The 61,399-nt window shown below is 58.4% G+C and overlaps 6 protein-coding genes across 10 annotated transcripts in view; 4 read left to right on the forward strand and 2 right to left on the reverse strand.

The window, feature by feature from the left end:
- The first annotated feature begins 9,524 nt into the window (after positions 1-9,524).
- On the forward strand, positions 9,525-12,604 carry METRN (meteorin, glial cell differentiation regulator). 2 transcript variants are annotated; one of them, XM_075436555.1, is made up of 4 exons: positions 9,525-9,619; positions 10,514-10,935; positions 11,112-11,171; positions 11,404-12,604. In XM_075436555.1, exons 1-4 carry the CDS (start codon positions 9,534-9,536, stop codon positions 11,718-11,720), a joined length of 885 nt encoding a protein of 294 aa, XP_075292670.1. In that variant the 5' UTR covers positions 9,525-9,533; the 3' UTR covers positions 11,721-12,604. The 2 variants fall into 2 exon arrangements, with proteins under 2 accessions (XP_075292670.1, XP_075292669.1); XM_075436554.1 differs by lacking the exon at positions 9,525-9,619 and adding an exon at positions 9,632-10,425.
- A 5,614-nt stretch (positions 12,605-18,218) lies between these two features.
- On the forward strand, positions 18,219-21,172 carry ANTKMT (adenine nucleotide translocase lysine methyltransferase). Its single transcript, XM_075436760.1, has 5 exons — positions 18,219-18,410; positions 18,481-18,585; positions 19,363-19,503; positions 20,002-20,052; positions 20,673-21,172. The coding sequence occupies exons 1-5, from the start codon at positions 18,234-18,236 to the stop codon at positions 21,021-21,023; spliced, it is 825 nt and encodes a 274-aa protein (XP_075292875.1). The 5' UTR covers positions 18,219-18,233; the 3' UTR covers positions 21,024-21,172.
- Positions 21,173-21,610: 438 nt separating this feature from the next.
- Positions 21,611-35,601, reverse strand: CCDC78 (coiled-coil domain containing 78). Its single transcript, XM_075436759.1, has 15 exons — positions 35,476-35,601; positions 35,064-35,192; positions 34,753-34,839; positions 34,302-34,481; positions 30,978-31,145; positions 30,838-30,888; positions 30,062-30,150; positions 29,387-29,465; positions 28,757-28,882; positions 27,477-27,682; positions 26,671-26,842; positions 25,945-25,988; positions 24,193-24,259; positions 22,711-22,811; positions 21,611-21,995 (listed from the first exon to the last, which is right to left on the reverse strand). The coding sequence occupies exons 1-15, from the start codon at positions 35,506-35,508 to the stop codon at positions 21,869-21,871; spliced, it is 1,659 nt and encodes a 552-aa protein (XP_075292874.1). The 5' UTR covers positions 35,509-35,601; the 3' UTR covers positions 21,611-21,868.
- Positions 35,602-44,042: 8,441 nt separating this feature from the next.
- On the forward strand, positions 44,043-47,125 carry IGFALS (insulin like growth factor binding protein acid labile subunit). 2 transcript variants are annotated; one of them, XM_075436918.1, is made up of 2 exons: positions 44,043-44,098; positions 44,689-47,125. In XM_075436918.1, exons 1-2 carry the CDS (start codon positions 44,083-44,085, stop codon positions 46,500-46,502), a joined length of 1,830 nt encoding a protein of 609 aa, XP_075293033.1. In that variant the 5' UTR covers positions 44,043-44,082; the 3' UTR covers positions 46,503-47,125. The 2 variants fall into 2 exon arrangements, with proteins under 2 accessions (XP_075293033.1, XP_075293034.1); XM_075436919.1 differs by having other exon boundaries at positions 44,045-44,098; positions 44,692-47,125.
- A 1,181-nt stretch (positions 47,126-48,306) lies between these two features.
- Positions 48,307-53,156, reverse strand: NUBP2 (NUBP iron-sulfur cluster assembly factor 2, cytosolic). Its single transcript, XM_075437033.1, has 7 exons — positions 53,084-53,156; positions 51,738-51,856; positions 50,823-51,021; positions 50,334-50,488; positions 49,981-50,091; positions 49,598-49,667; positions 48,307-48,990 (listed from the first exon to the last, which is right to left on the reverse strand). The coding sequence occupies exons 1-7, from the start codon at positions 53,103-53,105 to the stop codon at positions 48,845-48,847; spliced, it is 822 nt and encodes a 273-aa protein (XP_075293148.1). The 5' UTR covers positions 53,106-53,156; the 3' UTR covers positions 48,307-48,844.
- A 346-nt stretch (positions 53,157-53,502) lies between these two features.
- Positions 53,503-61,399, forward strand: part of SPSB3 (splA/ryanodine receptor domain and SOCS box containing 3) — a 9,286-nt gene continuing 1,389 nt past the window's right edge. Inside the window, exons 1-6 of one of the 3 annotated variants that reach the window (XM_075437029.1) lie at positions 53,503-53,556; positions 54,989-55,137; positions 57,786-57,963; positions 58,734-58,921; positions 60,787-60,889; positions 61,339-61,399. The exon at positions 61,339-61,399 is cut by the window's right edge and continues 65 nt beyond it. In XM_075437029.1, coding sequence (XP_075293144.1) covers positions 55,009-55,137; positions 57,786-57,963; positions 58,734-58,921; positions 60,787-60,889; positions 61,339-61,399 — 659 coding nt within the window. In that variant the 5' untranslated portion in view covers positions 53,503-53,556; positions 54,989-55,008. Of the gene's footprint in view, positions 53,557-53,704; positions 53,766-54,988; positions 55,138-57,785; positions 57,964-58,733; positions 58,922-60,786; positions 60,890-61,338 lie in introns of those variants that run through there. The other 2 variants (XM_075437031.1, XM_075437030.1) reach the window with 2 other exon arrangements.

Raw genomic sequence — 61,399 nt, forward strand, 5'->3', positions numbered from 1 at the left:
CCTGGGGACATTTTTGTGCCAAGAAGGTTCACAACCACTGAAGGAGTCCCTGGGAGGGGGAGTCTCCACGCACATGTCACTAGTGGTGGGGACACAGCTGGGATGGACCAGGGCGATATCCATGCCTTGGGGTGCCCAATGTGGGGTGCCCAGCCACCCCCAGCTCACCCCGCAGCGGGGGGGGGAACCCCAGCTTTTCAGCCCATGCTGTGGTAGGTCAGGAGCCCCGAGTCTCCTTGGAGCACGAGGACTGTCCCTCCGGGGTCCACCAGCAGGGTGGTGGCTGATGTCCCCACGATGGGGCCAGGACAGCAGCCAAGAACCAGGCAACACCGCTCGTGCACGACTCCTCTTTATGCAAACCGCCAGCACCCCGTTGGCCTCCACTGCCCTCCCAGCTCTGCCGCCCTGGGGATGCCAAAGGCTCTCGCCCCACGCACCCAGCGTGTCCCCATGGCAATGGCACCCTGGGCCATCACCCGTCCAGCCGGACCACCGGTGCCCAAGCTGGACCGCAGTGTGCTGGGTGCCGTCACCGTGGCAACCGCCGTCGCCTAGCACCGGCTGTCTCCCGGTAACCCGTCGCCTAGCAATGGGGGATTTTTCACAGCTCAGGATGAAGAGTTGAAAGTTATTTTTAGCCCGGGCTGCGAATCAATAGGCAGCTCCATTCGCCGCCCCGCAGGATGCACGGGCAGGGGCCTTGCTGGGGCGGGGGGGCTGCTGAGGGGAGCGGGGTGGCCTGGCCAGCCTGGGGTCACCACCAGAGCACAGAGCCCAGGGACCCCCCCCGAGCTCACCCCCTGCCAGGGCTCAGCCGCCTTTGTGCTGACCCTTGCGGCTTAGCCCCTCTGGGCCCCCTCAGTGCGCTCCGTAGGGCTGGGACCCCCTGGGCCCCCACCGAGGCTCAGACACCCGGCCAGGGCTCCCCTTGCTCCAGGCCATGGGAGGGTGAGGACGGGTGAGGGCAGGGCCCAGCCAAGGAGACACTCAGGCTTCTGCAGGGACCCTCGCCTGGCCACGGGGATGATCACACCTCTGTGGGGACCACTAGCTTGCTGAGGGAACCCTCTTTTCACTGTGGGGATCCTCATCCAGCTCTGTGGACCCTCATCCAGCTGCTAGGAGCCTCATCCTACCATAGGGACCTTCTCCCACTAGTGTGGAAACCCACCTTGCCATGGAGACCCTGCCTTGCTGGTGGCAAGCCCACCTTGCCATGAGGATCCCCCCTTTGCCACGGGGACGCCCTCTTTGCCATGGGGACCCTTGCCTTGCCATGGGGACCTCTGCCTTGCCATGGGGACTCTTGTGCTGCCTTGGGGACCTCTTCTTTGCAGTGGGTAGCCCCCACCTTCGCATGGAGACCCTTGCCCTGCCGTGGGGACCCCTGCCTTGCCATGGGGATCCCCTCCTTGCCATGAGGACCCTCTCCCTGCCAGGGGGACCTCCAACTTGCCATGAGGATTCTTTTCTTGACATGTGGGCCTCCTCCTTGCCTTGGGGTCCCCTGTCTTGCCATGGGAACCCCCACCTTGCCATGTCAACCCTTGCCTTGTCAGGGTGACCCTTGCCCTGTGGTTCTCCTCCTGAGCTCCTCCAGCCTCCCTAAGGTCCTCCACCCTCCCCAGGGCTTGTGCCTGCCCTCGGGGCACCAGCCTGGAGGTCCAGATGCCTGTGGGCACCAGGAGGGGATGGAGCCTGTTTGGCCCCTGGGTTCCATGAGGAGGGGCTGGGGGTATCCCCACATGGCCCTGGGGCTGGGCCAGGAGTTGCAGTGAGGCTCCTCAGCTATTTTTAAAGACAAGGTGGGTGCCTGCCACAGCTGCATCTCCTGCGGGTGCTCGGCTGGCAAGGAGAGCTCCCCATGCAGCCACAGCGGGGGTCGGGCATTGGGATGGAGAGAGGCTGGGGACCCCGGGATGGAGAGAGGGCAAGGGCTCAGCTGGGGGCCCTGCCCAGGAAAGGAGAAACCTTGGGGTGACCGGGCAGAGAGAGAGGGGGTCATCAAAAAACACAAATGAAGCAGGCAGGATCCCTCTTGCCTTGAAGCTCCGAGGTGCCCTGTGGGTGGCAGATGGGTCTGGGACACCCAGGGCTCCTTGGCCCCACCTGTGACAGCATGGTGTGTGACCCCCCGCCCCAGAGCGCTGCCTCCGGCTCTGGGGTCCCAGCACAAGGCAGACCTGGACCTGTCAGAGCGGGTCCAGAGGGGACCGCGGAAACGTTCAGGGGGCTGGAAGAGCCTCTCCTGAGGAGGAAGGCTGGGAGGGTCGGGGTCCTTGGGCCTGGAAAAGACCTTCCCGCAGCCTTTCAGGAGAGCAAGGCAATTGTAGGAGCGATGGAGAGAAGCAGGACCTGAAGAGAGAGGAGAAGCAGTGATGGCTTGGAACGGGGAGGAGGAGGTTTAGGCTGGATGTGAGGGAGAAGCGCGTTGCGGGAGGGGGTGGTGCAGTGAGCCGCCGTCGGGGGCTGCCCGGAGGAGCCGCGGGGTCCCGGCCCCGGAGCGCCCAGGGCACGGCGGGACCGGAGGGAGATGTCCCCCGTGCAGGGCTTGGACCGGCTGCTGGTTGAAGGTCCCATTCGACCGGTCGGTGCTGCGGAACACTGCCTCCCCGCCGCCGAGACCCCCGGGACCCCCATTCCGGGGAGGGGGGGGGGGGCGGGCGGAGCGGCCGCCGTGCCCGTGGTCACAAGAGGGCACTGCGAGCCCGAGCATCCCGGGGACCGGGGGACCGGGGCCGAGCCGGGAGCCCGCAGCCGCCCGGGACACGCTGCAAGGGCCGGCGGCTTCCCCTGCCAAATCACGATAAAAAAGCAATCAATAAAATAACTGACTGGTTGCTCATACTTATCCCCGCCACCCATGATAATGTATCTTCACGTTTTCAGCATCTGGGGAGGTTCTTTGCATTAGTGTACTCATAATTCATGAAGGCGTGTATTTTTTAAACATTAAAATCGCCTCCCATTAGTTCAGGACCCAAATTTCAATTAGGGTCCAGTGGAGGCTTGTATAACGAACCGTAGGTCACTATATATTGTATACGGTCGGCAGGTCCGTGAATACACCACTGTCCTTCACCGGGAGGTGTATCCTGGTTGGCAGGGGGAGTTTCCATCTCCATCTCCAAGGGTACCTGATCATTGTCACCGTTATTTGCTCCTATCTGCAAGTGTTCCCCCTTTTGATACTTATGATTTACTTTATTCTATAAGTATCAACTCCCTTAGATACCCATCCCTGTTTGTTCAATTCTTTCAACAAAGGGATTGTTCTCTTTTTGTACTGTGAAGATCTTATTGGAAGGGAGTTTTATTTTGAGAACACTTTTCAACCAATCAGCGCACAAAGGCAAACATTGTATCGTGCAACAGCTAATCACGATCATGAATATTGAAAAGAGACTGGCTATAAATACTTGTTTAAGCCATCCAAAATTAGTCAACCATGAAGTCAGCCAAGATAAATCTAAGCCTGTATCAGCCAACTCCTTCCACTGTTGAATCTTCTCTTCTACAACCTGCGAGTTGCCAGTTAAATTAAAACAACACACCCTTTTCAATTCCTCGCACCCATGGGTGCTCTCAAAAGCAGACGACTGATGGACGCCCAATTTTCTAACATGACCTCCCTAATTTGAGTCACTTCTTCCCCTAAGGCAGCAAGTGCCTGGAAAGTAAAATTAATGTTCTTGAGTAATTCATAGGTCAAGCTTTTTATAGTATGATGGTTCATAGCCACCCCAGCTCCGGGTGCAAGGATTGCCGCAGCAGCCAGCTCACTAGGGCTCCATAAGGTCAACCGCGAGTCACAGTCGGGAGGTGTAGGATAGATTTTCCCCTTTGTCTATCGCTTCCTTTGTAATGTAAATCTTTTTTTGGTAACATTGCTGTCGATCTTCCAGTTGCACACGGCCCTCCAGTGACATTTGCAGGGATGTACACAAATGCCCTTCTTCCACAGAGCAGAAACCATGCGAGCAGCAACTGAGTATGGGCCCAGGCATAACACAAGCAGGGGCCTACAAGGGCCTACAAGAAAGCGGGAGAGGGACTTTTGACAAGGGCATGTAATGATAGGACACGGGGAAATGGCTTTAGACTGAAAGAGTTTAAAGATTCAGATTAGAAGTAAGAAAAAAATTCTCTCCTGCGAGGGTGGCCCTGGCCCAGGCTGCCCAGAGAAGCTGTGGCATCCCCCTCCGTGGCAGTCTTCAAGGCCAGGTTGGATGGGGCTTTGAGCACCCTGGGCTGGTGGAAGGTGCCCCTGCTCATGGCAGGGGGACTGGAGCTAGGTGATCTTTAAGGTCCCTTCCAGCCCAAACCATTCCACGATTCTATGAACTCATTATTGCAGTTCTATTACATTTGAACAGATGTTCAAATTTTGAAAGATTTTCACATTTTAACCGAGAAGTGCAATTCACAAATTGAATGCAACTTTCAGCTGGAGACATGCTGCAAGACTTTAACTCTTAGCATGCCCTTTTCCCTAACTTTAGTTGATTTTCCCCAGCTGTACATACCACTGTATATTGTACTGACGTCAAAGAATCTCAAAATGGTCTGTTTTTTCAAAAGCAACAGAGGAGTAGGTATTTCCAACAGGCAGGAATTGAAAACTTCCCCTACTGAGGTTCCACCAGCTAGACAAAAGGTGGTAGCATTTGTAATGTTTCTAGCTAGGGTTTCCCACACGTTCCCAGACTGATCCCATTTTTGAAAGAACATGATTGTTGCTCCAACATAGAAAAGAAATAGAAACAGACAACCTTTCCTTTTGCAACCCGACCACGCAAAAGTACAGGCTGTAAGGGTCCTGCCGGAACAGCTTGCCACTTGTCTCCAGGTTCTGGCGGATGGGCAGGTTGGACTCACGCGTAGTGGATCCAAGAGATAACTCCTGCTACCTTCACAGCGGTATAGGTACAAACTGCACACTGGGTGAATCCCGATGGAGGACGCCTCTTGGGTTCTATTTCTTTTCCTCCCTTCCCTTGAATTCCTCCCCTGCCCCCTCTGCCTCCTCCTCCCAGTGCTCTTCTGTCTGCGACTGCTGCAACCAAAGGAGAAGCCTGCGATATCATTTTACCATGGTCCTCCCTTTCCTTTCTCTCCTCTCTGTTGTCATACACTTTATAGCCTATTTCAATCAACTGAGAGGTAGACAGGCCTCCGGCCCCATCTACCCTTTCGTAACATTTTTCTAACATCTTGTGAAGGCTGACCTATAAATAGCATGTTAAACTTTTTCTGGTTTGCCTCCTCTTCAGGGTTCAGGTCAGTCCATCTCCTCGCTCCTTCACACAACCTCTCACAGAATGCTGTGGGCTTTAATCAGGTTCCTGCCCAACCTCATACAATTCAGCTAAATTCTTCGGTTTAAGTACCCCATGTCGTATTCTGTACAATATTAGCTGTTGATATCATTTTAATTTCACTTTCCCTATTCCCATGTTTGGATCCCGCTCAGGATCCTCTCTTAAAAGCAAATATTGTTCAGGATCTTCCCGTCTGTCTTATCTACCTCCCTCCTCCCTAGCTTTACCGAACACCACCCTCTTTTCTTCTGCGGTGGGAAAGGTGTTCAGCAGGGCCTGCGTATCTCCCCGGTTGGGATTGTGAGTTAACATGATGGTCTCTAAAAATTGACACATCCCCTCGGGGTTTTCTCTGTCGGACCCAACTGACTCTTTCCTGTTTAATAAATCTGAGGTGGTAAATGGGACATGCACAAGACAGGGCATTCCATCAACCCCCATGGCTTGCCTTAAAGCGGCCTGAATTGCAGGTCGGGTGTTCCCTTATGTCCTGCTTGAGATAGGACTAAAGTTCTCGTGCCTCACTTGTCCCGTGTCTTTGCCCGCTTTCTGGCTTTCTTGATCTATTCCCTTGTAGAGAGGAGAAGAAGGAGCTAACGATTGTACACCCTCCTGTTCATCCCCCCCACAGCAGACAACTCTTCGTTTCGTTCCTTTCTCCTCCAAACACGGCACTGTGGTCGTTCCTCCCCACAGCTTACACCGTCTGTGTGTACCAGGCCTTCTGTACAACCTCACGAAGGCATACACGTACGGTACTTCATCCCACTTTCCAAGCTGGCAACAAAACAATGTCTGTTGTAATATGGTAGTAAACTGTAATGACCCATTCTCCGGCCACCATTCCCCATCCTCCAGTTTATAATTTGGCCACCATTGATTACAGTATCTTTTCATTTGTTCTTTGGTCATCGAGTCTCCCCCAAACTTATTCCAGTTCTTTAAAATACAACCTGCAGGGCTACAGGGTGGAATTGGCCTGACCCCATTGCTCCTCTTACCTCTGCCCTTGGCTCTGATCCCAGGCATTTAAGGACATCTTTTCACCCGTTACCAAGCATCTACGTGCAAATTCATAATCTTCCGTGGAAACAATTAAATATAGTACTCACCAACGCAGGAGTTTGCCCCCCTTTCACCCTCACATAAATGTCTCTTTTGGGTGTTGCAGCATTGAGTTTTTCACCACCCCGACACTGGAGGGGAATTGGAGGGGTCCCCGACCAGCTGGAGTCCTGCCCAGTCCTGTTCTCGGCCGTCGGACATGCAAGCCGATCCGGGCAAGGCCTTACGGCTGTCCTGTCTCGGGTGCCAAAACTGCTGTCCCACAACAGGGATTCTTTTACCCAGTGTGCAAGAACCAACCAACATGCTGAGCCAAGGTATTTGTATTTATTCCGCAGAAGTGAGTGCTGGGCATCTCACCCAGCCCTTGCACCTCCCAGAAGCGCAAAGGGTCTTTTATACAAAAGAGGAACAAGGAAGAATCACAATAGAACAACTGACTGGTTGCTCATACTTATCCCCGCCACCCACGACTACATATCTTCTCATTTTCAATATTTGGGGAGGTTCTTTGCATTAGTGTACTCATAATTCATGAAGGAGTGTATTTTTTAAACATTAAAATCGCCTCGCATTAGTTCAGGACCCAAATTTTGATTATGGTGCAGTAGAGGTTTGTATAACGAACCATAGCTCACTATATATCGTATGCGGTCGGCAGGTCCGTGAATACACCACTGTCCTTCACTGGGAGGTGTATCCTGGTTGGCCGGGGCAGTTTCCATCTTCATCTCCAAGGGTACCTGATCATTGTCACCTTTATTTGCTCCTATCTGCAACACGGTGGCTGCTCCCCAGGGGGTCCTGCCCCCCCCATGGCTGTGCCCCGAAGACGAGGATGCCCTGGCCCAAGGTCCATGGGGGGGAAGCCAGGGCTGGCCATAGTGGCTTTGTCCAGCTGGTGCCAAGGTTTCTCCCGTAACACCCTGTTAAGGTGGATCAGGGCGCTGCACGCCTGGGCCAGGGGTGCCAGTTTGCCCCAGGGTGCTGGGGTGGGGATGGGGCAGGGTCACCCCCACTTGCCCGCGGGGACAAGGACACCAGGCTCCAGCCTGCAAACAGCCACGTCCCACCTCCCTGCACCCCGGGGGTGTCCCAAAGTAAAGCCCCCAAGCATGCTGAGCACCCCACCGGGCGGGGGATTGGCCTCGAGGGGCAGAAGGGGTGTCCCTGTGTCCCTGCTTGGGGACACCAGTGGCTGGTGGCACTGGTGCCACCCCACCTGTGATGCCACCACCTCACCCCTGCTGCCACCACCTTGCCCCTGATGCCATCATGTCACCCCTGGTGCCACCATCTCGCCCCTGGGAACCTGACAGGGGCTGTTTGTGGGCTCCCCAGCTGGATCCCACACCAAGCTCTGGGCCCACCCATCCCTGCTTCCCCTCGGCGGTGCCGGATCGGGCCCCGGACCGCGTCCCCCATGCACCACCTGGTCACCGGCGAGCCAGGCCCTTGAGCCCAGCTGCTCTCCGGCAAACCCCGCACAGCAGCCGGCAGCCACGGCATGAGATCCAGCATGCACAGAGACCCCTCGTCCTGACACCCCCCACCCTGAGACCCCCACCCCAACCCGCTCCACCTTAACCCACCGCCCCTCTGGCCCCTCATTTTCCACGGATTCCAGCAGCTTGGCTTCTTCCAGCATCGTCTCATGACCGGAGCACTGCGCAGCCCCCTCTCCCCCGCCTGCCACCCCCCCTGGGCCCCCTCCTTTTCCCCCCATCCCCTCTTTCTTTCCGCCATCCAAATTTACAATCCCTCATTTCCATTCCGCTCCACCCTCTCTCCGGGGACTTTGTTCCCCGCCTGTATCATCCCATCCCAATTGTTTGGGGTTGATTTCAAACATTTTGGCGGGCTGTCACTGGATGGAAACTTAATTAATTGCGGGGTTTGCGGTGCTGGCACAATAGCGGCTGGGGGGATGGGGGGTGGGGATAAAATCCCGAGGGGCAGGTTTGGAGGGAGACAATTGGGGGTTCGGGTGTGCGGGACCCCCGTGCTGAGCCTACCGCGAAGCGCCTCTGCGTCCCCTGGCGAAGAGAGCGGCCCCGCGGGGAGCAGGGTGCTGCGGGGGGTGGTGGTTTATGTGGAGGCTGGGGTGCAAGGAACTCTTGGGGTACACAGTTGGGGGGGGTGTAAACCGCGGGTGGCTGTAGCCTGAGGTGTGCATAGACCGGGTCATGCACAACTTGGGGTGTGCAGGGGTCGGGATGTGCAGAGTTGGGGTGCCCCCAGCCTGGGGTGCCTGTAGCCTGGGGTGTGCAGGGGTCGGGATGTGCAGAGTTGGGGTGCCCCCAGCCTGGGGTGCTTGTAACTCGGGGTGTGCATAGGTTGGGGTGTGCAGAGTTGAGGTGCACTGAGTCTGGGATGCCTGTAGCCCCTGGTGTGCAGAGTTGGGGTGCTTGTAGCCTGGGGTGCCTGTAGCCTGGGGTGTACATAGGTTGGGGTGTGCAGAGTAGGGGTTCTTGTAACTCGGGGTGTGCAGGGGTTGGGGTGTGCAGAGTTGGGGTGCACCCAGCCTGGGGTGTGCGTAACTCGGGGTGTGCATCGCTTGGGGTGTGCCGAGTTGGGGTGCACCCAGTCTGGGGTGCCTGTAGCCCCTGGTGTGCGTAGGTTGGGGTGTGCAGAGTTGGGGTGCTTGTAACTCGGGGTGTGCACAGCCTGGGGTGTGCAGAGTTGGGGTGCACCCAGCCTGGGGTGACTGTAGCCCCCGGTGTGCACAGCCCGGGGTGTCCGTAACCCGGGGTGCACACAACCGGGGGTGCCCATAGGGTGGGCTGCCGCAGCCCTGCCCCCTGCGCTCAGCCCCTCCCCCCCCCGCACCCGGCCCACCGGCTGCCCCCCGCCCCGGGGACCCCCTGCGCTACAGACCCCGGCCTGGGGGGGCAGAACGGCCACCGGGAGCCCCGCGGAGCGGGGGGAGCTCCGGGGATGCCCGGGGCGGGCGCTGCCGGTGCCCGCAGCAGGGGAAGGGGGGGGTGGGCGGCCCCGCCCCGCCGCCGCCATTGGCGGAAAGTTTGGGGCGCGGCGCGGGGTGGTGGCCCCGCTCCACCCACCCCCCCCCCCCCCCGGTGCGGGCAGCGGTGCGGGCAGGGCCGGGCAGGGCCGGGCCGCCCCGGGGCCGCCGCGGGCGCGGCCATGTGGGCGCTGTGGGCTCTCTGCTTGGCGGGGCTGGGCGCGGCGCTCGGCGGGGGCTCGGCCGATCAGTGCAGCTGGAGGGGCAGGTAGGCACCGGCACCGGCACCGGGGGGGCACAGGCGGCTCCCCGGCTCAGCATCCCCCCCCCGACCCCGGGGGAGGCACCACCTCCATGGGGCAGGGTCACGGATGGGACGCCGCGACCCGCGCCTGCCTCAGTTTCCCCAGCCCGCGGTGCGGCTTGGCCCCCCCACGAGGGATGCGGGCCCCGGGGGGCTCCCCGCCTCGCCGAGCTCCCCCCGTCCGTCCGTGGACCGCGGCTCCGAGGCCGGCGGGGCCCCTCGCCGGGGCCGGACACGCCGTGGGGAAGGCGCCGAGCTCCGGAACAAAGAGCCCGCCGGGAGGGGGCTGCCGCCAGCCCCACTCGGGGGGCGTGGGGGTGCCACGCAGCCGCGGACAGCGTGGCCGCAACAAAGCGGCCCCACGGCCGCCTGCGCTCCTTCCAGCCTGGCTTTCGCGCCTGTCCGTGCGTGTCCCCCCCCCCGCTAAAATGCGGCGGGCGAGACGCGGCGCTGGGCACCGGCTACACGTGAGCCCGAATCCCTCGGGAGCGGGGGGGGGGGCGTGGACCCCCCCCAGCACCCACCGGGGATCCCCCCAAGAGAGAGATGCGGGGGAACAGGCGACCTTGGGGGCCGTGGGCACCCTGGATGGGGTGGCTTGGGAGCCGGATTCAAGCGGGGCCGTGCCACCGCAGCCCCCTCCTGAGCATCCCCGGGAGGGTGCTGGGAAGCACAAGCACACCCCAGCGATGCGCTCGCACCCCGACTCCGAGACGTCGAGGGTTTGGTGCTGTTCCTCCCCTCGTTTCACCCTGGATGCCTCCGCAGAGGTGCTGCTCGGGAGCACGTGGGCCGGGGCTGGGGGGAGTTCCCATCACCCCGGGGGTCCCGGCTGACGGGGGCTGCTGTGCCTCGCAGCGGGCTGTCGCAGGAGGCCGGCAGCGTAGAGCAGCTCTCCCTGCACTGCGCCGAGGGCTCGCTGGAATGGCTGTACCCCATGGGGGCCCTTCGCCTCCGCCTGGCCCCCCGCCTGCCCCCCGCCGCCCCTGCTGCCGAGGACAGGAGCCCCTGGCACGTCACCGCCTGCGTCAAACCCGCCGGCACCTTCCGGGGGGCTCAGCTCTACCTGGAGAGGGAGGGGGTGCTGGAGCTGCTGCTGCCGGAGGCCCCCCGGCCCCGCGTCCGCTGCTTCAGCTGGCTGCCCCGGGAGAAGGTGGCTCTCTTCCTGCAGGCCACCCCGCACCGCGACATCAGCCGCCGCATCGCCGCCTTCCGCTACGAGCTGCGGGGCGACTGGGTGGCCCGCCCGCCGCTGCCCGCCGCCAGCCTCGCCGGAGAAGGTGAGCGCCGAGCAGCCCGGCTCAGTCTGCCTCAGTTTCCCGGGGGGGGCTGCTGGGGTGTCCCCCGTCTGTGCAGAGGCGGGGGGATGGAGGGTCCAGGGTTGTTCCCCCACAAGGCCGGTCACCGGGAGCCACCGCGGTGATGGGTGGTGATGGGCTGTGCTTGGCCGTTGCAGGGGCGTGCCGGCCGTGCAATGACACCGAGATCCTGATGGCCATTTGCACTAGTGACTTTGGTGAGTGCAAAGGGTGCTGGGGGGGTCCTGGGGGCTCTGGGGGAGGGAAGGAAACTCCAGCTGGGTGGGCAATGGCTCCCAGGCAGCCCTGGCCTCCCCTTCCCAGGCTGGCCTGGCTTGGGCAGCAGCCATCAGTGTCACCGAGGCTGCTGTGGATGGGGATGGGGACAGGGACAGAGATGGGGACGGGGACAGGGTCACGCTGACACCCCTCCCTGCCTTTTCCCCGCAGTGATCCGTGGCAGCATCCGGAGCGTCTCCAACGATGCAGAGCTGCAGGAATCCATCATCAGGGTGAGCGCCGCCCGCATCCACCGCCAAAAGTTTCCCCTCTTCCAGGCCGGGGAGCGGCCGGGGCAGCCAGCGGGCAGCATCCGCACCCCGCTGCGCTGCGGGGTCAAGCCGGGCCCCGGCACCTTCCTCTTCACGGGGTGGCTGCATTTCGGTGAAGCCTGGCTGAGCTGCGCACCCCGCTATAGGGACTTCCAGCGCATCTACGAGGGGGCCCGGCGCACGCGCCAGAACCCCTGCGAGTTCCCTGTGGACTGAGTGGCTCGGGGAGGGCAGCCCGGCCCCGCGGGTGCTGGGGGGCTGGGGTCTCGCGGGCAGCAAGTGCATCCCCGGGGGGACGCAGTGCCAGCGGGGTTGGTGCCCGGAAGGAGCGCGGCGCTTCGGTCCTCACCGCGTAGCCAGGCTCCGGCAGCGCGTGCTGCTGGGCTGGGGGGGGTCCCGGGAAAATCCAGCCGGGAAGGAAGGGATTTTCCCAGGGCGCGCTCGCCTGTGGTCCCCGGGGACCTGCCCAGGTGAGGGGTGCAGCGGTGTGGGGCAATGGGTTGGGGGGTCCCTGGGGACCAGGGTGCTGCACGCTCAGGGGATGCTGTGGGCTCAGGGACACTGTGGGGCACGGTGGGTCCAGCAGATGGGGGAGCTGACCCCTCCTCAGGAGGGCTCGGTGGCAAGTGGCCATGGTGGCAGGGCCGGGGACACAGTGGGGTGTGGAAGGGCCAGAAGGTGGATTTGCAACGTCGGAGGTGGAAGGGGGAGCGGGGCGGTGGTGAGCCTTGCCCTGGCCCTGCCTGCGACGCAGGGTATGGGCAGGAGCTGCAGGGTGGATGCCGAGGAAGAGGAGTGAGGCTGAAGGGAGCAAGGGGGATGGCGAGGTGGGAGGAAGGCTGGCGCGGGGAGTAGAGGTGTCCCTGGAACGGCCGGGGCAGGACCAAAGCGCCGACGCAGGACGGTGCCGTGGGAGCGGGGTCGGGCTGTGCCACCCATCACCGCCAGCCGGGGCCTCGTGGCGGGCGCCGGGTCACCAGTGGTGGGCACGCCGTGCCAGCCAGGGGAGCTTTTGACCAGGGGTAGGGGGCATCGTATGTGCACTAAAGTTATAATGATACCAAATTTGTGACATTTTTATAAACTAAACTGTATTTGTAGTGTGTGTTTGTCTCCTTTTTTTAAAAAGCGGAGCGGGATGTTCGCCCACACGAGCGAGTGCCGGTGCCAGTGCCAGCTACGGCGCAAAGCCCTGCCTCCCCCTGCACCAGCACCAGCGGGGGGCTGGAAACAGCCCTACTGTTTCTATATCGATATATCTAGAAAGATATATCAGTATTAATAAATGCTGCATCCCTGGTGATCCCCCGGGTGGGTGGCTGTGGGGTTCCTCTCCCCAGGCAGCACTGAGTGAGCGGGGCTGGGGCCGGCGCTCGGTGGCCCTGTGCCGGGTGGGTGACCCCGCTGGCAGAGCCGCTGTCAGGGCTGATTCTCGTCAAGAGCCGCCGGCCACAAGGCCTCATTGTGCCGGGCTGCCCTGTGCTGGCTTCCCAGCCCTGCTGGCTCCCGCCCCGCCGCTGCCCCCTCCACAGGGGCTCCAGCCCCCGGCCGCTGGCTCCCGCTCCTCCGATCTGCCCAGGCGACCCCGGCTGGGGATGGGACATGGGACCCCCAGCCAGAGGCCTTGCCTCCCCATCAGTAATGCCCCCAGAGTCTCAGTGATGGCAAAGCTCAGCCCCCTCAGCCCCCTGAACCCCCAAGCCCCCCGAGCCAGGGTCATGGCACACGTCAGCTTGTGCTTGAATACCTTTTCCATATTATTTCAACAACACCTTTTCAAACCCCACTAGTCAGGCTGAACCGCCTGGTATTTGGTGCCTCCGCTGACCATAACGAGCTTTTCCTTGCCAAGAAACTGTTTCCAAAGAGCGCTGCGGGCTTCAGAGTTTAATTAAATATATGTGTGTGTGTGTGTGTGTGTGTGTGTAAAATGATCTGGTTGTGATAAGATCCTGCCTGCGAGCCTGCCTGGTAGGTTTGATACGCAACACATGTTTTCCCTTGAGAAGGGTCCGATGCTGATTTTATGCTTCACTGCCAAAGGGCTTGTGCTCGTTTGGGGGCCAGGCTGGGCCCCAGGGCAGGATCCAGCCCTCAGGGAGACCGGTGCTCCACGCCGGGCTCTCAAGGATGCCGGCATCCCCCCGGGTTTTGGCGGCAGGCAGGAGCTGAGCAAGGCAGAGGGAAGGGGACAGGAGTGGGAAACCCAGCGGAGGAGGAAGAATGAGGCTGGAAAAGCAACAAATGAGGTGCAAAGGGAATTGCACTACCCACGGCATCCTCCATACGGCCCAAGGACAGAGCACGGCTACTCCGACCCCACCGCAATCCAGCGCATTCCTCTCGGCTAAATTATGACATTTAATGCGCTGGACATCCGGCAGCTTTCTGCCCAGCAGCAGAACCTCTTGTTTTTCTTAAAATCTGTTTATTTGGCCAAACCAGCTCATTCTGCTGTGGCGGAAAGGGCTGTTATCCTGCTCGTTCTCTGCTGCGTAGGTTTTTGAGGTGTTTTCGGTGCCCTCTGCCCTGTGTCAGGTTGGGTCGGCCACCCTCACTTCCCGCAGCTGCCGGCTCCCGCAGTGGCTGGGCCCCGGCCAGGGCACAAATGCTTCCTACGGGAGTGCCCCAGGCAGCCGGTGCCTCAGTTTCCCCACTCTGGAACGGGGGTAACGGCCCTTTTCCGCTGCGCGGGGCTGCCGTGGCACCAGGCAGCATCCTGCAGCCCCGGCATCCCCATCTCCCCAGGCCGCTCATCCGAGCATCTCCCCGAAAGCAGAGCCTGGCCCTGGCCAAGCCAAATTCCCGCCTGGCCCCTCCTGCCTCTTGGCACAGAGGGTAAAAACTCAATGAGACAAAATCCATAGTTCCTCCGCAGGGTGGAAACGGCAGCGGGAGGCAGCACGGCAGGGGGATGAGCGGGCTGGGGACCGGCGGCAGGCCAGGGTGGCTTTGGGCAGAGCAGGTGGGAGCTGGGGGGGGTCTCTGGAAGGGCAGCCGGACCGCAGCCAGGCTTGGAGAGAGTGGTGGCGATGGGGCAGGGCTGTGGCAGCACCCTGTGAGCCCTGGGAAGGATCCCTCGCTGTGAGCACGGTGATGCTCACCCAGCACGGCAGCCTGCAGCGTCCCTGGGGATGGTCCAGACAGACTCGCTCCAAAAGCCCCCCACTCATCTACCCTGCTCCCTGCTAGGGTGGGTTTGGGGACATCGTGGAGAGCAGAACCCCAAAACTGGAGAGCCAGGGAGGTGCCTGGGGCTCCTCATCCCGTGGGATCAGCCCCACCGTGGACCCAGCCCAGGGAACCCTCCGGGGACCATGGAGCCCTTCGGTCACGCTGTCGACGGTGTCCACACTGGGACTGCAAAACACAGAGTGGTGACACTGGTGGGGTGTCCCCTGGTCCCTGTCCTCATCACGGTCGCACAAAGGGAGCCGCTGTTTCCCGCCATTCTCCCCCAGCCCTTCCCCCCCGCCCCGCCCTCCTCCTTCCTGGCTGCTGGATGAAAGCCTGAACGCGTGAAGCACAGGGCACAAAGGGAAGGCACAAAGGCAGCCGCCCCCCCTCCCAGCCCTCCCCGTGCCCCTGGCCCGAAGAGGGACCTGCGGACCTCTTGTCCACCCCAGGGATGTCCAGGCAGCCTGCCTGCCCTGCCTGCAGCGCCTCGGGGCCCAGGAGCTGGTGTGGGGCAGAGGGATGCCCCCGGGACCAAGGGGTCCCCAGTAGGGTCAGGATGATGTCCCTGAACCCAGAGGATGCTCCACAGGGTCATGATGACACCCCCGGGGTTAGGAGATACCCGGGGGGGGTGAGGCTGATGCTCCTGGGATCAGGGAATGCCCCATATGGTGGGGATGAGGCCTCCAGGGTTCAGCGATGGCCCATGGGGTTGGGTGATGCTCCTGGGGTTAGGGGATGCCCCACGAGGCCAGGATTTGAGGTGCCCCATGGGGTGGGATGATGTGCAGCAGGTGGGATGGGGCAGTCTGGGCGTCCCCGTGGGCAGCAGAGCAGAGGCTGGGGGCACAGCCCAGGCCCCGGGTAGGACAGAGTGAGCTCTGCCCCACGGCCCTGGACGAGAGGCAACGCAAGAGCCTGGTGACCCCGAGGACACCAACGCCTCCCCAGCCCTGCCACCCCTTGGGGAGCTGCGCCCCAAAGCCTTGGGGCTACTTCGAGCCCCCCTCTTTGGCCGGGCCAAGGCTGATCCAGCTGATCCAGCACCATCGCTGTGCCGGGCAGGGATGCTCGGGGCTGGGGCAGGACCCTGGCCCGCAGCAGGGCCCCCACAGCCCCTCGCCCCAGCTCTCCCCGGTCCAAGACGCCTGCGCCTGGCGGGTCAGGCTGCCGACAGCTGGCGGGAAGGAGCTTTCCCAGCGCATAGCGACAAATTCCTGGCGGTCCGGGCTGCTTTGCAGCCGCCACGGCCCCGCCGGGGGGAAGCTGCCCTGGAAAGAGGCAGATTAAAAGCTCTTTGGCTCCGGCGGCACGTCCCAACCGGTCCCCTCGCACGGCCACCTGCTCAGTCTGGCACCCCAGGATGCTGCCGCACACCCCGGGCTGGGGCAGAAGGAGATGCTGCCACCCCCCCCGCCAGCCCCGGCCAAAGAGAGCTCAGCCCTGCCTGGGAATCGCTTCATTAATTAATTTGGTCGGGCCTTGGGCTGCCCTCAGGGACCAGCCCATCCCCATGGACCATCCTCCTCCGCAGCAGCAGCAGCAGCCCCCCGGCCCGGTCTTTCCCCGGCTCCTATTTCCCCTGATTTTCTGCTCGCTCTCAGCTTTAAGCAGCTCCACCTGCCGAGGACCAGAAAATCGGAGAAATCCCCGTGGCCCCCGATTTGGTGGCAGCGGCGCTGGGCTGGGGAGGGGAAACGGCCCTGGGTGATATTGCTGGGCTAGGGACAGGGTGTCAGGAGGGTTTTCCTCCCCGGTGGAGCCCCATTGCTGCTCTGGGGGATGTGTTTAACGGGTCTGGTTGTCATTTCTGCCTGCACACCTTGGTCTGAGGGTAGAGCGCTTGTGCACGTGTGTGTGGGTGCAGGTGCATCCTCATTCCAAGGGCAGGCTATTTGGTTCCCACAAACATGGGTGAGATCGGAGCAGAAACGCGTGCTCGCCTTCGGCGGCTCCTCCCTTGGCTCCTGCCTGGGTTGCCCTGTTGGGAAAGGGGGTCTCCAGGCAGGCTGGTGCCGGGGGCTGCCACCTGTGCCGTCCCTGGGGCCAGGGAGGTGGGAATCCTGCTCCCCAATCCTGCTGCTCTGCACCCCGAAGCCATTCCCCAGGCTGGGGCTGCCCACAGGGTCTTCTCCAGAAGAGGAGAGCCGTGCATGGGTGATGTCTCCTGGGAGCCCCAGGCATGTGAGGAGGCCAGCTGCCCCGCAGCGTCAGGAGCCACCGGCCATTGCACGGGCCCCCAGGGCTGTCACCGAGCTCTCGGGGGACACCCCGATAGGGCGCAGGAGAGGGACCCTCGGGGAGCCCTGCAAATATTGACCCAAAGGCCAAAGGGGGAGCAGGGGAGGAAGGCGACGGCCGTGAAATCCCAAGCGAGATGACTACATGGCAGCAAGCGCCAGCGCGGGCAGGGAAGCTGCCCGCCCTTTGTGCGCCCGCTGCCCTAATTGAGCCGTTATTGTTCCCAGGTTTGGTTCATTTGGTGGGGTTTTTTATTAATTGCGGGTGGGCAGGGGCTGCGGGGGCCTGGCTTCCCCCCCCCCTTGCTTCCCACAGGCTGGAATTTTCCCACAGTCGCTGCTCCCTCACAGCAGGAAACCCAGCGCCCGCGCCTCCGCGGCATGCACAGCCGCGTGCAACCGCGAACGACCGTGCACGGCCCCGCACAACCGCACGCAGCCACGCACGGCAACACACAGCCACACGCAGCCGCGCGCGATCGCACGCAACCATGCACGAGCGTGCACAGCCGCACGCACAATCACCCACAGCCGCTCACAACCACGACGACCGCACGAAGCCGTGTGCAGCCGCATGCAGCCGTGCACGACCACGCACCACCCTGCACACTGCACGGCAACGTGGACAACTGTGCACGGCCCCGCGCAGCCCTGCACAGCCGTGCGTAACTGCACACGGCCACGCACAACCGTGCACCACCCACGCACGGCCCCGCACAGCCCTGCACAGGCGCGCACAGCCATGTGCAACAACGTACGACCGTGCACAGGACCACGTGGAGCCCCACACAGCCCCACACAGTGCACAGGGCCACGCACAGCCCCTCACAGCCCTGCACAGCCGCACACAGCCCCGCGCAACCACGTACGACCGTGCACAACCGTGTACAGCCCCGTGGACTGCACAGGACCACGCACAGCCCCGCACAGCTCCACACACTGCACAGGACCACGCACAGCCCCGCACAGCCGTGCACAGCTCCGCACACTGCAGAGGACCATGCACTACCCCTCACAGCCCCGCAGAGCCGCACACAGCTCCGCACAACCATCTACGACCGTGCACAACCGCGCACAGCCCCACAGACTGCACAGGACCACGCACAGCCCCGCGGACTGCACAGGACCACGCACAATCCCGCACAGCCGCACACAGCCCCGCACAACCATGCACGAGCCCGCACAGCCCCGCACGGCCGTACCACTGCCCCCCCCCCCCCCGCCCCGCTCCGCACACGCCTGCGGGACAGCCCCCCCCTCCCCGGTGCCGGCAGCCCCTCCCCCGGGCGGCGGGCCGCCCCTTCCGGCAGCCATGGAGCCGGGGGAGCCGGGGGAGCCCGGGGAGGAGGCAGTGGGCGGCCGGCGGGAGCGGGGCCGGCTGGGCGGGCGGGGGCTGCTGGGGCTGCTGGCGGCCGGCGGCGGGGTCGCCTGGGCCGTCTGGGCCGCGCTGCTGATGCCCGGCTTCCGGCGGGTCCCGCTGCGGCTCCAGGTACCGCCGCCGCCCCCCGCCCGCGGGGACCCCCCCGGCCCCCGGCCCTGACCGCCCCGCTCTCCCGCAGGTGCCCTACCAGCCCGCCGGGCCCCGGCAAGCGGCGAACGCGCTGGCCCTGCTGCGGGGACGCGCCGGGAAGACGGTGGACCTGGGATCGGGAGACGGACGGCTCGTAAGGGCGGCTGGGGGCTGCCCCGGGGGGGGGGCGGAGGGCAGGGAGGGGGCTGCGCTCACCTGGAGGGCGGCTGGGAGCCTCCCCCCTGCCCCGCTGCTGGCCGTGGTTCCAGATGGCCCTCCTGGCTGTGGGCCTGGGTAGTCCTGGATGGCCCTAGGTGGTCTTGAGTAGTCCTGGATGGCCCTAGATGGTGCTGAACGGTCCTAGGTGGTCCTGGATGGCCCTAGATGATGCTGGATGGTCCTAGGAGGTCCTGGGTGTCCCTAGATGTCCCTAGATGATCCTGGATGGTCCTAGGTGGTCCTGGGTGGCCCTGCATAGTCCTGGATGGTCCTAGGTGGTCCTGGACGGTCCTAGGTGTCCCTAGACAGTCCTGGATGGTCCTAGGTAGTCCTGGACAGCCCTAGGTGTCCCTGGGTAGTCCTGGATGGCCCTAGATGGTGCTGGATGGTCCTAGGTGGTCCTGGATGGCCCTAGATGATGCTGGATGGTCCTATGAGGTCCTGGGTGGCCCTAGATGTTCCTGGGTAGTCCTGGATGGTCCTAGGTGGTCCTAAATGGCCCTAGAACACATCACATGCAGTGAGCACGGTGTGGACCTCCACCCTTGGAGTAAAGGGCCTTTGCACCTGGAAGATGCCGAGGACTGAGGCCACCCTGCCTGTGAGCCGGCAGGAGGGAGCAAGTGGAGCTGGGCAACAGACCTTGCCCACCAGATTGTCCTCCAGACTCAACACAGAGGTTCATTTTAGTTGCAACTCTCTTTCTCTCCAGGTGGTAGAGGCTTATAAGCAAGGTCTCAGACCAGCCGTTGGTTTTGAGCTCAACCCCTGGCTGCTGTGTCTCTCCAGCTACCGGACCTGGAAGGCTGGGTACCACGGGAAGGTTTGCTTCCTGAAGAAAGACTTCTGGAAGGTAACAGTGTCCCCAGGGTCTGGCTGTGCTCAGCGCTGGCCCTAACTAGGGCTGGTCTGCATCTCCAGACAGGTTTTCCTGATGGTTCCATCCCAGGAGGTGGGAGAACCATCCTCCTTCCCCGGGGAAATGCCCGCCTGGGCTGCTGGTTTTGCAGGCAGCAGCGCTCCTGCTCAGGGCAGCTTTGAGGGGAGGTCTTGGGTGCTGCTGACATGCTGTGGCCTTCAGAGATGCTCTGCTAAAGCTGGCAGCAGGTACCTGCACCCTGACCAGAGAAAACCCAGTGGGGAAGGTGGTTCTGGAACAGTGCCCGAGGCAGGTGTTTTGCGAGAGGCACTGCTTCTACGCCCAGCTCCCATCCCGCACGCTGCAGGGCATCTGTGCTTCCTCCGAGGCTCAGAAGATCACCCGCAAAGCGTTTGGCCACTCAAACGGTTCCCGCCGCTGCCCCCCCTCGGCCTGTTGCTTCTTTCATTCCCCTTTTCCTTCCTTTTTAAGGTGAATCTTTCCGATTGCTACAATGTGATTGTGTTCCTGGCCCCCAGCGTGGTAAGTCCCTCCCTTGCACCCGGGCTTGTTCTGACCGAGCTCAAGGGTGGGCTTTCTTAGAAAAGAGATAATCTGTGACAGTGGCAAAGATAACAACAGACCAGAGGTAAAGAAAATTCCAGAGTTGCTTGTGCTGGAATAAAAAGCCAAACGGGAGCATGTTTTCCAGCTGTGGAGCCTGCGCCCGTTGCAGCTGTTGGATGTGACCCTGTCTGGGACCCCCTTCCACACGTCTTCCCGAGGGAGTGCTGCTCTGGGAGCACTGTCAACAAGTCCCCCACGGAGCTCGTTACCCGGCCACCACGAGTGCCCGTTACAGCCCACACTCCACCGTCGGTCTCAGTGAGGCAGAGCAGAGCCGTGTGGAGTGCTGAGACCTGCAGCAGCAGTGGGCATGGCTGCGAGCGAGCGGCTTGGTGCTCAGCACCACTCAAATTTGGCCCCAGTCCCAACCATACAGAGGGCCAGAGCTGGCCCTGCATTGTGGAAGGGTCTTTGGTTGGTGCTGCTTGCTTGGGACCCACCGGCCAGGCCGAGAAGCTGCGCTGTGGTCCCTGGTGGCACTGCCACTCTGTGGCTTCGCTAAGGCCGCCTGGCCACGGCTGTCTCTCTCTCCCCAGAAACCTCCCCTAGCTGCCAAGCTCCTTGCAGAACTCCCGGACGAAGCTCGGGTGGTGGCTGGACGCTTCCCCTTCCCCTCCTGGACCCCCACCAGCACCCTTGGACAGGGGCTGGAGAAAGTCTGGGCCTACGACATGAAGGAGGTGCGGCGAGCGGCGCAGAGGGAAGCCCGGTCTGACGGCAGCCTCGTTAAGCCTGGCATTGAGGGGCAGCAGCAGCAGGGGTCAGAGCCTCTCCAGCCCTTGGGCTCAGCTCAGGACAGCAGAGAGAGGGCTGCTCGGCCAGGCTTTTTCCCAGGCACTTCCAGGGTGGTGGTCCCTCCTTGTCTTCCAAGGAGCGGGCAGTTTTAGGGGAAGCAAGGGAGGGGAAAACCAGACCTAGCAATGCTGGAGTTATCACAGGATTTAAGGGCTAAATTTGTAGTGCCTCTTCCTGTATGTTTGCTACTTTATTTCTGGTTAATTTTTCAAAATAAACATTTGGATGGTTCTTTCCTCGAGACTTTTGCTTTGCCTTTGAGCCGCAGGGTGTTCTGGAGCCAGAGCAGCTGCTGTTCCCAGCCTCAGGCTTTGCTCTGCCGTGCCTTTGAAGGCAGCTCAGGAGGGAGTTTGTCCAGCTCCCCTCCCACTGAAGGATCAGTTTGGCCCTGCTCACCTTATATAGCATTCCCTTTTCCACTCAAACATAGAGGAAAAAATGTCTTTCCCACCATAAAAGAGCAGCTGATCTCCTTTGTCTAACCTCCTAGACCAAAATCTAGCTTGAATCAGCCCTGGCCTTATCTTTTAGAAGCTGAGAGGGGAGCAAAGGCAGGAGCAGAGTTACCCTTTGGACTCCAGTCTAGGTCTGACCCGGGAGAAATGTTATCGCAGGAATGGAAACCTGTCCCTGCAGCCCCACAGTAAAAAAGCTGCCTGGGAACCTGACCCCGTGTCCTGAGGCGTGATGTGCTTGGGGAACAGCAGAATTCCTACAGCTGAGGGGCCAGAGGATAGACGAGACGCAGTTGTCTTGTCTCATTTTAGTACTGTGAATTTGAGACGGAGAACACCCACGTGGTTTCCCTTGCTGTGCCTCTCAGCTCTCAGCCAGGGAAGGATACTTGCCCCAGCCAGTCCACACAACAGAAAGCTCCTTCCTTTTACATCCTGCTCTTTCCTACAATCGTGCTGCTCCTCAGAGCTGTGGTGGAGAGCTACAGTTCATGGCTGACAGTCCTTCTGGCTCTGGGCAGTGAGAGACTGTCGGCCGTCCCGGCACTGAGCACGCATGGCAGCTCGCTGCCAGCAAGCTTCCTCAACCGGAGGATCTCCTGCTTGTACCTGCAATGGGGAAGCAGCACCATCATTGCCTGCGTAGTCACAATCCCCAGCAATCCATGGAAATGTACGCTGTGCCTTGTGTTTGCTGTGTGCTAAGGACATGCCGTGTCAGGTAACGCAGAGCAGCCAGCCCAGACACTGAGCCATGCTGGGAACTGAGCCCTGGCAGAGACAAAACCACAGCCTTTTCCCGAGGAAGAGGTGTTTCTCGGCTCTGCCAGGGAACGGTACCACCAACAAGCCTGCGAGTCTGACCCAAGGTCGCAGCCGAGCTGGCTGGGGAGTTACGGCAGGCGCAGAGTTAGGCCACTGCTCCGACAGACGTGCCCTACTTCTCGCTCTTCCTTGCCCGAGCAGCTGTTGCCCCTGCTTCAGGGCACGATGAGCCAGCAAGAGAGGACCGTAGATCAGGGGCTGCTGCAAGGCTTGAGATCTTAGACAACCCCTCTCTTAGCTCCCTCCAAAGGATGGGTGAGCAGACAAGGGAAGGAGATGTGCGGCGGGGCAGGCCAGACGCTGTCCCCCCTGCCCTGAAGAAGGGCTGGTGGCAGCTGCCCGCACAGCTGGACATGCTGTGGGACACCAGGCAGGAAGGCAGCGGCGAGGTCAGGCACTGACAGCGTGGCAGGCACGGCAATGTCGATGGCAATTAGCCTGGGAGATAAACTTGGAGCACAAAGCAGAGAACGTGTGAAGGGGGATCCTACCATCTCACCTTGCAAGATGCTTATCTATGTACTCCTGCAGCTCGGACACCTGCTCTTCTGCCACGATCGCCCGAGTCAGCAGCTGGCTCTTCTCCTGCTCCAAATCCTCCTGGAGGGGCAAGGGAACGTGGAAAAAACAAGGAGCTCAGTGAGATGGGAGTGAAGTTGCTCTGTCCCTCTGCCAGGCGGGACTGACCACTTCCCTATCACTCAGCTCTGGTACCACTTGGCATCAGGCTACAGAAGCAACTGAAAACTGATGAGCTCGGGGAAAGGAGCCTGGTGACGACAGCGCAGATTTCTGCAGGCACCACTGCTCCGGGGCATCGGCTGGGCAGACCAGGTAGCCTTCCCTGGGCAGAGTGCAGGCCTGGGGGCCAGGGCCACCCCCCGGCCAGGCAGCAACCCCTGCCTGCCAAGCCATCGTTAACTCCCCCCCGAGGCTCCAGAGACAACTGGCAGAGCGGTCGCCAGATTGGGCACTCGGACACAGAGAGCCTTCACACCTTTTCACCAGCAGTTTGTTGCTAAGGGAAATGACCTTCCCTTTCAGATAAAAAACCCCTTGGTTCTTGCACAGTGTGTCTGGGCAGTAGCTCATCGTCTTACCTGAGTTAACTGCACAGTCCCTGAGCCACTAGGAGGGTCTGAGGTGCTTGACCAAGCTCACCCCCGAGATGCACAGCAGAGCCAGGAGCAGGACCTGCTCCCAGTGCAGCGTTCCAGTACCTCAACCACAGCATCTCCCTTCTTTTGGCCGCAAAGATACACACAACTTAGGCATTTAGCTTTACGTGACCAGAGAAGGGTGGAGCGCTTACTCAGGTCGCTGTGGACAGAGGAAAGCGCGACATAGAAGCGGGCTGGTAGCACACCTAGAGCCTTGTCTACCACAGAAAGATGAACCTCTGCTCTGCTTGCGAAGCCCTCTCCCCACAGCTGGCAGTCAGGGTGGCAGGGATCCCAGCACCAACCCTTCTCCCCACTGCTGCCACCACTGCCGGACAGCAAACCCCACCTCAGCCAAGCCCGCTCCCAGCAAGCATCACCACGGTTTCATGGGTGCTGCAGAGCAGCGTTGCGGATGGGCCCCACTCCGGGCCGCCCCATTCCCGAGTGCACGGCAAATACCATTGCACTCAGGGGAAACCAGACTGGGAAGCCGATTCAGATTTAAACTAGCCTTGAATCAGGTCAAATAATAGTCCCAGTTTGTTACACAGATGCCCAAGTGCTTCTGCTGAAACAAGAGAGGCAGCAATAAAGTCCAGCAATGGGCAGCCGTAAGGGCTGCTCTCCTTTTAGTGGGAGGGAAAGTACAGCCTTGATACACCACCAGCCAGGGACCTGCTAGCGTCACTCGGTGGGCTGAGGCCAAAGCCACTGCAAGGCTCTGTGGAAAGCTTCCCCGCTCCAGCCTGGGGCAGCACATCTTCGACATGTGGGTAAGGGATAAGCTTTTACTCCGATGGGCTATTCCAGACCTCTACCTGGGTGGTGCGTGTGAACTCCCGGAGCTGCTTCCTGACTTCTGCCCAGCCCTCCTCATCCAGCTGCCTAGGAGAGAAAAGCAGATTTTTATCATGCCCAGATGTTCAAATCCAACCCATCCACAGATCACACAGTGCTATTCAGGGGCTGGCCACAACTTGTGTCCATCAGAACGCAAACCCCGGGGCTCTGAACCTTTTCTCTCTAATGCCCCAAACTTCTTCAGGGCATGCAGTGCCACCCCTGTGCCCATGCACGAGAGTCACAGCCCTTCTGCCAACCTGGGATTCCCCGCTGTGACACCTGGGTTTGTTCCAAGTTCACATCAACACTCATACATCAGAGGACTCTGTGCAGAAAGGGTCCTTAACCTGACACTGCCGGACTGAATTTGATGGAAATAGAGCGCGACCAATGCCAAATGCGGGCGCTTTTCACGTTTCAGAGCACGAACGCGCCCGTTCTGGTCGCCGAGCGCAATAGGTGAGCTGTCTGTGCAGCCCAGCTGTGGGAAAGTTCTTCCTATTCTGTCCCAGTCTGAATAAGCAAAATACAGGTCACATCTGATGCTCGGGGAATTTGGGTTGTATGCAGGGAGGAATGCATTGTGCTCAAGAGCGGCTCTGCTGCGACTGCCAGAGTTCCCTCTGGTGGCTGCAGACTCCCGGCCCAGCACACGGGAAATCATGGCTGAGATTTCATGGGAGCAGAAGCAAGGAGAACAATAAACAGTGAAGCCACCCAGCTGATAGAGATGAGAAGCAGCAGGAATTGTAGCTGAAGTGCTGTAGTAACAGCAGGCTTTGTGCCTCTAGCTAGAGGAACAAGGTAACAGCATGGAAAAACTCCTCAGTACACAGCAAACAACAAGTATCTGAAGTGTGTAGATTCTCCTGGCAGCTAGAAAAAAAAAACCCGAAACACCTTAACAACAAGATGCATCACTAAAATTCAGGTTCTAGTCTTTCTGTGTCTTGCTCCTGTGGTGAGCCTGCCAAAATGAATGCATCTGTTCAAGGGCTACTACTACTTTTCAGCACGGAGAACATGGCAGAGCCTGGTTAAGGTTCAAAGTTTTCTCCGAGACACTCCTCTGGAGCCCAGTAGCTCAGGCACTGACAGACTCCTCGGTGCTGGCATCCAGTTAATGAAATACCTGATGTGTTTTCTCAGCTACCACATTTTAAAAGTCTGAAAAATCCTAGCTCAGATTTCTGGTACACTCTGTTCCACCTCTTCACAGCTATAGTTGATAAGAGTTTCAAGAGAATAACGAAGCAGGGGGAACAGACCCATCAAAAATGAGCAAATAAAGGGCATGTTGGGAAGCCAGGGAGGTACCCGTACAGGCTGCGCTGAGGGTTCCAGCCCAGATTCTGCGTTGGGAAGCAGGAGAAACAAAACCATCCCAAGCTGGTGGTGTTTCACTTGCCTTTCTCAGGTTGTGATCCGCCAAAGCACGCAGGCGTATGCTTAACTTCTGCTTCTGAAGAGATCGGTGGGACTAAAAATGTGATTAAATCAAACATGTACCTAAGAGCTTTCTTGGATTAAGGCCCAAATGACCAACTCATGTCACCACAGGAAACACTGCACTGAGGTGACAGCTGGCTTTTCTTCTGAGATGAGTCCCTATCAGCTCGCTTTCTCCCTATTTATTACCATTCCAAGTAAAGCAGAAAAGACTCCTCAACCCACACAGCAAGGAGAATTCATAATTACAAATATCCCGAGGAACAAACAGCACTTACTGCTCAGGAGACAGTGGAAAGCCAGAGGTTGCTTTCGGTCGTTCCTGAAGGCAAAGGAAGAACAGCATTAAACCATTACAGTCTCACCACAGTCTTCGCCACTTTGAAGAAAGTGGCACAATGTATCCTACCACTGCAGCAGCCACCAGTGCCCTGGCAAGGAAACGATGTGCAGGACAATCTTAAGATTTATGTCTCCCATACTCTGAATTTTTAAATAAATGTATCTCATGCAAATCAAGAGACATGTCTCTGCCCAGGCAGAACCAGTGGCAGGACATGGAGCTGACTGGCGTGTCTCTGAGTGTGGTCTCCTGCTCAGTTATCTATTCACACTGAGGCAAAGGCATTCGAGAACAGAAAGCCCCACCCTATCCTCCCTTACCTCTTCTTTTAGCAGCAAGTGAGTCTGCTGGCCTGGCAGCTCTCCCATAACATCTGCTACTCCTCAGCCCTCCCAGAGCTCACTGACCCCAATCTATGGGGCTGCCCAGCCTCCTGGATCTAACTTGTAACTCACCCCTACGCAGCGGGGTTGAAGCAATGAGGGGACTGCTTGGACATGCTGTCTCCTCCCAAAAGGCAAGCAGGCACTACCCCTGCTTGTGCCACAGGCACAGCAAACCCCTGGGGAACACCTAAGGAAGGGGCTGAGTCTACTGCTTGTGAGACTCCCCACCACCTCCCAGTTTCACTGCCGCAGAAAGCCAGCAGCCCAGCCACCACCTTCTGCAACTCATGTAGCTGCATCTCCAGTTTTGCTTTATTCTCCCGCAGCCGGTTTAGCTCCCGGGTTGTGTTTGTTAGCAGCTCTGGGTCTGTGATGGAAAAGTGGAGCTCCGCAGGGCCACAATCCATAGCGCTGCTGCCCAGGGACCGGATCCGCTCTCTCTGGAGCCTGCAACATGCCAGAGGAGTAGGGGTTAGTCCCTTGGTAGCTTTGGTTATGTAACAACGCAGAACATTTCTGCTGGTGCTGGAGGTACCATTCGCTTGGGACCTGCTGGCTTATGGCCACTGAGAGCCAATCCACCTGCAAAGGATCAGTGGGAGAGCCCAGAAGTATGCACGATATTCCTGGGAGTGTTTCCGAGGCGAGCTTGTCCTAGAGCTATTTGTGGCTTTTATGCCACAAGAATTTCTGCTGCTTCCCACAGCCCAAGCTGCTGAGAGAGCTGTGGAGCAGAGCCGAGAGTGCTGCAGGGACGGGCTGGGAGGCAGGAGTTATTTGTGGTACCTCTACATTTCCACACCATCCAACGTGGAATCCATCTCTCACCCTAAATTTTACACAGGAGAAACATGTGCAGAGCAGCTCCAGGGTGTCCAGAGCACCCTGACATGTAGCTGGAGACACCTTGCTCCTGGCTTATCGAGAGCAGGGAGATAAACATGCACTCCAGATCCTCTGCTCCACCTGGGAGCCCCATTTGCCCCCCTCCTCAGGGGTCTGGGTGCTCAGGGCACTTCCAGTTGGTCCCTGGCAATATGCTGAGGAGGCAGAGGTAGCCCAGACCCTGGCATAGCCCTACCCATAAGCAATCAGCAGGTTCTCATGCTTCTTGACCAAGTTCTTCATGCGTTTCTTGTAGCCACGTGCCGCTCCAGCTAGCTGCTCTTCCCGAGACTTGTAGGAAGCTCTGATATCCTTCAGCATGCTGTCCACAAAGCGTTTCATGGGAGCATGATCAGCTGGGGCTTTTCTAGGACCGTTGTTGGATTTGCTGTCCATGTAGTCCTTTAAACATACAGAGAAATAAGTCGAAGTAATCAAGTCATTCCCTAAGGCATGTAACCCATTTCCCATAGAGAAGGTCCAGGCAGATTTGTGCTAACAGCACAGAGAATAACACATATCTTCCATTTTCTAGGAGCAGGAAAGACTAATTAACGTCCATCACGGCCCTTCGAGACAGAGAAGGCCTCTGTACTGTATCAGTGACCCGTCTAGGGAAACATCAGTCAGCACCAGGAGTTACCATCTCTAGTCCTGTATTCTTTCCACCATGTCCCACCCTCTCTACTAGCTAGGAGACGCTTCAACATCGCTCTGTTGGAAATTAAACTATTCTTAACAGTAAAAATTGCTTTGCTTAGTCTCCTGATCCATCACCACATTGTGTTCTTTGGCACTAACCTTCTCCCAGCACAGAAACTCTTGCCAAAACATGCTTACTGCTACCTAGGGGAGAAGAAAGAAGTTTCTTCCCAGTCTCACTGCTCAGTATAATCAGCTATCCATGCCTGAAATGCCTGCCTTGTGCTGAGTCCTCACCACACTCTGGGAGCCCTACTCTACATCAAAGGCGCCTGTTCCGAGAGCGGGTCCCAGGCACTGGTGTTACATGCTCCATAGCCGACCACTAAGGCTGGCAGAGCTCCCTGCGGGGACAGTAGCGGAGTCACCATGGAGGTGGCAACAAAGCCAGAAGTGGCGTCGCCTGGCCTGTGGAGGGAAGTTGTCAGGGCAATGGAGATTAGAAGCCAACTGGAAATCAGCCATTGTAAATAAGAGGATCTTTCAATCCAAGTAATCTGATCAAGAAATAAACTCCCAACAGAAGCTCCCAGACCCTTTAGTGCGGCCATACAGGAAATCTGGGCGATGGGTGGGGCTGGCATCTCCTCTGCCAGGCCAAGCCGAGGGCACAGAGCCCCCTTCCAGCTGCAAGCAGGGCTCCCCAAGCCCCACTGCCAGCTCTACTCCACAGCCCAGCAAGGAGAGGAAACAGCAGCAGCCTGCAAGAAGTAGGCAGCCAGCATGGAGAGAGCTCCCCAGGCCAGAAGAGCCCCTGGGACTGGGGCTACCCACCGCCACGTCCTTGACGTACTGCGCGAGCCGGCAGCGATATTCCTCATTCAGCTCCTTCAGCCGGAGCTGCAGCTGGGAGTTCTCAGCCTCCACCTCTTGGAGCTGGCTCTGGGAGGTCAGCAGCACCTAGGCACAGCAAACACACTCGCTGCTGCCCTCGTCCTCCGGCCAAGCAAAGGGGCACTAAGAAGCTCCATAAGAGATGGGGGACTTCATTTCCAGATATTCAGCTTCACTAGAGCTGGGAAGGTCCTGTGTTTTCACAGGACCCCACTGGGAATATTTATAGTCTCTATTCCCCTGCTACCTTCTGTCATTTGCAATCCCCCATCCCCCTCTCAGCGATTTCACCAACGCTTTCTAAATATCAGCAAAGAGAATTCCTCCCACCACCTGTGGCAAGCAGCACCTTCCACCACGTGCATCGCACCCCTGGAGAAGGAAACTGCACAGGGAGGAGCACCTTGGTATGACAAACTCCCTGGAAAGAGAGATGCGTCGGAGTACCTCGATACAAGACATCCACTCCCTGCTAGCTCCTGGAGAAGCGCATGGCACCCAAGAGCAGCAGATGAGCAGGGGCAGTCCCAGAGCCCAGGTGCCAGCAGCTGGAAGGGAGCCTGCCCTTACCGCTGACTGCTCCACCAGCTTGTGCTGGGTGTCCCCAGTCGCTCCCTTCGCCTCCTGCAGCTCCTTCCCCATTGCGATCCTGGGCACACAGAAAGAAGCTGTGTTTATTTTAAACCCCTAAACTTCTCTGTAGGTCCAATACAGCCAGCTTAGAGACGGAAATCACTACGGGATGACAGAAATCTCTCGGCAGCAGCACCAGCCCCCACCAGCTGTGTGCCAACCGGCAGCCACAGAGCTCTCGCTACCAAAACTGAACATCCACCCCAGCCAGAGGGTCGAGTTCTGTAGCGTCCCTGCTGTGGCAGCCTTTGCCAGGACACTGACCCCATTCCAGCCTGTCGATGGAAGAACCGCTGTGGGGGGTAAGGGCCAGGGCTGGATTCACCTCTGGGCTGTCACACATCTGCCGTGTGTGTCACGGAAGGTGGATTTTCAGAGTGGCGGTACATAAACACCACCTGACTTTTAAGCAGACAGCTGACCCTCTTAAGAGCCTTGAAAAAATTAGGTTTTCTTTCAGGCCTCACTTCTTCCAAGGTTGAACTGTTGTTTCACCCCCTGTACTCCACCAAAGGCAGGCTGCCTCGTCTCCTGTGCCCAAGGATCAAATTCAGCTGCACCAAGCTCCACAAATGCCCAGCCAAACAGAAGGATATGCCCTCCAACACTCACACTCTCTCTTCCAGCTTCTGATGCTGCGAATCATAGGTTTTCTTCAGTTTTTCAAGCTCCACTTTTATGTGATCCTGGTTTCCAAGCAACTGAGGGACAAATGAAGATGAAGATGAGCCAGAGGGCTGAGAGAGGGATTCATGAACGGGGAAGAAGTGAGGAGAGCCTCCAGCTGAGCACAAGTCCAGCTGACCAGCGAAACCCTGGGGAAAGGACAGGTTTAACTGGGAGTGACCAGTGATCCGTAGCACACCAGAAGCGGCGTGTGCTCTGGAGACAGGGCACACGGAGGTGCACACATGGAGCTCCCCCAAGGGAGAGTCTGGCTCTGAGAATCAGATTCCCAGCAGGAGGTGGTGGTGGAGTCCAAGCTGGTTTTACACGGGCTGTCAATGACCCTGCATGGGAGGCAGGGACCATCTCTGTGTTCTCACTTTCGGGTGCTCTATCACTCCCATCTTTCTCAAGTATCCGCAAGAAGAATATAAATAAGCGTCCTCTGCACTTGTTGGCTTTTAAACTCCTGCCTCTGTTCACCCAGGGGCACTGACTGAGGGAACCACAGCTGCCCTCTCACAGCTTTTGCCTGCACAAGATCTGGAGTTATTCTAGTTTCAGTTTTCAACTGCACAGCTTAAAAAAAAACAAACTAAAATAAATAAAGGCACCAGCTCATCCACAAAATTCAAGTTAGCACCAGGATGTGCCAGCCACAGTCAGAATAAATTCCCCCTCTGCTTCCCCAAGGATCCAGGAACAGACCCCCACACACTTACGTTTCTGTCCAGCTTTTGCCGCTCATGTTCAGAGGCAACTACATCTTCTGGCTGGTTTTAGTAAGAGACAGAAGAAGGTGTCTGTTAGATTCCTGTTCTCCAAGGAGCTCAGCCTGGCAACAGGACAAAGAGGTCTTTACCTTCACCTTCCGAGCAGAGAGACAGTGCACCATTGCTCGCACCCTTTCCAGCTTGGCAGAGGATTCATCGGCCTTGGCGGGGGAGCGGTAGCCCTCTGTGCGAGGACAGGTGCTCCTGGCATTGGCCAGATTGAGCAGCTCTAGGCTGAGCTCTTCATTCTTCATGACCTGCCAGGTCAAACAAGAAGGACAGAGCTTCTGAAATCCTGCCTCACTGACTCCACACGCTGCCTGTTCAGCACATGCCCGCTGCTCTTGGTGCACAAGACAGGCACTCACATCCCCTCCTGAAAGCAAGTTTTATTTTTAGTTCTTTCTCATATGCCCAAAGATATCAGCAATTTTCTGATTCTCATGGAAATGCAGGGTAAGTATCATCGGCAAGCATCAGGATTATTCACATGTAAAGTTACTCCCTCCGCCGTCTCGCTCTCACGTTCACATACAGACGCCAGTGCCAGCCCAGCCCTGGGCACAGCTCTGCCACCATCCCTCCATCATGTCCTCCAGCCTCACTCCTCACCCTAACCCTGGACCCTCCACACAGCTTCCCAACACTTCAGGCATGTCTTGCCCCACGCAATGGCGTTGAACAGTGCTGGACTCTGTAAGGTAAGAGAAGGGCCAAATCTCCATCCATCTAGGCTGACACCACCCAGCTAATTCCGGTTTTGTTTGAATGCATCCCTCCAGCAGCAGCCAGCCCACAGCACCGTGTAGGCAGCGAGATTCAAAGCTGGTGTGAAGTGACACGTTTCCAAAAGATAAAGAGGCTCTGAATGAGAAAGGCCCTGTTACAGGTGATCTGGAAGGAACACTGGGGGAATTCATGTCTCACGGGAGGGTTTCTATGTAGATAACAAAGCTTTGATGGGGTTTATGACTGGGGACAAGCTTGAGTAATTGTTACCATGGCAGTGAATCGGGAGGATGGGAGGCAGAGGTCATCTGAGTCATCCGTGGAGAGAATAGCTTATCAAAAGATAGCACAGGGTGGGCTGAGGGAGAGAGGAGAGGAGAAAAGAGCCTGACAAAGAGGTGAGATATACAGCTGTGAAAACTGACAGCTACGCAGAGACGGGCTGCTTGTTCTCCAACCGAAAGCGATCCATCTGCAGCTGTCAGCCCTGACAATTTCATCAGAGGGGGTCACACAAGCAGAAGTACCAGCCTAGCGAAAGAAAGAGGCAGTTCCAGGTTTGCCATGGGCTTCACTGCCTTCCCTGCGCTCCCAAGCCTGGCCCAGCTCCAGGGAAACCCCCAGCGTGGAATAAGTTCGCAGCCATTTGGGTTCCCTCCGATGGCCTCGCTTTGTACCGCTGCCACAGACCGCGTAAGCCTGCCGAACAAAAGAGGAGGAGGAAACGGAGGGTTGAGAAAAGGTCAGAGTCTTGAAAAGGAAGAATTTACAGCGAGTTAGAAAACAGGCGCAAAGTGGCTGGCATCTTCTGGAAGGCACTTCCCCAGGGACAGGCAAGGCCAGCTCCGCTGCGCTCTTTTGCCTGGGACAGACACAGGACGATGTGTGAATTGAAGCGTACAATGGGGGCTGCGACAATTCAGAGGCTTTAACTGTTCCCGTATGAGGGACCGTGAATGAGCTCCCCGAGCTGCTTCTGCGCCAAGCAGCCATGACAACATATTGGCAAGGTCACAAGTAGCACTTGTAATTGGGAATGTGTAAAAGGTTCATTGTCTCCCCAGAAGAGCGCTGGGGAAGGGGAGGGGGCAGAACCGCAGGCTGCTTTTCCCATGTCCTTTGGGAAAGTCCACACTGGGAAAATAATGAGCAAGAGGCCCATGCTGCGACAAGTCACAGCCTGCCAAGTTGGAGCCTCTTTTGCTTCAGGCAAGGATATTTGGTAGTCTGAGCCAAGAAACTGGGGTAAAATCCTCATCTTATGAATTACAACCAAGGATTTCACCTTTGGCTTCTGGACCCTGCTCCACCACTTCTTCAGGACGCTATCCAGGCACATGACTGAATCCATGTGCTTTCACTCCCTGAAAGATTCCAGGATCCGTCTAAAAACAGGGTGTTATTACCACCAACCTGTTAAATCCATCATTTAGAGATGTGAGCTACCTGAAAATCCAATTTTTGACTAACATATTGCACCCCCTTGGGGACAAGAAGCAATCGCGACTGCTGAACGCCGAGCTATTCCTCCGCAGCCCGGTGGTACCATGTCTCAGCAGCATGCTGCCTTGCTGACAGTCAGCTGCACACGCTCTGCCTCGTGCTCTGGCAGGACGACAGGGTGGGTTCACACCCCTGCAAGCAGCTGAGCTTGCCTCCTCATGAGAAATTTCCATTTTTCAGTTTACAGGAGACAAACGGTAGCTTCACAAGAGTCACTCACTCACTTCTTTGCAATGGGATGATCACGACCTCGTACACTCCTCTACCAGAGCTCTGCAGACCAATGCTCACCATGAAGACAGACTGGACACTGCCTAAACCACCATGCCTGCTCCCAGCCCCACATCTTCCCATCACAGCTCTGCACAGGGCTGGCATGGTAAGGCAGGTCATTTGGCTGCACCAGCTAAACTATCTGCCAGGGGAGGGAGGCTGCAGGGTGTCAGTCATCTGATCCAATTCAAAAAGAAGGAGAGGTGGGAGGGGGGAAGAGGGAGGAAGAGAGGAAAGTCTATTGGACTAGCTATTCTTGCCTAAGAAATACACAAATCTGGCTCCAAAAGACTTCAGTGAATAATTGCTGAGCCAAGAGTCACCAGGAAATTTGCTATATTTTAAGAGACAATCAGAAACTTGCTTATGTTCGGTGTTTTTATAAACTTGCCGACCTCAAAAACTGTCAGGCCCCTTCCCGCCACCATATGAAATGAGAACGACCACAATCAGTTCACATGCAGCCTGCGCAAGCCATGCAGAATAAAAGGGAGACAAAGCGTGCTCGCAGCCAAGAGGGACCTGCGACGTGCACTCAGACCAGCCCTGCAGTGACCTCCTCGTTATCGCTAGTGTTGGCAATCTCAGGTGGCACGAAAAGAAAAAGACTCTGGTAGAATCTTTCTGACTTAGAAGAGCATGGCACGCAGGTCAGCGTGGGCTCAGCACCATCCCTGCTGAGCAGAGCAGGTCCTGCAAGCCCTGCTAGAAGGTGACCATGTTACATGAAATCCCTGGGTCCTGAAAACAAAACCACACCCAAGCTACACTGTCCAACAGTTGGCAAACCTTACTGGACCTGAGCTGTGATGTGGATGCGCAACCCAAAGCCAGCCAAGCTGTCTGTAGATCAGGTAATGGCGAGATGAAGTTAAGAACAGCAGAGCTAACACCGCAGCCTGTCTCACCTCCTGCTCCAGTTCTTTGCCCAGGGCCAGGTAATTGCTTTTCAAAATGTTGCACTCATCCGCCAGCTCCTTCCGACTGATCTCCAGAGCATGCAGGTGCTCCCGTAAGGCATCCCGCTCCCCAGTGACCTTCTCACTGCAGTGCTCCAGATCCAGCACACGATTCTCCAGGGCCAGGATCTGCAGTGAGGAAGCAGCAGAATTAGACTGTGGCAGAGACCAGCAGCAATCACAGGGCATTTATTTGGCCAAACAGGTTCTGGCATGCTACAACTTAGAGAGATGAGTTTCACAGGAGTTTTGTGGTATCTGGGGCGTGGGGGGGATTCATTGCTTTAAGTAAAGCCAGGAGAATACACCAAGCAAAGCAAAGATGGATACATAATGAACTGTGGTTCTGGATAAAGGCAGTGGCAGAGCTGAATCAACTCTGCTTCAGACTTCTGCATACCATGTTTTTCAGTTCAAAGTTCTCCGTCTCATACTGCTCCTTCATTTTGTTTGTCTCGATCTGGAGATCAATGAGGTCTTTGGAAATCTAGGAGAGAGAAAGGACATTCTAAAGGTCATGGACCAATTCTGAGGCCAACATACTGTTTCAACAGGTCACACTGGGGAATCCGAGCACAACACACCCCACATGCCCCCCCCCCCCCCCAAAGAAGGCCCCAACATTTCCCACTGGATTTTCCACTGCAGATCTACTGGCCTCACACAGCTTCAGGGCTCATTTCTCTCCAACTCCTAAAGTATTTGTTTTACCTTCAGTTTCTCCTCTTCACTGAAGACCATTCTGGCTGAGAAATCTGTTTCAGAGCCAGCCAGCTTCCCCATCCTCTCCTGCAGGTTTCCGAGCCCGTGCAGCCTCTCATTCCTGTCCTGCAGCTGCACCTAGAGACACACAACAGCTCCGGCAGCTAGTGCCAGCCAGCGGAGCCCTCCTCTCACCTATGCTATGCTCCCACCACGGTGCTGGTGGAAGGGAGGAGCACAGCACATCCAGCTTTTCAGAGCTTGCACAGATTGTCAATAGGATTTTCAGCTGCTGTTTTCCTCCTGCCGTTAGGATTTCATTTGCAGAGTGCTGCTTCCAGGACCCAGGAAGGGGGCTGCAGAACTTCACATGTATATTTGCGCTAGCAAGATGCTGCATATGCTCTGTCAGAGTACTTACGTGCTCATTCTCTGCAGTGCTTCCAAAATCCATGTGCTCGGAGGCTAAGTGCTTGGAGGCCAAGATATTTGCACAGTTTCAGTCTGTGCAAAAAAAGAGCAGAGGAAGGATCTAAGAATCTCTATGGCAGTAACTATTCTCTCGAGGTAGGGCACAAGCAATGTTGCTAACAACTTTGGTTACCAGCTGGTGTGGCATCCACGCTGATTTTAAGGTGGAGCCAATTATCACAGCCACCCCAGGAAACGATGCTTGTCAGGTTTCTGTATTCCTAGGACAGCACACAGCAGGTACTGAAACGAGAGGTTTAGCAGACACCCCCAGTGAAGGAAGATTTCCAGCCAGGAGGTACCACTCTGTCTGTATCACGTACCTCTCACAAAACCCAGCTGTAGGGATGTCCTCCATCTCTGTTACAGGGATCTTACAGGGACAATTTAAGATCTGATTAACCCACTAATTAATCCATTAAGCCAATCATTTGCTCCAAGACCCTCCAGTAACAGCTAACGTCAACTTCCTTCCAGGCAATTTTCTCTTGCCCTCCACAGTCCTTATATCTCCTGTGCCAATGAGCCACCCAAAGGCAGCGGGACCTTGGAGCTCTGACCAAGCTCCCACTGGTGACAGGAAAGACCTTCCCCAATTTATCTCTAGGCTTCAGAGTCGCTATGCAGAAAAATAGAAGTTTTAAAGCAAAGCACACACTGAAACAAACTCTGATTAGCCCAGACAGTGCTAAGTCTGGATCATGCTGGTCTACACGCTGCCGCTGACTCTGAACGGAGACCATCCAGGCCTGAACAGGACCACTCCCAAGTGTGTGAAAAGCTAAATGTAGTTGAACAGAGTCTCCAATGTAAGAGCAAGGGTAACGGAGAGTGCAAGACATGGTGGATAAGGCTGGAAGACCTTGGTGAACGGCAGTCATACGGTAAAACAAATGCCAGTTCTTAATCTCCTCCTTTCAGGCTTATTATCACTGCTATTTCTGTAGAGTGGGTGAGTTTAGGTAAGGACTTGTCTCTTGCAGAAGAAAAGCTTTGACAATATAACGTTCAAAAAGAGCATAGCTCTGAATAACTTCTTAGTATCTGTCAAAGATACAAGAGTGAAAGAGGAAGAGGAGCCTTCTTGATAGAAGCTCCATGCTGAGCAGTAGCTCCTCACCAGTGGCAGCTGGTCCAGGCTGTTGGAGAAGATCCCTTAGCCTCTCGGCATGGATTTCACGAATGGCCATGGAATTGAGAACCAGGGGCTGAGCTCTTTCGGGGCTCGGGGAAGAAGCAGCTAATGAAACATGCAATTATGTCTTATTTTTCTGCAACAGATCTTAACAGACCTGAAGTAATTTTATTAAGGTAATGAAAGTGCTGATGAGAATTCAGTCTCTTCACACCCACTGCCGAGCAGAAAGCCAAATTCACACACCGCCCACAGCACTGGGGTCTCGGAAGTCTCCAGAGGGTGCTTCGGCACACAAAGGAGCCGAGCCGCAGCTCCGCTCCCCAGGCGCACGCCGTCTTTTGCCAGCTCTCAGCCCTGCGAGGACAGGCACTGGCAGCCCATGCCAGCCCAGGGACGTGCGCTGGCTGGCTCATGCTGCTGCCCCACGCAGCACCTGCGCCCTGAGACGCCCGATTCAGGCAGGTGAGTATCCCACCCCACCACGGCAGCAAAGCGGGGTGCTCCCTGAGACACAGGGGTGCCTGCTTCACCTGGCAGACAGCAGTATAAGCATAATTAACATATGCATATACGCTATTATTTATGTTCCTGCAGTGCCTGGGAGCTGAAGGCAAAACCACCTTTGTGGCAGGTGCCACACCAGCAACAGAAATGAGGGCAACTGCTTTTCCCGTGGTTTGTAATGACAAAGCAAATTTTGTCCTGGCAGACACCACAAATAGCAGAATTGGGCAGAGGAATGAGGTTCTAGGGTGACTTCAACCACCCTGACATCAGCTGGGAAGACCATACAGCTAGGCAGGCGCAATCCAGGAGGTTCCTACAGAGCATCGATGATAACTTTCTGATGCAAGTGGTGGAGGAACCAACAAGGAAAGGCACCCTGCTGGACCTTGTGTTAACAAACACGGAGGGACTGGTGGAGGATGTGAAGGTCGGAGGTAGACTCGGCTGCAGTGACCATGAAGTGGTCAAGTTCAGGATCCTGCGTGGAGGAAGCAGGGCGATAAGCAGGATCAAAACCTTGGACCTCAGGAGGGCTGACTTTGCCCTCTTCAAGGAGCTACTGGGAGGAATCCCGTGGGCCAGGGCTCTCGGAGGCAGGGGGGTCCATGAGTGCTGGTCGCTCTTTAAACGACACTTCTTCCATGCACAGGAGCAATGCATCCCCCTGAGAAAGAAATTGAGCAAAGGAGGCAGGAGACCTGCATGGTTAAACAAGGAGCTTCTAGCGGAGATCAGGTGGAAGAGAAAGGTCCATAGAATGTGGAAAGAGGGGCAGGCCACTTGGGAAGAGTACAGGAACGTGGTCAGAGCATGCAGGGATGCCATGAGGAAGGCCAAGGCCCACCTGGAATTGAAGCTGGCAAGGGATGTCAAAAACAACAAGAAGGGCTTCTTCAACTACATCAGCAGCAAAAGGAAGGCTAGGGACAACGTGGGGCCGCTGCTGAATGAGGCGGGTGTCCTGGTGACGGAGGATACGGAGAAGGCAGAGCTACTGAATGCCTTCTTTGCTTCAGTCTTCAGTGCTAAGACTGGCCCTCAGGAATCCCAGGCCCCGGAGGTAAGAGAAGAAGCCTACAGAGAGGACGACTTTCCCTTGGTCGAGGAGGACTGTGTGAGGGATCGCTTCAGCGATCTGGACGTCCACAAATCCATGGGCCCCGATGGAATGCACACACGAGTGCTGAGGGAGCTGGCGGATGTCATTGCTGAGCCACTCTCCATCATCTTTGAGAGGTCCTGGAGGACAGGAGAGGTGCCCGAGGACTGGAGAAAGGCCAATGTCACTCCAATCTTCAAAAAGGACAAGAAGGACGACCCAGGGAACTACAGGCCGGTCAGCCTCACCTCCATCCCGGGAAAGGTGATGGAGCAGCTTATCCTGGAGGCCATCAACAAGCAAGTGGAGGAAAAGAAGGTTATCAGGAGTAGTCAGCATGGATTCACCAAGGGGAAATCATGCCTGACCAACCTAATAGCTTTCTACGATGACATGACTGGCTGGGTAGATGACGGGAGAGCCGTGGATGTTGGCTACCTCGACTTCAGCAAGGCTTTCGACACAGTCTCCCATAATATCCTCCTAGGGAAGCTCAGGAAGTGTGGGCTGGATGAGTGGTCGGTGAGGTGGATAGAGAACTGGCTGAATGGCAGAACTCAGAGGGTTGTCATCAGTGGCGCTGAGTCTAGTTGGAGGCTGGTAACTAGTGGTGTCCCTCAGGGGTCAGTACTGGGCCCAGCCTTGTTCAACTTCTTCATCAACGACCTGGATGAAGAGTTAGAGTGTACCCTCAGCAGGTTTGCTGATGACACCAAACTGGGAGGTGTGGTAGACACATCGGAAGGCTGTGCTGCCATTCAGCGTGACCTGGATAGGCTGGAAAGTTGGGCAGAGAGGAACCTGATGAGGTTCAACAAAGGCAAATGCAGGGTCCTGCACATGGGGAGGAACAACCCCATGCATCAGTACAGGCTTGGGGCGGACCTGCTGGAGAGCAGCTGTGCGGAGAGGGACCTGGGTGTCCTGGTGGATGACAGGTTAACCGTGAGCCAGCAGTGTGCCCTGGCTGCCAAGAAAGCCAATGGGATCCTGGGGTGCATCAAGAAGAGTGTGGCCAGCAGGACGAGGGAGGTTCTCCTTCCCCTCTACTCTGCCCTGGTGAGGCCTCATCTGGAGTACTCTGTCCAGTGCTGGGCTCCCCAGTTCAAGAAAGATGAGGAGCTACTGGAGAGAGTCCAGCGGAGGGCTACAAGGATGGTGAGAGGACTGGAACATCTCCCCTACGAGGAGAGGCTGAGGGAGCTGGGCTTGTTCAGCCTGAAGAAGAGAAGGCTGAGAGGGGACCTAATAAATGTTTATAAATATCTGAAGGGTGGGTGTCAGGAGGATGGGGCCAGGCTCTTTTCAGTGGTGCCCAGTGACAGGACAAGGGGCAGTGGGCACAGATTGAGGCACAGGAAGCTCCGTCTGAACATGAGGAAGAACTTCTTCCCTCTGAGGGTGACGGAACACTGGCACAGGCTGCCCAGGGAGGCTGTGGAGTCTCCTTCTCTGGAGATATTCAAGACCCGCCTGGACAAGGTCCTGTGCAGCCTGCTGTAGGTGACCCTGCTTCGGCAGGAGGGCTGGACTAGATGACCCACAGAGGTCCCTTCCAACCCCATCCATTCTGTGATTCTGTGTGATTCTGTGACTTTGCAACCCAAAGTCACCTTCACCGCTCTAGAGCAAAACCAAACAACAGTTCTATTTCCTCAACCCCACTAAGAGCTAAAATGCCAACTTTGTGCTGAGTTTTTCCTTTCCCTCTTCTTGCCAAAGACGCTTTCAAGCCAGCTGACGTGGTGGCTGGGTCACCAGCGAGCTCCGAGGTCCGAAACTCTCACCTGGGACGCAGCTCTAAGATGTGAAAACACTCCCCAAACCCACAGCAGCTGAGGAGGAAACCAGAGGCAGATTTCCAGCACGCAGGCCGCCAGGCCAATGCCCGTTGTTTGTTTTCACCCCTCCTGCAGCACCAGCCAGCTCTGGGCAGGGCCGCACGCCTCACCCTGCCCGGCCCTCGTGGGGAGCAGAGGGAGCAGCCACCGCCTCGGCGCCTGCTCGGGAGGCTTCGGCAGGGCGGACACAGCGGCTGGCTCCATCTGGCATCCAGCGCCAGCAGAGTGGATCTGCACCCTCTCCCAGACCGAGCGGCCCCCCCGCCCGGAGCGCCCCGCGGAGGGCCCGCACGCCCGGGGAGGCCGCAGCGGGTGCGGGCAGCTGTCACGGGCCGAGGCCCTGCGCGGCCCCTCCTGGGGCGGCACCGGGAGCCGGAGTGAGGCCCGCCCGCCGGGGGAGCTGGGAGTGGCGGGACCTGCGCCCGCGCTGCCGAGGAAGCAGCCGGTGCCCCGGGATGGGCCCAGTCACGTGCAGCCGCGTCCCATTTCCAGGGCAAGGCGCGCTTCCGGGGGAAGGCGGCGGGGCGGCAGCGCCCCCTGGCGGCGGGAGGCCGCGCGGCCCCCAGCCCGGTCCCGCCGGGCGGAAAGGTTCTCTCCGTCGCTCCTACAAAAACGCCTTGCTCTCCTGAAAGGCTGCGGGAAGGTCTTCTCCAGGCCCAAGGACCCCGACCCTCCCAGCCTTCCTCCTCAGGAGAGGCTCTTCCAGCCCCCTGACCGTTTCCGTGGTCCCCTCCAGACAGGTCCAGGTCTGCCCTTGTGCTGGGACCCCAGAGCTGGACGTGTGCTCCGGCGGGGTCTCCTGAGAGCCGAGGAAGAGCATCACCTCCCTTCACCGGCCGGCCATGCCAGGAGATGATGGGTTTGCTGGGCTGCAAGCGCCCATTGCCGCCTCGTGTCCCATTTGTCACCCCATCAGCATCTCCTGCTGGTTCTCTGCAGCGCTGAGAAGGAGGGCTGGGACAGGACAGGCAGAGAGACCCCGGCAGCAGGCAGCATGGGGGGTTGTGGCCACGCAACCTCTGGCAGGAGGAAGGCGTGCGGCCCCTCCATCATGCTCCCACCTGACCCCCCACTGCCAGGCACTCCTCTCTTCCCCGATAACTCAGGGTTTGGGAATTTTCCCATCTGTGCCTCCAGCCATGGCTCAGGGATGTCCTTGCCTCTCCTGGTCCAACCAGCCCGGCCAGCCTGGTGGAGGTGACACAGTGTCATGTGGCCATGCGGAACACCAGCGTGGTAGTTAGCAGCCCCAAGAGCCGCCAGCACACTGGCCGCCTTTCCCAATTTCCCGCAGGAGCCTGCTGCAGCCGCAGCAGGGCGTGAGCCAACACTCGGAGATGCGATGGGGACCTTGGCCAGCAACTGCCAAAACCCTGTGCCACCACTTGCCAGGTCCCCATCCCCAGTAACTTGTGACTTTTTGAGTGAAAAATGATGCAGCACAATAGGTAGGGACCAGGATGACTAGAAATGTGAGCGGCCAACGAGCACCGGGCAAAGTCCATCTCTCTCCAGGAGGGAGCTTGGTCCCTGCAGGTGTCCCCAAGAGAGTGGCACAAGCTCTGGGATGCCAATGTCACCCGTCCCAGCTCTCTCGGTTGGCAGCATCAGAGCTCTCATATTTTTGGTTCGGGATGAGGAGCAGCAGCGCTGGTTGCCCTGGCAATGCAAGATGCTCTCCTCCAGACGGGGACAATATTTGTCAAGATTTGCTAAAAATACTTCCTAACACAGCTGTGGCAGCATCACCCATGTCGCACCCCTCCCCAGGGCTCAAGCTTGGTCGGTGCTGTCCCTGCTGGCCCATGGACCAGGTTGCTCCTGGCGTCCCACCAGCCTCACCAGCTCCAGCAGACCTGGCAGGGCCACCAGCACCAGTCCCTCCCCAGCTCGGCCAGCCCAAGATGCTGGGGACAGAACCCAGGGACAGCCAGCAGCACTCACCCACACAAAGGGACGGGGCGAGGGGAGCTCCCTGGGGAGGGACCAGTAGGCACGGGAGGGCTGCTGAGGAAGGTAATGATTCCTTAGAGTTTAAATAGGTTTAAAAGCACTTTTTTTTTATGATTTTGCTGCTTTTCCTAATACCATTACAGCCTTCTCCATGGCAACCAGGTGGGGCAGCTCAGACTTTGGTCCCAGCTGGGGAGATTAGCTGCGGAGCTGGAACGATGGGGGGATCGGCTGGGGAGGTTCACGCTGGCTGGGGCCGCAGTGGGAGGAGGACTTCCATGGTGGGGACTTAAAATGAGGTCCCCGCGGCGGCTGTGGTGCCGCTGTACACCAGGCAGACATGAGGTCGGACTCCCGGTGACTCTGGAGGGACCAGCAGTGCTGCGGGGTCCCAGCATCCCCTGCCACAGGCGGTGGGACACGACTGGAGGAGATGCCCTCAAGGAGGTTTAAAGGTGGAGACGGGTCTGGAGACAGGTCTAGATCCTCCCCGTACCGGAGCCGCGCTGGGCAGGGATTTGCTTATTTACCCTCTTTATTTTCCCTGAAAGAGGTGCTGTTGGAGGCAGGGATAAACCCGCTCCCAGGCACAGGTAGGGCTCGTTTAAACTTCCCGAAGAGGTTTTGTGGGTTTTGGCTGGCCAGCCCTTGCTGGTTCAGCTCTTTTTAGCTTCCAGATTGATTACACCTTGTGTCAATATGTGCTTAGCGCCTATTAGTGGGTGCCTGTATCTCCATCTCTCATTTCTCCCCTCTGATCTATAATTTCCCGGAAAAGAGGATTAAAAATAAAGGGGGAGGAGAGCACAGCTCGTGGCCAAAAAGAAAGGGAGAAAGCAGTGCTTGTGGGAAAGTTGGGTTCCAAGGCTGGAGCCTGGCCATCTTGCTCCGCTGCCTCTTCCCACGCGCACAGTCGTGCTTTGTCTTGGTGTGTCTTCAAGGAGGAACAGGGCTACCAGGACATCGGGGCGGGTTAGCCATGGCTTTTCCATCCAGCCGCTGCTGGCTCATGGGGCTCCTCTCGCTTAGGGAGAAGTGGCTTTTTATTTATTTATTTTTTTTCTTTCCTGGAAACTGGTAAAAGATTCTGCAGAAGCCATGTTGGACGCTGGTGGGGAAACAACCTGGGACACAGAACGAGGTCACCAGCCTCCCCGGGGTGGTTCTGGTGAGCTGCCAGGCAGCGAGCACCATGGGCCAGCCCCAGAGCATCACCCACCATCATCCCACCGTACACGGGGCTGCCAGAGGAGCTGACAGCCAGGGGACCCTCACAGCCGTCGCCTCGTTGGTGGGACCCAGCCTTTGCTCTCTAATTCCCCTGGGGCAAAACAGCACCGAGCCGAGCAGCATGCGGTGCTCCCACCGTCACCTCCACACACGAGGGGCTGCAGGTTCAGCCCCCAGGCTTCTAGTGCCACACTGAGAAGAGCTTTTTCCTCATTTTCCAACTCATTTCCCACTCATATCCCCATCAAACCTCGGGCATTTCAGCCCGTCTCCCGGTAAGGGTAACCCCCACCCCTCTAACCCCCTGCGCGACACGGAAGCTGCAAGCCCCATGTGTGTTTCTCAGGTCCCGCTGCCAGGGCCCACCCCAGGGCATCCCCAGCAGAGCAGGGCAGGCACGAAGGGAAGGGTCAGCGCTGCTGCTTGGGGATCTCCAGGAGCCCAGGGCACGGCCGGGGGGCACCCCATGAGGCTGCTCCATCCATCCCTCCACGCTTGCTGCCCACGCAAACCCCATCTCCAGCAGGACCACCCTCCCCGCCTGTCCTCCTCCCCGAGCTGCAATAAAAGCAGTTACAGACCAGGGGGGAGAAGCGAGGAGCTCGTCCTGGTGACGCTCGCCCCGGGCCACGCTGTCCCAGGAGCTGAGCCCACATCCCGCCCCAGCAGCGGTGGGGTTAAGCCTGGCCGGGCGGGCGGCTGGACAGGCGTCAAGGTGGTTGCTCCATCCATCCCTGCGCAGTCCGTGGGGCCGGAGAGCGGAGAGGGAGCACTGCCCTGCCCGCCACCATGAGCACAGGCAAAGGTAAGGCAGGGGAACCTGCCCGTCCTGGGAGGAACAGGCAGGGCAGGGGGGTGAGGGGAGACACCAAAACTCTGCTGGGGCTTGGTGCTCAAGTGACCCTTAGCTTTTCTGCCCTCTCCACTGCTAATAAGACATTTTGGAGCCCTCGTGCCACCTGGGGTGCTTGCAGGCACCCACAGACCTGGACAGAGGCTGCAGTGACAGGCAGGGGCTGCAACACCAAGACCCCTCTGCTCCGAGGAAGAGCAAGTTCATGGCGGGGGTCACTGGGGAGGAAGGAGGGGAGGGGGTTGAGGGCCTTTCCCCACAAAAGGGAGAAGCTGCTGCTGCAATATAGAGGTGAATTTTGGGGGGTCCAGGCACCCGAGGGGTCTGCGCTGTGGCAGGAGCAGGCGGCAATCCCATGCCCTCTCCCACAGGCTGATCCAGCCTCCAAAACCTCCTGCAGCTGCCCAGCGTGTGTGACAGGCTGGGACTGACCCCTCCACCCACCCACCCCCTGCCCCCAGCAGCGCAGACACCCAGGGGGGGTCTCCTAGAGCAGCCATGGCCCCACGCTGATGGTGTCCCCTTTCCTTCGTGCCCCTCAGCAGGCGTCACCCTCCTGCTCCCCCTGGCCCTGTTGCTGGCCACAGCCTCCCAGCCCCCCGGGGGGGACAGCCTGAAGGACCAGGGGGACGTGGACCCCCCACGCTGCCCCAGCCCTTGTGCCTGCAGCTTGGATGACTACAGTGAGGAGCTCAACGTCTTCTGCAGCGCCCGCAACCTGACGCACCTGCCGCAGGACGTCCCCCCCCATGCCAAAGCCCTTTGGCTGGACGGCAATAACTTCACCCTGCTGCCGGCCGCTGCCTTCAGGAACCTCTCGGCGCTGGACTTTCTGGACCTGCAGAGCAGCCAGCTGGCTGCCGTGGAGCAGCACGCCTTCCACGGCCTGCGGAACCTTTACCACCTCCACCTTGAACGCAACCGCCTCAAGCACTTGGCTCCCCACACCTTTCTGCACACCCAGAACCTTGTGTCCCTCAGCCTTAACAACAACTATTTCAGTAAGGTGGAGGAAGGACTGTTCGCTGGGCTCTCCAACCTCTGGTATCTGAACCTGGGCTGGAACTCACTTGTGGTCCTGCCCGACAAGGTCTTCCATGACTTGCCCAACTTGAGGGAGCTGATCCTGGCTGGGAACAAGCTCCCCTACCTCCAGCACCAGCTCTTCTGCAGCCTTACTGAGCTGAAGGAGCTGGACCTGAGCGGTAACGCGCTCAAGGGCATCAAGATCAACATCTTCGTCAAGCTGCAGAAGCTACAAAAGCTGTATCTGAACCACAACCAGATCAATGCCATCGCGCCCCGTGCCTTCATGGGCATGAAGTCCCTCCGGTGGCTGGATCTCTCCCACAACCGGCTCGTCTCGCTGTTCGAGGACACATTTCTGGGCCTCCTGAGCCTGCATGTCCTACGCTTGTCCACCAACTCCATCAACAGCCTGAGGCCCAGGACTTTCAAAGACCTCCAGTTCCTGGAGGAGCTGCAGCTGGGGCACAACAGGATCCGGAGCCTGGCAGAAAGGACCTTCGACGGGCTGGGCCAGCTGGAGGTCCTCAGCCTCAACAACAACCAGCTACAAGACATCAGGGTTGGGGCATTCCTGGGGCTGTACAACGTAGCGGTGATGCACTTGTCTGCAAACTGCATCAAGGTCCTCGCTGACTATGTCTTCAAGGGGGTCACCAAGTTGCACAGCCTCCACCTGGAGCACAGTTGCCTTGGCAGGATCCGGGCAAACACCTTCTCCAGCCTCTCCAGCCTGCGGCGGCTCTTCTTGCAGCACAACGCAATCTCCGTCATTGAAGACCAAAGCTTCAGCGAACTGCATGAGCTGCTGGAGCTCGACCTGAAGCACAACAGGCTGAGCCATCTCTCACCCCAGCTCTTTGTGGGCCTAGGCAACCTGGAGTACCTCTTCCTCTCCTCCAACCAGCTCCTGGAGATCTCCCAGGACACCTTCAGCCCGCTTCAGAGACTGTTCTGGCTTGACCTCTCCCATAACCAGCTGGAGACGCTGGACAACACAGTCATCTCCCCTCTGGCCAACCTGCGGTACCTCAACCTGAGGAACAACTCACTGGAGACCTTCTCAGTGGGCTTCCTGTGTGCCTCCTTCGCCCTGGAGCAGCTGTGGCTTGGGGGCAACAACTGGCATTGCAACTGCTCCCTAAAGGGCCTGCGGGACTTCTCCCTGCAGCACCCCGTGGTGGTCCCGCGCTTTGTGCAGTCTGTGGCCGAGGGGGACGATGCCCACGTCCCTGTCTACACCTACAACAACCTCACCTGCCTCCACCCCCCGGCCGTGGCAGGCCTGGACCTCCGCGACACCACTGAGGACAGCTTTGCTCACTGCTGATGCACATCAGCCCTTCCTGGGGGGATGCACCACGGACCCTCACCTGCCTTCTCCCCAGCCCCATCCTGGGCTCCCTGGGGCAGCAGCAGGAGCTCTGGCTCTGCGGCCACCCCAGTTTAGCCCAGCTTTGCTGCTGCCAGCTCCCCAGGGCAGCAGCAAGGAGCCGTGCCCACACGATGCTGGACCATGATGCCGGCCGCTGGCAGGGGGAGGTGGGCACCAGCTTCCTAGATGGGCTTTGCTGGCTTCAGACTGAAATATTTCAGCCCTGTAATATTTAAACAGCAGCCCCTGGGTTAGCATGGTTGCTCCCGGCTCCTGTCAGGAACACGAGCACCTCTGAGTCTCCGGGACAGGGAAAGCTGCACCCCCAGCCCGGAGCCCTCCTCGTGGCGAGCAGCATCCCTGCCGGGGCCAGGACTCATCAGTGGGAGAAAGCAAAGCATCTTCCTGCCATGGAGAAGCCAAGAGCCTAAAAGCCCCCTCTGAGTTTAGGGCAGGGGGCAGACAACTTGCTTTAATCATTCCTTGCACTAGCAGGAATAGGCAGGGTGCAGAAAGCCACACATGTCACTTTACCTGATAAATCGCAGCAGACAAATAAACCTTTGGAGCTATCGCAACCCATCTTGTAAGTATGTTTTTTCCAAAGCACGTGCTGCAGCTGGCTGGGGTTTCTTAGGGGAGCTCCTCAGGGCTTGCACAGGGTGAGGAGCACAGGCTCCCCAGGGTGCCGGAGGAGTTTGCAGCAAGTTTTCAGTGAGCTCCAGGTGGGTGGCAGGTGCCCAGGGAGGGAGTGAGAGGTGACCGGCCACCCCGCAGCAGCCAACAGTCTGGTCAGACTCCAGCCCTGCTGCCCAGCTCTCCAAATCCCAGATAAGTGATCAAAGGTCAGACAAAATTTTCCAGGGAAGCTGCACATGGGAAAACCTGGTCAGGTGCGAGTCCTCGCTGCAGGCGCAGCGTGGGCAGGGGCAGATGCTGCTCCTGCTCTCCTCCAAGTGACAGCTGCCAGCTATAGTCCAGTCTGGCTAGTAGAAATCTGCAATTTGCCCCTGCATCCCCAAACCAGTGCTGCAAGGGCGAGCGTGAGTGTAGAGAGGTCACACAGGCAGGAGAGGCTCAGAGTCCAGGAGGGAGGGAGATAAGATGCAAGGACACCACCTTCATTTGCTTCCCCAGGTTAACTCGAGCCTGCAAGAGCAGGGCAGGTCCCACGGGAGCAGCAGCTCTGGGGCCATGGAGGGAGGTTCAAGGGAAAAGGACACTCGGAACAATGAGGCAGGAACCACCCAGGAGCCCCACATGTGGCAGGGGTGTGGGGAACAGCCACGGCAAAGCATCTCGCACAGGACTGCCAGGGCCAGCTTTCAGCAAGGCAAGGGACTGGCTGGATCTTGAAGCTGGTGCGGAAAGAGGAAAGATTTAGCTGAACCCCCACAAGGAAACAGGGGAAAAGCAGAAAATACCTAGATGTACGTGAAGTGCTTGTAATACCAAGACTCACAGCTACAATGAGGCTTGAAGCCATGGAAAAACATGTCACAGACTTAGATTTTAAGAAAAGTGTTTACTGCCTGGAACCCTTAAAAATATTCCTGAGTCATGATAAGCCCCAGCAGACCAAAAAGGCGTTGCTCCCAGCACAGCGGGATGCAGACCTCAGACGGTGGCAGATCTCCTAACAACATTTTCTCATGTGAAGCATATCCCATGCCCTCACCGGCCCATCAGGAACCAGTGATCCGAGACGTCACAGCAAGGTGGCCTGGCTTGGGTCCACATCAGAGCATCCAGCACGAACTTACCAGCCACCAAGCCAAGTACCATTTAATCTGTCACACAAGGAAAGCGGCAGAAGGCAGCAGAGCATGGAGCCACGATCCGGATGATGGGTGCCGTCTGGGTTCAGTGAAGGAAGAACAGTCGATGGCATTTGCCACCATAGCTGCACCGGGTGCTCGCCAGAAGCACTGCAGCATACAAGATGCCATGGACACAAGCTAGAGCTCCCCGAGCACCCGCACAACAGCTGGCTGCGGGGGAAGGCGTTGCGTGCATGGGGCCAGGAACAACTGTACCGCCTGGACAGAGCACTTTCACATTGAGAAGGCAAGCAGCAGGCTGCCGCTGCGCGGGCAGGAGCGCCTGGGCAGGGTCTCTTCGGATCCAGGGGGATTGAGTGGTGCTTCCCTTTTTGGATTGCCGTGAGCGGCACCGATGCTGTGCTCCTCCCTCCCTCCGTCACCCTCCGCTGAGACAGTTTTATAGACAAACAGCTTCTTTGTGGTGGTGCTGCCAGGCCAGGGGCTCTGCTAGCAAAGTCCAGCTCCGGATCACCCTCAGGAGCTCTGCTGTGACGAAGCATCCAAGACCTGCTGGGCGATGTGAGCTAAGGCAGGGAAGGCAGAGCTCTTGGGAAACTCTTGGATGAAATCTCTGCCTTCTTCCAAGCTCTGGCTGAGTTGGGGGTCCAGGGGAACACAGCCTGTGGGGTAGAAGGAATGGGGAGAGTGACTGCTTGCTCATTGCAGGGCAAAGGCCTGGAGTCAGAATTAAAGAAATACCCTGACAGGAGAGTCAACTCCTAGAGAAGCAGCAGGACAGAGAGCAACCACAATCCCCACTGAGCTCTCCAGGAGCTATTTCTCACCTGCAGCCACTTCCTCCAAGTCCAAGACCCCATCACGGTGCTTCACGAGAGACACTCTTCTACCCTGATCCCACCCCGATCTGGTGGGCAGGGTTCAGCCCACAGCCCCCATTTCTCCGGGAGGCTCCAGGGCATTTCAGGTTGGCTCTGTGCAGCTTCAGCCTGGCTCACTCTGTCACCGCTATGTCAACAGCCAGAGCAGGCTGCTGATCACCACCGCCTCTGCCCCAGCAGGGACAGGTGCCTACTCCGAGCGGTTTGGATGGCAGAGAAGCAAAGCAAGAACCACACCTTGCCTCTGACCGGGTGCCAGGGGCTTACAGGGACCCAGCGCCCAGCCTGCCCATCCCTGCGACGCTGCATCCCTCCGCTCCAGCACCCCCACAGCACCACGGAGATATCACTTCTGACCACGGAAAGCTGTGCTCAAGAGGCCACTCACCTAGGAAGGGGACCCCAGCATGCTTGGCCAGCTCCTCACCTCCTCCTTTGGAGAAGATGTTTGTGCACTCCTGGAGGAGGAAGAGCAAAAGCAGTGAGTCATAAACCCCAGGGCCCTGTGCGACAGGGCAGGCGCTGCCTGCACGTGAGCAGAGCCAGCTCCCCTCCACCTTCCAGCCTCGGGGCACTGCCTTCACCCTCGCTCTCTTTAGGAAAAGAGAGCCAGTGGTTTCTTCCAAAGCTGACACAAAGCAGCTTCTCATCTCCCCAGCTCAAAGCATTGCCCTTGCGGCATCTGCCCATTTTCCACCCAAAGCACCACGTCCTACAACACCCCATCACAAACAAGAACCTGCAATAGCCCAGCGGTCCCAACCAACTCACCGAGCAGTGCGGGCAGACGAAGCCGCTCATGTTCTCCACGATGCCGAGAACCCGTAGGCCCGTCTTCTTACAGAACGTCAGCTCTCGCCTCACATCTCCCACAGACACGGCCTGCATCAGAGAGCAGCAGTGGTTAGGGGTGTCCGTCTGTCCAGACGGACCATGGGTTTGGAGCAGGTGTGCATCAAACGAGAGGCAGAAACATAGAATAAGCAGCCACGGACAGGTCTGTGTGAACACCCTCCGGGGGTGTATATTCCACACACACCCCCCCCCCCCCCCCCCCCATAAACCAGGCCCGGAGGCAGAAGCCTGCCTGGGAACTCCAGTTCAGCCCCAGCCAGCTGTCCTACCTGGGGCGTTGTCACCAGGATGGCTCCAAGCGGCTTGTAGGGCCGCAAGGCCTCCACCGTGGAGATGTGCTCGTCTGATGTGCCTGGCGGCGTGTCCACAATGAGGAAGTCCAGGTCCCCCCAGGCCACGTCAGCAACAAATTGTTTGATCAAAGCTACAGAAATAAAAGGGGCAGAAAACACCCCTAAACAAGCAGGTTTCATCAGGTGCCCCCTGCGTGGGCCAGGTGGGGCAGGGGTCAGGAGGCACCCTGAGTGACAAGGGGCCGGGGAAAGACAGCAGGACTGTCTGCCAGCACAACACAAGATGCCCTCTCCCCACCCGAGTGATCTGAACCCACTCCTGCAGAACAGGAGCCTTGTTCCTCCAAGGAACTACCTGCCCAGAAAAGCCTGGCCCCCAGCAGGAGCCAGCACCCCCTCCAGGAGAGTTCACAGAAGATTCCTTGCACTGGAAGGTGGCCACCAACAGCAATAAACAACTGGTACCATTTTTCTTGGGTCCTCTCCACACCACGGCATCATCCGGCTTCTCTAGCAGGAAGCCGATGGACATGAGCGAGATGCTCTTGTCTTGGTCCACGAAGACGGGGACCCAGCCGCTGTCGCACTGGTGCACATCATTGTCCTGCACCCTGAACATGCGGGGTATGCTGGGGCCACACAGGTCCACGTCCAGGATCCCCACCTGCAGGTGACAAGGCAGAGCCTTCAGACACGGCTGAGCACAGCAGCAGCACCTGGCCGCACTCCTTCCCTGGGCAGGGGGGCCGGCGTCCAAATTTTCACCGCTCGCAGCACTTTACAGAAAGGGCTCTGTGACTCAGCAGCCAGATTTGAAACACAGTTTCAAAGAACTGCTTTAAAGTTTGACTGCTCTCCCAGCCTCCTTCCCTCCAAGGAGCATCTCCCGGCCATTTCCAGGCACTCTGGGGAGATCTTTATGTCGGACACCTGTCAGGATCCAAGTGGCACTGGCTCCACAGAGCCTTCAAAAAGTCCTCAAGGAATTCAGCCTGCCTCACGCCCACACTGCTCCTCTTTGTCCCCAGCGTAACACCATCCTTCAGCTCGCCCACTTCACTCCACAAAGCGAGTGTGTGTTACACCACAAACCAGCAAAGCCATTTCTCAGTGCCTTAGCTTCAAAACCAACAACGGATCTCAGGTAAATTTAGTCTCTTGTATGAAGGGGAAGTGAACTGCAGTTACCTGTGCTGGATCAGGCAAGCACAGAAAAAAAGAAACACTCGAGTCACTATGACAAAAAGCACTTTCACACAGAGGATCTATATGCTGCCCGCATAGGACACACACGCGTGCATAAAGGATGAGCAAAACCCAGCCCACCTGGAGGTCGGTAAGGAGAAGACAGAGCCCAGCACCCCACAGGCCCTCGCTCACCTTCTTCCCCGAGTGCCGCAGCGACAGAGCCAGCTCAGTGGAGATGGTGCTCTTCCCCACGCCGCCCTTCCCGGAGAGCACCAGCACGATGTGCTGCACCCCGGCCAGGTTGCTTCTGTCTGGGAGGAACGAGAACAGCGAGGAGCCATCAGTCTCTAACAGGAGCAGCAACGAGGCATCAGAGTCTCTCCCGACGCAAGCCGGCAGCACCTGACCGGCCCACGCAGAGACACGCATCTCCGCTGGGGGTGAGGGGGCTGTCACCACACCAGCAGGTCTGGTTTAAGCGTAAGGGAGAGGGAAAGCAGAGGGCAGTGTGCCAGAGCCCTTCATCATCAGAAAAGGGACAAGAAAAGCAGTAAACAGCCTGCGGTGAGTAAAGGCTTTGTCCCGATGACCTCAGCAGCAACTGGGCAGCAAAGCAATAAAAACCCACAGGGGCTCGTCACGCTGAGCCTATGCCAGGCTCAGCCCGGGCCCTCCCAGGGAATGGCTGGGAGGCTGCCGGTGAGGTCAGGCCCTTGGTGTTTCCTTCCTCCGCACCGCACCAGCCGCCTCCCCGCAGTCCCGCGTTCCCCTCCAGCCCTCGTGCCGTTTATTGCTGTGCTGTCAGCATCGCTCGGGCCTCCGCCTGGGGCTCAGCCGCCACATCCCGCCAAGCAGAGCTGAGAGCGGGGAATGCTCCAGACCGGTTCCCCAGCCCACGGCTGCGCAGGCGGCGGAGCGTCGGACCGGGCCGAGCCAGGCAAACACCGCCCGGCCCCGCGTTCCCCGGTGCCCCGTCACTGCCGGCCACTGACTCATCGCGCCGGGCCCAGCCCGGCCCCGCGCCACTCCGGCACCGACGGCATGGAGCCCGCAAGCACCATGGCAGACCTCATCCGCAGCTCCACCGACGGTAACGGCGCTCGGCCGCGATAACCGGGAGTGGGTGGGGGAGACAGAGCCAGGCCGCGAGGCGCTCTGGGGAGCGCGGCCCGGTGACACCGGCAGCCCCGCAGCGAGAGCCAGGCCTGGCCTCCGGCAAGGCCTACCCGGTAACCGGCCCCCGCCGCCTCAGGTCCCCGGCCCGAGCGCCGCGGAGCTCCTCTGGCCAGGAGGCGGGCCCCGCCGCTGCGGCACCCGGCCAGGCCCGGTCACCCGGGACCGCCCAGAAGCTGGGCCCCAACACCTGCCAGGTCGGTCACCCCGGGCTGGGCCCCCCCGCCAGGCCCGGTCACCCCGGGCTGGGAGGTCCCCCGCGAGGTGAGCTGGGCCGCCCCGGGGTCCCCCCGCCCAGCAGCAGGCCGGTTCCAGCCCGGCGGTCCCGGTTCCAGCCCGGCCACGGCCCCACCACTGCCGCTCACCCCCTGCCGACGCCTCCTCCATGCTGCTACCTAGCGCCGCCCGCTTCCGCCTTCCGCCGGGTTAAAGCCCCGCCCCCAGGACTGGCAGGCACCTCTCCCAATCGCAGACCGTCGGCTCACCGAGAACCCGCTTCCCCAGGCTTCATAGCCAATCCAACTCTCTGACTCCCCTTCCGTCAGCCAATAGACTTAGGAATATCACTCGTGACGCAAGCTAGCCCTCCGCGATGGCACCCAATGGCGCGGCTCTCCGAGGAGTGACGCACGGCGCAGCCATTGAAGCCCTGTTCCTCTTAGGCACCTCCCCCTCCCTCCTCTTTTATTTGTGAGCGACGGGGCGCTCAGCCAACGGCGAGGGGACGCAGCGCGGACGTAGCCAATGGGTGCCTGGGGGGCGGTGTCAAGAGAGGATTGTTTATGTCCCGGGAGGGGGAAAGTAGGTCAGAGCACGGCGGCAGGGCTGGGCCGGGCAGGTGCGCCGGGGCGCGGGGAGGACCTGGGAGGGACCCGGGAGCCGAGGCCCCGCCGGGACGAGCCTCAGCTGCGCGGGCCGGCGCTCCGGTGCCCGCCCTCCGGCGGGGCCGCCTGCCGCTGGGGCCGGGCCGGGAGCCGTTGGTGAGAGGGGCCCAGGCCGCGGACGACCGCCCTGGGCACCCCCTCGGGCCGCTGGTTCCCCGCCTCGGTGGGTGCGTAGGGGCCGGCCGGGCTGGGGGGCTCCGTCCGGGGCCCGACCCGGAGCGCTGCCGCGGTGGAGCCGCCGGGGCCAGCCTGCGGGCCGGAGCGCGGAGGAGCGGCTGGGGGGGGGGGGGGGGGGGGCGCGCGGCCCCCGGAGCTCTTCAGAGCATCCCTGGGCACCACAACCGGTGACGGCTCGGCCCGTTGGGGACCGGGGAGCGGGAGGAGCGGGGACGGGCTCCCTGCGGCGGGCGCCGGGATGGGGCTGACCCCGCCGCGTTGGCAGGATTCCCGTGTGCGAGGGCTGACCTGCCGCGAGTGCGGGACGCGGCGGAGCGGCCGTCTGCGGCGGGGAGGCCGAGCAGAGGAGCGGGCTCAAGCGGTGGGGGAAGAGGGGGCACGGCCCTGCGGCAGCTGTGTCTCACAAAGATGAGCTTCAGGGGAAGCAAGACTGAGCGTTGAGGCTCCCCGTCACGCCCGGCGCACGGCTCCCGCGTGGTGGCTGGAGCTGGCGTGGTCCATCGGGGCGCACGCAGGGAAGGAGCCCGTGGGGATCTGTCTCTGGGTGATACCCCCGCCTGGGTCGGGCCGCGGAAGCGGCTGCTTTGCTTCTGTCTGTTGCTCTTGAGACAAGCCGGGGCAGGTCTGTGAGAAGGCCGGTTTCCCTTCAGCGAGTAGGGGAGCGGTCTCTTCCCCGCTCCAGACGCTGAGAGCAGAGTCTTCTCGCAGTGCTCGGAGGTGAACAGCCGGCCTCCCCGCAGACACACACCCGCAGCTCAGCCACGCAGGGCCCGGGGCGGGCGGGCGGAGCCCAGCGAGCTGCTCGAGGGTGACCGGGCGCCCGGGAGGCCGTGCCTCGGTGGCTGGCGATCCTGACGTGCTCCCGGCCAGCGGTCAGAGACAGACGCTGGATCTGTGCGCTGTGGAGGGGGCAGCTGCTGCCACTGGGTCTTGCGAGTGTTTTTTGGGAGCCAGTTTAGCATGTGGGCTTGGGGAGAAGTTGACTGTGCATGGAGAAAGAGGTTGAAGCTTGCAGACGCTCGCAGTGCAAGAGGAACTTGCGTTGCGTCAGTTGATGCACTGATGGTGCCTGTGCAGACGTGGTTCGTGCTGATCCGTTCCCCGGGGGGGCTATGGTGACCTGGGGGAGGTTGCTTCAGGGGGCAGAGCCTGGTGAGCAGAAGCGGGACGTGGCTGCTGTGTGTAACCTCCTCTCCCTTGCCCTCCCAGCTTACCTCTCTCGGAATAGCATGGCGCGACGCCCGCGGAGCAGCAGGGCCTGGCACTTCGTCCTGAGCGGGGTGCGGCGCGAGGTGGACACCCGGGCGGTCGCCTTGGCCGCCAGCGCACGTGGCTGGGGCTACGACTCCGACGGGCAGGTAGGCTGGCACTCGGGGGGCTCTGGAGCGACACGAGGGAAAACTGGCCTCTCCCCCCGACAGTGGGCACTTACTCAAGGGCTGAGCAGCTAGTGCTTCAGCACACAGAACTGGCCAAAATCGGAAAAGAGCCAATAAATATACAAGCTGCCTAACGAGCCTCCTCCATTCTGTACAGTGGGGCGTGGGGCTCCCAGCACATCTTCCCAAGGGAGGGGAGGCTGAGCTGCCCATGGTCTGCTCCCCAGCTGTGCACCACAGCTCTGTCGTTAGCTGATCAATATTAAGCTAAATGCTTTTTTAAGCATATAAAGTGTGTGTGTGGTACATAAAGTAGATACAGTATTTTTTAAAATATTCTTTTTTAAGTAGTGATCTGAAGATGTGTTTAAACTGGATCAGTTCTCCCATCTGGCTCGCTGTACGGCTGTGCTAACTTCTGGTCTTTGTGCGGCTGTTAGACGGCGGTCGAGGGAGTGGGGCTGCTTCAGTCCATGAAGTTAGGTGTCTGCAAACTGAAATTCTCTCACATTTTGTAATGTGCAAGTCACTCGAGGATCCAGGTGTGCTGGAAGATGGGAACACAGCAGGAAGAGCAGTCAGTCAAGCGGTGTGCAGAGTGACTTACGTTCACCTCTGCTGTTCTTCACCCTTTTCCCCAGTTCCTGAGTGTGTGAGTTCAGTTCCCTGTGCAGCGGTGAGGACACAAGGAACTGCTCCTGGAGCTTCAGAGCTAGGCTAAACCCTTACGAGGCCACTGCCAGAGCACGCTGTCCAAACCCAGGCACAGTCCTCCCAGAAAATAAGCCTTTTCTCTGCAGTCAGAGTAGCTTTGTGTTTCTGCGGTAATGGGAACAGCTGGATTTCTAGATAGCAGTAGTTAGGAAGGTCCAGTGAAGGACAGAAATCAAGCTTTTTGGTATGCAGGCTGGAGGAGGGCTGGGCAGTATGTAAGTAAGCCTGAGTGATTTCAAGTCCCACTGTCTTACACGGCTACAAGAACATGAATCTAAAGGACTTTTGTCTTTAAATATTGCTTACAAAGTCTGCCATGGGGGTGAATAATGAGCAGGTACACCTGACTAGCGTGTAAACCCAGCGTAACTCGCTGCAATCTGTGGTAACAGATTCAACAAGGGCAAATGCAGGGTCCTGCACCTGGGGAGGAACAACCTCATGCACCAGTACAGGCTTGGGGTGGACCTGCTGGAGAGCAGCTCTGCGGAGAGGGACCTGGGTGTCCTGGTGGACGACAGGTTAACCATGAGCCAGCAGTGTGCCCTGGCTGCCAAGAAAGCCAATGGGATCCTGGGGTGCATCAAGAAGAGTGTGGCCAGCAGGACGAGGAAGGTTCTCCTTCCCCTCTACACTGCCCTGGTGAGGCCTCATCTGGAGTACTGTGTCCAGTTCTGGGCTCCCCAGTTCAAGAAAGATGAAGAGCTACTGGAGAGAGTCCAGCGGAGGGCTACAAGGATGGTGAGGGGATTGGAGCATCTCTCCTGCGAGGAGAGGTTGAGGGAACTGGGCTTGTTCAGCCTGAAGAAGAGAAGGCTGCGAGGGGACCTAATAAATGCTTACAAATATCTGCAGGGTGGGTGTCAGGAGGATGGGGCCAAGCTCTTTTCAGTGGTGCCCAGCGACAGGACAAGGGGCAATGGGCACAAACTGAGGCACAGGAAGTTCCGTCTGAACATGAGGAAGAACTTCTTCCCTCTGAGGGTGACGGAGCCCTGGAACAGGCTGCCCAGGGAGGTTGTGGAGTCTCCTTCTCTGGAGATATTCAGGACCCGCCTGGACAAGATCCTGTGCAGCTTGCTGTAGGTGACCCTGCTTCGGCAGGGGGGGTTGGACTAGATGACCCACAGAGGTCCCTTCCAACCCCTACTATTCTGTGATTCTGTGATTCTGTAAGAGACTCCATTAGGCAACACCAAGCCCTCCCGTAATACAGGGAGCGAGACGGGGCTTTGACTCATACAGTGTCCAGTGCAGAGACACTTTAGTCTCTTGGCACTGGGGAACAGTAAATCAAATTTTTGTATTCATGCATGAAAATAAACAAAAGCCTTTTAATCCTTCCATGGGTTCCCTGTGGGCCTGTCCGCAGCGTTGGCGTGAGAAGCTGCAGCCGTACTGCTTAATCGGTTCCCCTTTGCTCTGCCCTCTCCCCTGCCTGGCCTCCTGTCCCTTCTCCTCCTCCTCCTCCATCAGCTCCCAGGTGCTCTCGAGCAGTAGTTTGCAGCAGTGCGCTCTGCTTTTGCAATGCCTTGGCTGGGGTTTGCTTAAAAATACACGTGTTAAGGACTTGGGCTGTCACTCTGCTTGCCTGCTGTGACAGATCCTTGCCCCTGGCAGGCACAAAGAACATACCTGCTCCACAGAGTGCCCGGAGCTGAGAGGTCTCTGCAGCTCAGACAGGTGCTAGCCAGGTCCTAAAGCAGGGTGACTGGACTGGCACAGCCCCTCACCTCCCTGCGTGGCGGGCCAGGCCGGGGCACGATGCAGCCGTGCTGCTGCCGGCTCTGGCACGAGCCTGGGGACCTCCCCGCACAGCTCTGCGGCGCGCGAGACCTCGCAGATCTCTGCCAGCCCAGCTCCCCGAGCCTGGGGGCCTTCAGTAGTGACCATTCCTCTGCTCTCCCCGGCAGCACAGCGACTCGGATTCAGAGCCGGAGTTTTCCTCCCTCTCGCCCTCCATCCCGAGCGCCATCCCAGTGACCGGAGAGTCCTACTGCAACTGCGAGAGCCAGAGCGAAGCGCCCTACTGCTCCAGTCTGCACGCCCTCCACCGCGTCAAGGACTGCCAGTGCGGCGAGGAGGACGAGTGTAAGGAAGGGGCTCCCCAAGGGCCCCCTGTAGTCCTTTGGGGCTTGAGGTGGGTGCAGTCCTGGCCTGGTGGCGTGGGCTGCACCCTTGCATCGATCCTTTGCTTTCCACGGGGGCCGTTATCTCTGTCCCAGCGTACGGTGCTCCTGTGTTTACATCTCAAGGCCAGATAGACTGTAGGAAGATTACAAGCACGAGCCTCCTGTGATGTTTCAAGGGCTAAGTCCTGAACTTGTTAACGTATCAGAGTTCACCTCTGGGGACCTGCTTTCAAATCCGGCTGAGGCCACCAGTGAAACGGACCCTCGTGGTTACAGCCCTCTTACCGCTGATCCCTGGCAGGGTGCCCGGCTGCATGGCAGGGCGTGCTCAGGGCAGAGGGAGAGGTTGGCAGAGGGTGGGCTTGGCCTGGCTGAGACAGCATGTGGCATAGCGGAGCTACCCCTTGAGCCTGTGAGAAGTGTAGGATAAAAGGAGGCTCCACCTGGGTCTGTGAACCCCCGTGTTAGCCAAAATGGGAACTGGTTAATGCCGACAGCTTCGGCTTCAGAGCACTGAACAGTGCCCAGTGGGACACTGCACAATAGTTCAGGCCTCAAACAACTCTCCACCGTGCACAGCTTAGGATTTAGCCTCTGAAGTTGTTTAAAAAAAAAGATGAGTAACAACCCCGACAGGCCTTCAAAACCAATGTGTGCCTCTGCTTTGGCTTGGGGATGGGTCTCTGAGGGCCTCTAACCATCCTTGTTCCCTCTGTGCTTCCTGAACAGATTTCGACTGGGTGTGGGATGACCTGAATAAGTCGACAGCCACCCTGCTGACCTGCGACAACCGTAAGGTGAACTTCCACATGGAGTACAGCTGCGGCACCGCCGCCATTCGGGGGAACAAAGAGCTGGCAGATGGGCAGCACTTCTGGGAGATCAAGATGACCTCCCCAGTCTACGGCACAGACATGGTACGTGGGGCAGAGTCGCTTACGGGCATGCAGAACTGTCCAGTGTTCTTCAAACAGGGACTGGGAGAATAAAGTATTGCCCACTGTAGGAGATCAGGTTCAGGGCCCTCTAAGGAACCTGACTGCACAAGTCTATGGGACCTGCTGAGGTGTATCCAAGGGTCCTGAGGGAACTGGCAGATGAAGTTGCTAGGCCACTATTCATCATATTTGAAAAGCTGTGGGAGACTGGTGAAGTTCCCAGTGACTGGAAAAGGGGAAACGTAATCCCCATTTTTAAAAATGGAAAAAAGGAAGATTGGGGGAACTACAGGCCAGTCAGTCTCACCTCTGTGTCTGGCAAGACTGTGGAGCAGATCGTCCTGGAAACTATGCCAAGGCACATGGAAAATAAGGAGGTGACTGGTGACAGCCAACATGGCTTCACTATGGGCAAACTGTGCCTGACAAATTGGTGGCCTACTATGACAGAGTTACAGTGTTGGTGGATAAGGGAAGAGTGACTGATGTCATCTACCTGGACTTGTGCAAAGCATTTGACACTGTCCCAAGCGGTATTTTTGTCTCTGAATTGGAGACACATGGATTTGACAGATGGACCACTCAGTGTATAAGGAATTGGCTGGATGATCGCAGTCAAAGAGTTGTGGTCAACAGCTTGATGTCCAAGTGGAGACCAGTGATGAGTGGGTCCGTCAGAGGTGCATATTAGGACCAATATTATTGAACATTGCCAGGGACATGGACAGTGAGATCAAATGCACCCTCAGCAGGTTTGCCGATGACACCAAGATGAGTGGCGCGGTTGACGCACTGGAGGGAAGGGATGCAATCCAGAGGGACCTGGACAAGCGAGAGGTGGGGCCACATGAACCTCATGAAGTTCAGCAAGGCCAAGTGCAGGGTCCTGCACCTGGGTTGGGGCAATCGCAAACATGGATACAGGCTGGGGGATGAAGGGATGGAGAGCAGCCCTGAGAAGGACTTGATGGTGCTGGGGGATGAAAAGCTGGACGTGAGCTGGCAATGTACGCTCGCAGCCCAGAAGGTGAACCGTATCCTGGGCTGCATCCCCAGCAGTGTGTCCAGCAGAGCGAAGGAGGAGATTCTGCCCCTCTGCTCTGCTCTGCTCTGCTGAGACCCCACCAGGAGTCCTGCGTCCAGCCTTGGAGCCCTCAGCACAGGACAGACCTGGACCTGTTGGAGCGGGGCCAGAGGAGGCCACAACAATGATCCAAAGGCTGAGAGAGCTGGGGCTGTTCAGCCTGCAGAAGAGAAGGCTCTGGCAAGATGGCAGTGCGGCCTTTCAGTACTTAAAGGGGGCCTATAGGAAAGATGAGGGGGCTCTCTTTATCAGGGAGTGTAGTGACAGGACAAAGGGTGATGGTTTTAAACTGAAAGAACATAGATAAGATATTGGGAAGAAATTCTTTGCTGTGAGGGTGGTGAGACATTGGAACAGGTTGCCCAGAGAACTTGTTGATGCCCCCTCCCTGGAAGTGTTCAAGGCCAGGCTGGATGGGGCTCTGAGCACCGTGGTCTGGTGGAAGGTGTCCCTGCCCATGGCAGGGGGTTGGAATGAGATAGCCTATAAGGTCTCTTCCAACCCAAACCACTCTGATTCTGTGAACAGGACAGCAAGCTTCTCCAGCAGTTCAGCTGGGCCTCCTCCCTTAGGAACGGAGATTGGAGCTGGGAGCCTTCAGCTCCAGTGTGGGGCCTCTGACTGGGCTTCACCAAGGGCTTCTGGGTGTTTTGCCCTGTGCCGAGAAAAGGAGGGGAGAGCCAGAGGTGGAGTCTGGATTGTGCTTTGGTGTTTGAAAAGACGCTAAGCTTGTGGTGTTGTCCCTGGCCTTGCGTCCCAGATGGTGGGAATCGGGACGTCGGATGTGAATCTGGACAAGTACCGCCACACCTTCTGCAGCTTGCTGGGCAAGGACGAGGACAGCTGGGGACTCTCCTACACAGGTAACGCAGGCAGGGGCAGGGGGCAGGGGGGCTGGAAGGGCAGCAGTGGACAGAAGTGTTGTCCTAAGGGGTTGAGAATGAAGCAGTCTGGATGGGACTGAGGCCAAAAAGGCCACCAGGCCTGTGAGTGCCTTTGTTAATGACAACCGGGGCGGCTGCCGGCAGCTTTCAGCTCTCGGAGCATCTCGCCTTGCCTGCATTTTGCAGACCCCTTAGAACCGGTGCGTGAACCCCCAGGGTGCCTGCACTGCCGCTTGTGCTCTGGCATTGCAAAGCCTCAGCTTTCCGCCTTTGATCTCCCGTTCTAAGGTGGGAGGGCAGGGATCAGGCAGCAGGAGGAGTTTTCAGGCACTGGACGAGGCTGTACCAGTGGGAACTCGCAGCGCAGGAGTTGGGATGAATTTCTGGAGTGCAGGTTTTCCACTGAATGGCATTTTTTTTGTTTTGAGGACTACTGCATCACAAGGGAGACAAAACCAACTTCTCTTCGAGGTTTGGCCAGGGCTCCAT

This window comes from Opisthocomus hoazin, chromosome 15 (assembly GCF_030867145.1).
Source record: "Opisthocomus hoazin isolate bOpiHoa1 chromosome 15, bOpiHoa1.hap1, whole genome shotgun sequence".
Lineage (NCBI taxonomy): Eukaryota > Metazoa > Chordata > Aves > Opisthocomiformes > Opisthocomidae > Opisthocomus > Opisthocomus hoazin.

What these genes read in the sequence shown, in the direction of transcription:
- CCDC78 (XM_075436759.1), bottom strand. Translation starts at nt 35,508, where the DNA reads ATGGATTTTGGAAGCACTGCAGAGAATGAGCAC. An exon ending in GCACTGCAGAGAATGAGCAC is followed by an intron (nt 35,193 to 35,475) that starts GTAAGTACTCTG and finishes GTGTGTCTCTAG; the next exon opens with GTGCAGCTGCAGGACAGGAA. An exon ending in AGCTGGTGGAGCAGTCAGCG is followed by an intron (nt 28,883 to 29,386) that starts GTAAGGGCAGGC and finishes TGCTGTGCCTAG; the next exon opens with GTGCTGCTGACCTCCCAGAG.
- NUBP2 (XM_075437033.1), bottom strand. Translation starts at nt 53,105, where the DNA reads ATGGAGGAGGCGTCGGCAGGGG. An exon ending in TCGTCTGCCCGCACTGCTCG is followed by an intron (nt 49,668 to 49,980) that starts GTGAGTTGGTTG and finishes TTCCTCCTCCAG; the next exon opens with GAGTGCACAAACATCTTCTC. An exon ending in TGCTGGGGTCCCCTTCCTAG is followed by an intron (nt 48,991 to 49,597) that starts GTGAGTGGCCTC and finishes TCTACCCCACAG; the next exon opens with GCTGTGTTCCCCTGGACCCC.
- ANTKMT (XM_075436760.1), top strand. Translation starts at nt 18,234, where the DNA reads ATGGAGCCGGGGGAGCCGGGGGAGCCCGGGGAGGAGGCAGTGGGCGGC. An exon ending in GGGTCCCGCTGCGGCTCCAG is followed by an intron (nt 18,411 to 18,480) that starts GTACCGCCGCCG and finishes GCTCTCCCGCAG; the next exon opens with GTGCCCTACCAGCCCGCCGG. An exon ending in TGTTCCTGGCCCCCAGCGTG is followed by an intron (nt 20,053 to 20,672) that starts GTAAGTCCCTCC and finishes CTCTCTCCCCAG; the next exon opens with AAACCTCCCCTAGCTGCCAA.
- METRN (XM_075436554.1), top strand. Translation starts at nt 10,202, where the DNA reads ATGCGGGGGAACAGGCGACCTTGGGGGCCGTGGGCACCCTGGATGGGG. An exon ending in CCCTGGATGCCTCCGCAGAG is followed by an intron (nt 10,426 to 10,513) that starts GTGCTGCTCGGG and finishes TGTGCCTCGCAG; the next exon opens with CGGGCTGTCGCAGGAGGCCG. An exon ending in CGCCAGCCTCGCCGGAGAAG is followed by an intron (nt 10,936 to 11,111) that starts GTGAGCGCCGAG and finishes TGGCCGTTGCAG; the next exon opens with GGGCGTGCCGGCCGTGCAAT.